The sequence below is a fragment of the Tamandua tetradactyla genome, chromosome 13 (assembly GCF_023851605.1).
Source record: "Tamandua tetradactyla isolate mTamTet1 chromosome 13, mTamTet1.pri, whole genome shotgun sequence".
Classification (NCBI taxonomy): Eukaryota; Metazoa; Chordata; class Mammalia; order Pilosa; family Myrmecophagidae; genus Tamandua; species Tamandua tetradactyla.
Genome location: NC_135339.1, coordinates 95,611,821 through 95,672,768, shown reverse-complemented (window position 1 = coordinate 95,672,768; position 60,948 = coordinate 95,611,821). Strand labels below are relative to the sequence as shown.

The 60,948-nt window shown below is 57.5% G+C and overlaps 1 protein-coding gene across 1 annotated transcript; it reads right to left on the bottom strand.

Moving 5' to 3' along the window:
• Positions 1-1,793: 1,793 nt before the first annotated feature.
• Positions 1,794-54,872, bottom strand: KNDC1 (kinase non-catalytic C-lobe domain containing 1). The gene is made up of 36 exons (XM_077124469.1): positions 54,756-54,872; positions 50,220-50,418; positions 49,513-49,571; positions 42,502-42,648; positions 41,514-41,631; positions 38,995-39,771; positions 32,868-32,940; positions 32,120-32,177; positions 31,759-31,902; positions 31,476-31,657; positions 31,143-31,380; positions 30,948-31,065; positions 30,016-30,087; positions 29,870-29,931; positions 22,304-22,462; positions 21,078-21,155; positions 20,202-20,295; positions 19,945-20,115; positions 19,610-19,760; positions 18,985-19,538; positions 18,263-18,407; positions 18,037-18,176; positions 14,613-15,001; positions 10,269-10,362; positions 10,106-10,203; positions 9,726-9,946; positions 8,809-8,922; positions 8,368-8,515; positions 8,118-8,297; positions 7,461-7,664; positions 7,053-7,135; positions 6,313-6,463; positions 4,512-4,634; positions 4,316-4,375; positions 3,506-3,663; positions 1,794-2,484 (listed from the first exon to the last, which is right to left on the bottom strand). Exons 1-36 carry the CDS (start codon positions 54,870-54,872, stop codon positions 2,268-2,270), a joined length of 6,096 nt encoding a protein of 2,031 aa, XP_076980584.1. The 3' UTR covers positions 1,794-2,267.
• Positions 54,873-60,948: the final 6,076 nt, after the last annotated feature.

Below are 60,948 nucleotides of genomic sequence, written 5' to 3'. Positions count from 1 at the left end.
CACTGTGCAGCTGTTTGGGGGAGTCTGGAAGAGGGGAGCGTGGCTGGGTGGGGGGGGCGGCTGTGGGGCTCAGCAGGAACAGGCCCAGGAAGAGCTGCCCTTGCAGGGAGGGGGCAGAGCTCAGGGCTGGGGGCGACTGGCCACCGTTGCCACAGACGGGACTTTGTAGGGTGAACGCAGCCCTTCCTGCAGGTCACGGGCATTGGGGCTCGGCTGGCGTGGACGCTCGCTCTTCTGGACACCCCTTGGCAGGCTCAGCTCCGGCGGAGCCAGGAGCCCAGACATGTTTCGGAGTGTGGGTGTGGCAGCCGCCGCTGAGGGGGTTCTCACCTCCCTGAGGCCAGGTCAGGAGGGCGGCAGCTCAGGCCAGCACCTGGGCCGGAGCCGCTCCATCTACCAACCCTGCTGCGGGGGCCCCCTGTGCACCCCCAGCCACCCCTGTCCACCCCCCACCGGCTCCCCTTCCCCGCAGGATGGGGTCTTGGAGTGGTCTGAGCGATCCTGAGGCAGGGGACCGCCTGACACACCTCGACCCACGCCACCTTCCCTCCAGGACATGCCGTGCAGGCACAGAACTCCACTGCCACTCCTGGCAACGCCCAGAGGCCACACCAGCACCCCAGGGAGGGGCCCCCACAGGCAGGCACCCCCAGATCTTGGGCCCCCTGGCATGGACCCCGTGGCTCTGCCTTCCCCAGTGGCACCCGAGCCCTGCGTGCCTGTACCGCTGGGGTGGGGTGGGTGTGGTGACAGCACCCAGGAGCTGCTGCGGCCATGGCTGGAGGCCCCAGAAGGAGGTAAGGTGAGCAGGCTGCGGCACCGGAGCCTTCCTGGGGCAGGTGCAGCGTCTCCACCCCATGCCCGCGGGCACCCGCCCCTCTGTGCCCTCACTGCCGCCCCTGCCCAACAGGAGATGCCCCCAAACCATGGCGCACAAACCCAACACTCCTTTCACCAGCTCTGTCTGTGTAGAAATTTTATTTAGAAACTGCCGCGTGGTGTCAGGGCAACATGCAAAGGGCCAAGCCAGGGCCTCTCTGGGCCCCTGCACAGTGGCCGTGGAGACACTGGTCTGCAAGGACACGGGCTCTGGTGAGGCTTTGGGCCACTCACTTTGTTAAATACAAAATCTGATTGATTGGCAGAACATAATTTTCATAGAAAAGCCTAAAAAAATGAGCCGCTTCTGGACTATAGGACGTGCCGGTCCCTCTCCGGGCGCATGGAAGCCGGGTGCGTCTCAGAGGAGCGTACACAGGACACTCGACGTTACACAGTCAGCGTTTTATCACAAGTGACACTTTTCCCGGAGATACCACGACTGGCTGTGCTAAAGGATCACATTTCTAAGAATGCAAAAGAACTTAGGAGCAGCTTGCAGCATGACGGGTGGACGGCGGCGCGGGGGATGGTGCCAGGCGGGGACAGGCCAGGCGGGCCCAGGGTCCCCCTTTGTGCCTCCACGGGCCCCGGACCTGGCACCCTCCAGGCGGCTTCTCTACTTCCTCCTTTTGTTCCTGAAAAGCACAAGCAATGCAGCAGAGGTACCCAGGGCTCCCCAGGTCAGTGGGAGTCCAGAAGGCTGCGTCCCGCGTGGCCACTGCTGCTGGGCTTCCTGCTGCTGTCCGGCACCCCTGCGGGCTGGGGGAGAGGGGTGGGGGCCACGGCCTGCTGGGCGCCTGCGGGTAGTCTGTGGGCCAGGAGGTCTGGGTAGGCAGCGGGAGGATGACGGCTGAGGCCACTCGGACGGCTTCAGGGCTGTGAGGAGCCCAGGTTGGCGAGCAGGTCAGAGGTCATCTGCAGCCCATTTCCTGGGTCCTCTGCAGCTGGACAGATGGACAGTGGCCAGAAGCCTAGAGGACCCCTCAGTGGCATGTGGGCTGAGCCCCTGGAGTGGGCAGGACAGGCCAGGGCGGGGTCACTGGGGGGCCGAGGCCCACCCGTTCGGGAGGGTGTAGTGGGGACGGCATTCGGGACCACAGTACCCGAGCCGCCCCCAGCCCGTCCTGCTCTGTCTGCTGAAGGAGGCTCTGGGGCGTCTCGTGGGGGGGGTTGAAGCCGGCCCTGCCTCTGCCTTCTGTGCAGCGAGAAGGCAGGCTGCACCCCCACTTCTGAGCGCTGGGGTTCCCGGTGCAGAGCCCGCCTCTGCAACATGCCCAGGACACCTCCTTCAGGTTTGGGGGTCCCACCAGGGGTCTCGGGGCTTGCGGGGTCTGAGCAAGGGAGGGGCTCTTTCCCTCCCGGCCGCCGCCCAGGCCCCGCCTGCGCTACTGGAACGTGGCCTTCACCCGCCGCAGCTTGTCCTGAATCCTCCGTGACGGTTTCTCGCCGGCTGGCCTGATGTCTGCAGCCAGGAGGCCAACATCCACCCCACTGAAGCGGGCGATCCTTTGCCTGAGGTAGGACTGGAGCTTGGGGTCAGGAGCGAAGGTGAAGGGGTTCTCCTGGAACGCGTGCACCTGGCTCGCCACCTTGGCGATGTTCCTTGGGGAGAGATGGGGCAGTTTATGCAGGTGGCGAAGCGCGTGGCTGCAGCCTCCTGGCCCTGCACCTGGGCTCCCTGCGCCGTCATGGGGCATCCCTGTGCTCGGGCCTGTGGGCCTCCCCTGTACCCCCAATGCAGGCCTCCCCTGCGCACCCCAAATGCGGGCCACCCTTGCACCACACAATGTGGGCCGCCTGCCCCTGCACCCACAATGCTGCTGAAAACCACCAGGCCTCGCTTAGAGACAGATGAAACCCAGGTTGGCCACGGGCTTCCTTGCTCAGGGCTGGGACCGGGGTTCAGGCGCCCTCTCACCCCCGGGTTCACCCAGGAAATGGCACCTGGTACCAGCAGGTCCCAGGATGACGTGGGGGTGACGAGACTGCATCAGATGTAAACATTTCCACTTTCGTTAACTCAGAAGTGAACATGTGTGCACACACGTGTGCATGCACACGCATAGCCTTAGCCCAGACTCTTTCTGCAGTTTGATATTAACTTTTTAATTTTTTTTTCTGACCTCCTGCAGTCACCACATACTGGTCATGCGTCCTACACACTGTGACTGCCCGGGAGGGGGCCAGGCCTGGAAGGCTGCCCACTGGACCTGGCATCCAGCCCCAACGTGGGGGCAGTGGGCAGCTTGGTGACCCCACCCACTGTGGAGGCTGGAGGGGCACTGGATGGCTCGGTCCGGGGCCAGGGTGCAGGGCCTGCCCAGGGGTGGGCAAGGGCTGAGATGGGGAGGAGGGTCCCAGGGGCCGCAGGGTAGGAGGGGAGCGGGGCATTTGGAGCCCCAGAGCTGTGATGTGCTGGAAACACTTGGCACCGTTTATGAGCAGGAGGCTGAGGCCAGGTGGGGGAGAGGGCGGAGCGGGGTGGAGGGACAAGGCCCATCCCCTACACTGCCTCCACTTGTAGGCCCGCAGTCCCGGGGAAGCCCCACCTGGCCTCCACCTGTTCTCTGGGGAAGCCCCACCCAACCTGGGCTCCCCTGTCATCACGGGGAAGCCCCCTCACCTGAGCTTGCTCCACCTGTGGGCCCCGTTGGTCATGGTGAAGCCCCCTGTCTCCAGCTGCTGGATGTGCATCGCCAGCAGGTGGGCGGAGGGGAGGGTGGGCTGCGCACGGAACCGCCGGCTCTCCATGAGGCACAGGCTGTCACTCTTGAGGAAGACCTGGACAGACACAGGGGGTTGGCTGGGCTCTGGGGGGCTTCAGGCCAGCCCGCGGGTGACTGCCTGGGGACCCCGGAGCCCCCTGCCACACCGTTGGACAAAAACATCTAGCTGGTCAGCACCCCCAGGTCCACGTCGGGCTGTGGGTGACCCCTGCACAGGCCGTGCTTCCTCAATCCTGCCACGCTGGGGCAGAGCTGGGCCGGTGGAGAAGATGGGGTGGAGGGGGCACTGTAAGGGGCGGTGGGGGGAGCTGTAAGGGGTGGGGGGCTGTAAGGGGGGGTGGGGGGCTGTAAGGGGTGGTGGGGGGAGCTGTAAGGGGTGGTGGGGGGAGCTGTAAGGGGTGGGGGAGGTTGTAAGGGGCGGTAGGGGGTCTGGAAGGGGGATGGGGGTTTGGAAGGGGCAGTGGGGGGCTCCTCCTGACAGCAGGACCTTTGTGCCCTGTTCTGGGAAATACCTGATCTTTTAAAACCCTTCTCATTGATCACCCCACGCGCTCCCCTGCCCCTTGTGTTCAGCCCCTGGGCAACAGTGACCTTTGTAGGGAAACCGACCCGGAAGGGCTGGGGTCCTGCAGCTCCTGTCCCCAAGCACAGACCCACCCGGCGGGACCACGTGGACGCCGCTCCTGGGCGCCCGGCGGGCTTCCTACCTCCACAGCCTTCAGCTCCTCCATCACCTCTGCGACCTTGGCGGGCAGAACCCTCCAGGCCTGCAAAGGAGAGAGCCTGAGACCCCCGTGGCCACCCCGGGCCCCAACATGCCGCCCCGCTGCCCGGTCCTGCCCCCCACGCCGGCTCCCTCCCACCGCCCCTGCACATGTCAGCGCTGCCCCTCTCGGGACCCACAGGGGACTGCCTCACGGCGAGGTGCTCCAGGGCCCCCAGGATCTGCATGGCTGTCGCGAAGTTCCTCTGCTCGTAGCAAGACTTTGCGATCAGCAAAAACTTGGACAGCAGATTCACCTGCAGCTGCAAGGAGAGGCAGACATGTGCAGGACCCTGCCGCTTGGAAAGGGCCCCTGTCGGGAGGCCCCGCACGTGTGCACCCAGGAGGCAGGGGGTGGACGCGGCCTCGAGGCGGCTGCAGGGATCCAGCACTGCGGGCCGGGGTGGGGTGGCGGCAGGACACAAAGGCCTGTTTGTGCCCAACACAGATGGAGGCGACGGGGCCCACCCCGCTCCGGGGAGCGCGGGAAGAAGGCATCCCCGTGCGCTCGGAAGGCGCCGGGTCCTGTCGGTCGTGGCGGACTCTAGTCTTTCCACTGGGACATCCGCGTCCACTCTCGGAAGTGAAGCCGCGGAGGCGGTGCCGGGCGGAGGGGCCGCTAGGAGGGACTGCAGTGCCGGCTCGCTGTGCAGGGACCCTCGTGGCCTCAGCTGGCAGCGACGCCAGGCAGGCCGAACCGAGGCCGACCCAGGGGCCCTCGGACTAAGGTGTTTGCAGTGGACGGTGTCCACCTGTGGGGACTTCCGAGCACCCTGGGCCCTCCTGGGTGCCTGGGACACCCGCGGGGATGCTGGTGGGACGGCCCAAACCCAGACCAGACGGATGCCCCTAGGTCCTTCACGAAGCTGGGGGGCTTCAAAGGGGGCAGAGCCCTCAGCTGTGCCAGCCACACTACTGCTCCCCAAACCTGAAAGCTTGGGGGGTGGGGGGTGGGCGGGGCCTGGAGGAGACCGCCAAGGGGCTGCCTCCCCTACGGGCTGGGCTTGCGTGTAAGTGCGTCCCCCTGTCCAAGCCTCCGGCCCGTCCTACAGGGCCACCCCCCAAGGCCCAGAACGTGCTGGCCTATGCATGGTACAGTGACCAAGACGGGCTCTGCCCTTGAGGAGCACAGGACGGACAGTCCAGTCGCAAAAGCAGCTCAGCATGGGAAGGGGGCCCTGGGTGGGGGGGTGGTCCACCAGAGCCTAAGTATGTGTGTGAGGATGTGTGTGAGCCAATGTGTGTATGTACGAGTGCCTGTGTGTGTATCTGGCTATGTGCAAGCATGCCAGTATGTGTGCATGTGTTATACACATGTCCGTGTGCACCTGTGTGCCTGAGTGTGCATCTGTGAATGTGCCTTTGTGCGACTGTGCATGCATGAGTGTGTACACCTGTGTGCGAGCATGCCTGTGTGAGCGAATGTGTATGCCTGTGTATGAGCGTGCATGTGCCTGTTTGAGAGCGTATGCACATCTGTGTGCAAGGACCCGTGTTACTGAATATGGATGCCTGTGTATGTGCCTATATGTCTGTGCCTGTGTGTGTCTGTGTACACACCTATGTGAGTGTGAGCACCTGTGTATGTGCCTGTGCATGTGTGCACATCAGCGCAAATATGCCTCTGCGCACCTGTGTATGTGTGCATGTGTGAATGTTCAAGGCTGTGCATGAGTGTGTGCCTACGTGTGCATGCACACCTGTGTGAGAGGGTGTGGAGGGGCGGGGTGTGGAAAGCACCCGAGTGGGCGGATGGCCCGTGGCCTGGAGAACAGGACACTGGTCTGATGCCTGAGCCCGGTGGACACTGAGGTGTCCCTTCTTTGCCCACCTGGGACAGGGCCTGGCTCCGAGGACGCTCGGCTGTGACTCCTGCACTTGGCCCCCTGCACTCCCACCATGGTTTGCAGGAGACCCCAGGGCCCCATGGAGGGTGCCCACCTTGGCGGTGGGGCTGGCCACGATCTCAGCAGCCACCCAGGTGCTCACATCCTCTGCATCCCTCAGCAGCTGCAGCAGGTACGGGTCCTGAGTGTAATTTGGCAGAAACAAGCTGCAGGTTTTCGCTGACAGCGAGTCGGAAGGGAGAGCTCTAGGCAGAAACACAGGAGGACAGAGATGTCACACTCGGACGCCACGCATGGGATGTCACACGGGAGGCCAGCATGCGGCATCGATACACAGGACACCAACACGGGACGTCACACGGGACATCACACAGGAGGCCGCATGCGATGCCAACACAGAATGTCATGTGGGATGCTGCACGTGGGTTTCGCACTAGAACACTCCAAGGAGCCCCTGGGGGGCCCTGGGCCTGCGGGGCTCTGTTGCCCTCGGCCCTCCCAAGGAGGACCCCAGTGGTTCCAGCACCAGCCCTGGGGGCAGGGATTGCACAAAGCAGGGCTCTGAGGTCATGGGCTGTGACCGCCAGGCACTGCTCACGAGTGTCCCCTCTAGCAGGTGGTAGGAAAGCATCTGGGGGGCACAGAGGGGAAGGATGACCATCTGCCCCAGCTCCCCCTGGAGAGACCCCACCCACCCTTTGAGGACTCCTTGGGCAGGCCTGAGCCGGGCCCATCCCCAGCTGGGACCCTCAGTGCGGCGTTCCAGTCTCAGGCGCAGACCCCACCACCTCCCCCAGGACCTGCGACTTGTGGTGGCATGAGGCGGGGGCTCACTTTGGGACGGGCACGCTTTTGTCCATGACGCCCAAGGCCCGTGTGTTCAGAAAGTGGACAGGGTGGCACTTTTGAAACAGCTCCTGCGGAGACACGCAGATGGTGCTCAGTGGCATCCTGCCCAGGCTTCATGCCCCGCATGCCTGGCCGTCCCAATGGCCTGGCTGCCCTGCCCTGCCATGGGAGAGCGTGCGCTCTGCCAAGCAGTGGCCAGGCCCAGAGTGGTGGGCAGGGGCTTTCTGGGAGGGTTGCTGCAGGTAGGCAGGGGGTCCCTGTGCAGCCAGGAGAGGAGCCAGAGGGGCTCTGAAGCCCCCGTTCCATGGGCCTCTGCCACTGGCACGGCGCACTGACCTCTGCCCCCCTCCACTGCCCATCCCTGTGCCTGCTGGCCTTTGGCCCCAGGTGCACCTGCTGCAGCAGCGTCAGCTGGCTGAAGAGCTGGTGGGTGCTGCACTGGGTCAGGAGGCACGGCCCCTTCTCACTGCCCTTGGCGTGGGGGCCACAGAACTCCAGGAAGCAGGGTTTGGGCAGGGCAGATGCGATGCTGTACTGCCGCTCCTTGGGGTGTGCGAGGGCCAGCCCACTTCCCTTGGGCAGCCGCCAGGAGAAGCTCTGCAGGGCAGGGTCAGCACTGAGGACTCTGGCCACGGCCTGACTCTGCCAGACCGCTTTCCTCATGCTGGCTCGGGGACACCCTCTGGCCCAGGGATGCCATGAGTCTTGCGGCAGATCTGCACAGACAGAGCTGCTGGAACCAGCACCCTCCCGTGCCCCACCCTACCATGGTTTCTGCTACCTGGGCCTTGGGTGGAAGAAAGTTCCAGAGGCTCAGGTGACTGAGGCCTTGCCTCATGGGAATACCTGGCTGCACTCACTGCCCGCCCTGTGAGGGTGGGAGAGCACCCCCAGGGGGTGGTGTCATGGGGACTGTGTGTGCATGTGTACGTGTGCCCCCTGTGCATGAGTATGCCTGTATACACGTGCATGTGCATGTACCTGTGGTGCATATGTGTGTGCGTGCGTGTGTGCGTGTGCCAGACCCTCTCTCCCCTGGGAGAGGCCCACCTTCCGGGAGAGGCCGTCTTCAGAGAGCTTCTTACAGAGGGTGTTGAGGGGTCCGGCGTCCTCCTCAGCCTCCTTGGGGTCCTCCAGGTCTTGGCCACACAGGGCCCCCTCCCTCTGCCGGTCCGTGTGCCCCTCCAGGAGGGCCCGTAGGCGCTCCGCATAGCCGTCCAGAGGCATCACCTAGGAGGCCATGGTGACTGGACTGCGTCCAGCGGACGGGCCGCCCCCCTCCCCGCTCCGCCCCCAGCACCTGGGAGGAGATGAAGGCCTCCAGCCTGCCCAGGAGCCCAGCGTTCCGCGTGAAGTCGATGGCGTAGCAGTCCTCCACCCAGGCCTGCAGCAGGCAGAAGCTGCGCTTGTAGACCTTGGTGAACGTTGAGGAAGGGTCCTGGTTGGCCCTGGGGGTAGACGGGAGGGGCCCGGGATGCACGGGGTATCCTCGGGTGGCCTCCTCCCCAACACTGGGTGAGGCCCTGGGGCTGGAGGGGCCCGGGTCTGTCTTCCGGGGGATTTTAGCCCTGCCCCATCCACCTTGGAAGGGCAGAGACAGGTCCCTGGGCCCAGGGTGATGGCCGCCCCGCTGCCCACACTGACCAGCGCATGGGACGCCCTGACAGCTGGCCCAGGAGCCGTGTGTGCCCACCACAGCCAGGCAGGCAGGGTCCTGCCCTTCCAGGGCTGGAGCTGGTACCTGGGCAGGGTGCCCTCGATCCTGTCCAGCAGGAACTGCAGGAAGTCGTGTGGAGTGCAGAAGTAGCGGAATGTATACAGGAACTGCTGCACGTAGCCCTCCAGGAAGGCATCGCTGCGGGGGCCACGGGCGGGGGCGGGGCCACTTAGGCTGCAGATGCGCCCCTGGAGACTTTGACCCCATAGGACCAGCCTCAACAGGGCAGCCTGAGAGCCTCACGGGGGTTGGAGCGGGGGGCTCCCTGTTGCCCACTGGCCGCCCAGGCCCCGGCTCCCAGACCCCCACTGTGGTCCCTTGCTGGCTCCTGCAGATCAGGTCTGGGGGCACCTCAGCTCAATGGACGACCCAGGGGCACCACCTGGGTCATAAGACAGTCCCCCAAAGGCAGCACGGGGTGAGGCCTCCACACCTGGCTGGGAAGGGCTAGGTAGGCCAGGGGTGCAGAGTCTGCAAGGGGGGTTGGTTAGAGAGGCCCGCACATGAGACCACGCCTAGCCCCAGGGTGATGGGGTACTTGAGGGGCACCCCATGACCCTGGAGTAATGGGCTCTGCCTGCTGTCTGCTGCCACCGGAGGTGAGGGGCTGGGCGGGCTTCAGGCACCTGCCCTGATGAACGAGCAAAGCCCTGGGAACAGCTGCCCACAGCTCTCCTCCCGGGACTCTGAGCCCACCTGTGCCGGGCTGTGACCTGGGGCCGGGGCCACATCCGCCCCTGCTCAGCCCACTGAGGCCAAAGTAACTGATTTGAAACTTGTAAGTCAAGTGCTATCCCGCCTGGGATGAGGGAAAGAGGGGGCTTTTCACCTCCAGTCGCCTTTCCTCCTGAACACGCGGGGCTCCCTGTGCCGGAAGGGCAGTGGTCCTGGAAGTAAGTTCCCGCGGCCCCGCCCCTCCGCCGAGACCCCCAGCCCCGCACCTGGAGTACAGGTAGGCCATGAGCCCGAGCGGCGTGCCCGCCTGCAGGATGCGTGCCTTCCGCTGCCGGCCGCTGCAGGGGAGCTTGTTGACGTTGTAGAAGATGAGGGATGAGGACTCGTCCAGGGGGCTGAAGCCCAGCGTGTCGCAGGGGGCGGCCGCGATGTCCACAATCACCGGCAGCGTGTTGGGCTCCAGGCCCCAGCGCTCTGCGTACGCGACCTGGGGAGGGAGGGACGGGGTCAGCGCCGCGGGGGGGGGGGGGGGGGGGGGGGCGCAGGGAGGGGCGGGTCTTGGCCCACCAGGCCCCTTGGAGCCGCCGCGCCTCCACGCCTCCCGTGGTCCGCACCCACCGGAGCCGTGGACGCCCCGCCCACTTGCCTGCAGGTACTTCTTGACCAGCCCCAGGAACTGCACCTTGGACTTCATCTCCTCCAGCTGCGCCTTGAGCTTGCGCAGCATCGACTTCACCTCGGCGCCTAGGAGGAGGCAGCGCTCGCACGGGGCCCGCCCGCCGCCACCGCCTGCGCAGCGCCCCGCGTACCTTTATTCCGCTTTTCCTTCTGCAGCAGCTTCTGGTAGAACTTGAGAGTCTTCCGGTAGTTTCTTTTCTCTATCAGCAGCTGCTGCTCCAGCTCCTGGCAGAGGAGAGGCGAGGTGAGACCTGGCGGCAGTGAGGGCCTGGGGGGGGCAGCCCCCAGGGTGGGGACACAGTCGTGCGGCCGGCAGGCTCCGGGGACACCCGCCGAGGCTGAAGGGAGAACTGCACCACGGGGTGTCTGCGGCATGGCTGGGTCTGGCTGACTCCGGGAGGGAAGGAGCTCGGCTCAGAGAGAAGGGAAGGGCCCAGACCCCCAGTATTTGGAAAGAAGAACAATGGACTTTAAAGTCAGGCGGCTCTGGTACTGCCCCTTATTAGGGAGTCCCCCACGAACGCCAGCCCCAGCAGCCCCCCAAAAGGTCAGCCAAGGAGCATGGGAGGGCACATAGGCAAATGGAGACCAGATGGGGCCCCAGCTCCGCCCTCACCTGCCCCCCAGGTCAGCCTTGACCCTGACCTCGGGCAGCAGACAGGCCCCTCTGAACTGCAGCGGGGCTGAGCTCTCGGGAGCGGGCTTTAGAGAATTCTTGTGTGAGCTGGGGGAAGAAGCCCCCTCCCAGGATGGGTCTGAGTGCCTGCTCACCTGGCCAGCCCTGGTCCCACTGCTCCCCTTGGGCCCCCCTCCTGGGTGAAGAGCCTTTACATATCAGGTGTGGCTGGAACCCAGAGCTGACCCCTCCTCCAGAAGCCCCACCCAGCCTGACCCCCGAGCTAAGAGCTGAGGGTTGGGAAGTGATGGGGGGGTCCCGGGGAGCCCTGGGTTCTGCATGGGTCCTCACCTGGGGGGCTGGGGTGGGGGCAGGGTGTTAGAGGGAGGGGAAACAAACCACTTGGGCCCCTGGGGAAACGACTTCCAGTTTAACAAGTTCAGGGTCGACCCAAGGACACACGCCCAGCCCTGAGGACGTGCTAATCTGAAAGTGGATTATTTTATTCCAGGTGCTCCTTCCCTCATCCCGTCTTCCTACCCACAGTTCATTTTGGCTGAGCTGACAGCATTTATTTTTGAGCAATTCTGCAAAACAAAAAATGCAGGCGCTATTTTAATTGAAATGTTTTGATCCACTTCACCTAGTGATGTCAGTATCATCGGGGCAGCTCTGCTCTTTTAGCCCAAACAACAGCAGCCCCAGCAGGCCCCGCCCTCCTCCCGGGGAGGGGGGGGGAGGCAGGACGGCCACCCCCTGGGGCAGCGGCTGAGGACCTGAGACGTAAGCCACTGGCCGCGAGTGGCTGCTAGGCCAGTAGTTAAATGGAACTGAAGTTCCACTTCTCCGGTCACGCCAGCCACATTTCAAGGGCTCCGCAGCCGGGTGCTGGCTCCGCCCTCAGTGGCCACTTTGTCCGAGGCTCCACGCAGCCCCTTCCCCACTGCTCGTGGACTGTCTCCCATGGATGTTCATTTATAAGATTAGTCAGGATGTGTCAGCAGAAGACCTCACTCTACAAACTGCAGGCGGAGTCTGAAAAGGACTGTTTTGACCGATTTTAAAGACAAACTTAACTAGACTTCACACAACATGTGGGATGATAAGGAAAACAAGGTGCTGGAATGCACCACCACACTCTGGAGACAAACCTGGACTGCAGACTGACTGGGTCGGCTAAAATCCAAATAAAACTCCAGGGCGCACCTGGGTTCTGGTGATTTTTCCCTGGCCTATCCTGATCAGGGTTTCCATAGCATTAAACAATGTTGGTTTGTTAAATGTGGATGATTTAAGGCATGACTTAGGCCCGTGGCTACTGAGTTTAAATGGGTGTGAAAGCTTACAAAGATTGGGAAGGAGACACATAAAATAATGAGTGGGAGGAAGTTGGACAAATGAGAAATTGTAGATGAAGAAAGAAAATGACGGAGCACCTGCCCGCAATCACGCGCAGTAGAAACAGAGTGAACCGCTTTCCCAGGTCGGAGAGGAGGGAGGCACCTGCCTGGCAGGCTGGTCCCTGGGAGCCGCCCAGGACCTAGTACGCCAGGTGCACAGGTGTGGGGAACAGGAGGTGGCAGGGAGAAGACCCCCTCCCCGGCCGTGCTGCCCACCCAGCTTGCGGGCTCTTTTTAGGGCGCAAATTTGAGGGTCTACCCAGCCTGCCTTGTGCCTTGTGTTTCCGAGTCTCCCATTTGGAACAAACTTGGCGGGTCCTCAACCACCCTGGCCAGGGGCCAGCTCCACCCAATCCCTCACAAAGCCACACAGCGCTGGCCACTCACTGATTATGCGGGGCTCCAGGAGAGACATCCCTAGGGCGGGCAGAAACCAATGGAGAGCGATATCCACCCTGCCCCTGGGTCTTCCCTGTAAAGCCAGGTTTACCCCCATCAGGCATCCCGCCAGGGGTCCCCTAGGGAGGGACTGCTGCCCCAGGCCCCATGCCCACCGAGCCCTCCGTCCCGTGGGGAGGGGCTGCCCAGGGCCGAGTGGCCTCCAGGAGGCAGGTGGGCGCAGGGCCTGTCCAAGGGGGAGTAGATGCTGCCCTCGTCGGGACCTTCCAGTCTGAGCTGGGCCCAAGAATAACTTCAATGCAAGGCATGGGGCAGCCTGGCTGCGTCCATTGAGCCCTTCCCCAAGGCTTGCCACGCGGAGCACGCAGAGGCTCAGCAGAGGAGGGGCAGGACCCGGCCCCTCCGCCAGCACGGGGGCTACGAGCCCCAACAGGCATCCCAGGGAAGGCTGAGCACAGCGCCACTGGCCTCGGGAATGGGCTGCCCGCCTGCGTGGACACACCTGGGCCCTGTACCGCCTTCTCCAGGACTTGGGTGGAGCTGCAGGGGAGCATCTGTAGGGTCCAGCAAGAGGCCTTTGACGTGACAGACGCCCTGGGGCCTGACGCCGCAGCCCTGAGATGACATCCTGCCCTGCGCCGACCCAGGGTCCAGACCCTCCGGTCTCACCTTTGACCCCAGCCAGGCCACCCCCCCCCCCCGCGCCCCTGCCCGTTTCCCTGCAGCCCTGGCTTGTCTTTAAAGTGGAAAGTCCCCGCCGCGCCGAGAGCGGAGCTGGGCTGCTTAGGGCACGCGTTTCGGGCGGGAGCTCAGGGGCTCCTGGGGTGCCTGGGGGGGGGGGGCTGTAACCACGCTGCTGAGCCCAAAGGCCATCTCCCTGCCAGTCTGCTGGCCAGAAGCCCGGGTCAGGGTGCCAGCGGGAGGTACTGTCCCACTGACCTCTGCCCATGGCCTCCGCGGCCATCCCGGGGCGCCCCTTCTCTTCTTGTCGGGGCCCCTGGCACTGGGCTTAGGGGTGATTTTGTCTTGAGACCTTTAACCCACCACATCCCGAAAGGGGCGGGGTGGGGGAAATGCGCCCCGCGAGGGTGTTGTCTTCGCCAGAGGAACTCTGGACCCCTGAGCGCTGACCCCGGCTCCCTCGGGCCATGCCTGGGCTCTTCTGCTGGACACTGTCCATCTCTCCCAGAGCCATCTTGTGAGGTCACTTATTGGGGGCTATGCCCCCCTTACAGGATAAAGTGGCATCTTTCCAAAGAGCCTGAAATGTGGTGCCTATGCCTATGGGGGCAGGCAGAGGCCCTGACCACTGACTGGGAAAGGGTGGCAGGGCCTGGAGCTGTCCGGTGAAGACAAAGAGGTCCCCTGAACCCCCAGAGAGGGACAGAGGATGGGGAGGTGGCCAGGAGATCCTCGTTCTGTGGGCTGAAGGCTCAGGCCCGAGGCGGCGAGGGCAACCAGTGGTGGCATGAGGGAGGGTGGACCCATGGGTCACTCACTCGCCCTCCCGTCAGCTGCTCTGGGGGTGCCAGGGCTGGAGGCTGCAGCCCTGCTTACAGCACCTGCCATGGGGGGCTTCGTCCTGGGGGGGTCCCTGGTCCCAGCAGAGCTGATGGCCTGTGCCATAGCCTTGCACTCCAGCTCTACTGGGGCTGGTCAGGCCTGGCAGGACTCCAGGCTTCAGGTTCTCCTGACCTCAGGACCCCAACATGCCCCAAAGGGCTGGACCAGGCCAGACTGACCCACAAAGCTCCAGCCTGTGCTGGCCAGCCCCGGGCCCAAGTGTTTTCCCACTTCTCAGAGAGCCAGGATGCCGGTGGGCAGGCAGGAGGCAGCGGCTCAGCACGGCCTGCCCAGCCAGGAGGCGCTACCCGAGCCTGCCCAGAGCCCTGGACCTGACGCCCGCCAGGACGGAGGGAAAGGCCTTCCCCGCCCAGTGTCCGGGAGAGAGGTGCTTGTCCGGGCTCTGGAGGGGTCCACGGCTCGCTGGCCACCCACTGTTCCCTGGGGGTCCCTGCCCGGTCACCGGCCTCGGTGCCCAGTGCGGGCCCAGCACTCACCGGGCGCTGGGCATCGGTGTCTGCGCTTCCGCCGGCCGGGGGCCGCCCCAGCTCCTTGACGTACCGATGGACGTCGGCGCCGAAGCACTCGGCCTCGTAGAAGGCGCTGCTCCAACCAGGGCTGCAGCTCGGCAGCGCAGCTGGGCCCCGCCACCCGGCTGGGCCACCCTCCTCGGCTGCTGCGCCCCAGGCCCCGCTGGCCGCCCGGGTGCCTGCGTCCCCGCCACCTCCCGCCACGGCCTGTGGCTCCTTCTCAGCCTGCAGGGACTTCGGAGGCCGAAATCCCACCTCGAAGTTGTCCTGCGAGAGCTCATCTGAGTCCAGGTCGACCATGGACACGGGTGGGCAGGGGGCCCGGCTGCCGTGGGGGGCTGCGGCCTGCTGCTTCCCTGCAAAGACAGACGCGTTACGCGGCACAGGCCCTGCCCAAATCGTGAGCGTCCACAGAGCGGCTGCTTGCTCCCAGCTCTTGGCAGCCTGGAAAGGCCCGGAACAACCCAGAACAGCCTGGAAGGGTCCAGAACAGCCCACTTCTGCTCCAGACAGGCACAAAGGGCCCTCAAGTCTGCCAGGCTGGGCTGCCTCCCGCTGGGATGTCCTCCCAACTCTCACCTGGGGCTACGTCTGGGCTGAGCTGGAAGTGGTTAGTGTGCACTTAAAAAGTATTTGCACGTATAAAATCCCATGTTGCACAAATGATCAAAGGAAGTGATGGGATTTTTTTGTCTGTAAACATTCTCCTTTGGTTTGTTTTGCAAATGTTATTTATTTTAAATAGGCATGACATAAAAATCATGGTAGCCATTTTAAGTGGACATTCTTTGGCATGGAGTATGCTGGCAGTACTGGGGAGCGCCCACTACCAACACTCACTCATATAGTAGGACCCCCCCTCCCCCGGGTGACCACTGTTCTCCTTTCTGTCTCTACGAATTTGCCTGAGGACTTCACGTGAGAAGTCATGCAGTCTTTGTCCTGTGTCCAGGGCTTTTCACTGAACATAATGTCTTGCAAGATTCATCCATGCTGTGGCAAGTACCAGCATTTCACTGTTTTTTATTGCTAAAAATTTTCTGTTGTACAGTGTGCATGTGTCAGGAAGCTCTGGCCCGACTGCTACTGGGAAGGCATTTCCTGGATTTAGATCATCAGTTGACTGCATCTACGGCTAACTGCATCTACAACTAACAAAGGAGACTGCCTTAGAAGTGAGAGAATCTCCTCCGGTTGGCTGAAGGCCCTGAAGAAAAAATAGTGGATTTCTGCAGTCAGAATTTCCACCGGCACTTGAGCCAGCCAGCGTCTCGTGGGGAATTCATCGAAACCTTCAGTGGACTTCCCAGTCTGCAGCCTGCTCTGCGGACTCTGAACTAGTCAATGCCCATGATTGAGCCACGTTAGCCAATTCCTATAATAAAACTCATAATTACACATTCGTACATACCCCGCAGTGTCCCAGGTCCCTGGAGAATCCTGATGAATATGCCCCAGCTCAGCAGACGTTTAGGTGGAGGACTCGCAGTGGAGCTTCCTGCCCCGCCATTTGCCCACAATCCTGTGCGTTCGTTTTATTCATTTCTAAGACTTAGAAGCATTCTAAACCCTCAAGGGCACAACTGTCCCCCAGCCCCTGTGACCGGTCATCTCATTTCCAGACACTTGATGCATGTGGATTGTGCAATATTTGTTCCTATGTCTGGTTTACTTCCTTGGACATGGCGTCCTCAGGGCTCGTCCACGCCGTGCCCGTGCTGCACTCACGCCTCTTGGCTGGACAGTCTCCCCAGTGGGGGTGGCCACGTTTCGTTCATGCCTCCCTCGAGGACGGAGGCCTGGGTGTTTCCACCTTTGGCTCTTGTGGGTCCCGCCACGAAGAGCATGGCGTGCAGATGTCTGTTGAGTGCCTGCTTTGCGCTCTCCTGTGTCCATCCCTTGGGACAGGATTTGCAGGCCGCATGGTGAGTCTATGAGACACCAAACTGCTTTCTACAGCATCCTTGCCACATGCATTCCCGCAGCGGCGCCTCGTGCTGCCTTCACTGTCTCCTTATTGGATGTTGGAGGGCAGGCAGCGCAGAGCCTGGAACCCAGCACCAGCTTGGGCAACCTGGGACTCTGACCAGCTCACGGCCTGTACTCCTGCACCCGGCTCTGTGCTCCTGCTCCTGGCTCCGTGCTCCCGTCTCTGTGCTCCCGGCTCCGTGCTCCTGCACCCGTCTCCGTGCTCCTGCACCCGGCTCTGTGCTCCTGCTCCTGGCTCTGTGCTCCCGTCTCCGTGCTTCTGCTCCAGTCTCCGTGCTCCTGTTCCTGGCTCCGTGCTCCTGCTCCCGGCTCCGTGCTCCTGCACCCGGCTCCGTGCTCCTGCTCCCGGCTCCGTGTTCCTGCTCCCGGCTCCGTGCTCCTGCACCCGGCTCCGTGCTCCTGCTCCTGGCTCCGTGCTCCTGCTCCCGGCTCCGTGCTCCTGCATCCGGCTCCGTGCTCCTGCTCCTGGCTCCGTGCTCCCGTCTCCGTGCTCCTGCTCCTGTCTCCGTGCTCCTGCTCCTGGCTCCGTGCTCCCGTCTCCGTGCTCCTGCTCCTGTCTCCGTGCTCCTGCTCCCGGCTCTGTGCTCCTGCTCCCAGCTCCGTGCTCCTGCACCCGGCTCTGTGCTCCTGCACCCGGCTCTGTGCTCCTGCTCCTGGCTCCGTGCTCCCGTCTCCGTGCTCCTGCTCCCGGCTCTGTGCTCCTGCTCCTGGCTCCGTGCTCCTGCTCCTGGCTCTGTGCTCCCGGCTCCGTGCTTCTTCTCCTGGCTCCGTGCTCCTGCTCCGTGCTTCCACCTCCGTGTTCCTGCTCCCCCTTCCCAGTGTGCCCTCGGTCAGCCGGCTGTCGCGGCCTGCAGATGCACCCCCAAACACCTGTGTAACCCCCAGCATCACAGGCTTTGCCTGGCCAGTGGTCGTCGGGAGCAGCGCAGGGTCTCGTGGTGCAAGCTGAGTGGCGGTGTGCTTGAATGCTGACACTACGCCCTGGTCTGCAGCCAGGTGGACCCGAGTCATGGCCCACGCCTAGGCCTGATCCCAAAGCTGGGTCGGAGATGAGCACAGGTCCCCACTTGGACTCCTGCTTCCAACTTCCGCCACCTGGGTTTCTCACATTAGACTTTTCTGCTGAGCTGGGCACCGTGGGCTGACGTGCCAGCCTGGCCTCGTGGTCTTTATAGGGCGTTTCCAGGGACCATGCAGAGAGCTCCCTGGGCGGGAGGATTCCAGAGCCCCCCTTGCTCTGGACCCAGCCCCACCTGCGGGAGCCTGCACGGCGGCCACCAGGGCCTTCCCTTCACCAGCCAGACCCCAGAGAGGACAGGCCACACCCTGGGGGCCTGGGGCTCCCCGAGGGGTGAGATGGAGAGCTGTCCCTCCCCTGGCCTGGCCGGTGGCTGGGACTTACCCTCTGCGTGCAGCGAGGGCCTCCTGGATGGTGAGTGGCCGCGCGGCATGTCACCCTGGATGTCCCATGCGGGCTGGGACCCAGCCTTCTCTGTAACACTGGTGGTCAGAGTGGACGTTTCAGCCACTCCTTCCACGGCCCTCGATGGGAAAACTGAGGGCAGAGAGAAGGCTGTGCGGGGACCCCCCCCATCCCCCACCACCCGGGAGCTGCCGGGGGCGCTCGCCTGTGGGGGGGCGAGCTCCTCCCATTCACCACCCGGAACAGGCTCTGCAGCAGCTGCTCGTCCCAGTACAGGTCGCAGAACTTCTCCGAGACGGCGCCGCAGAACGTGTGGTAGGTGAGACCCTTGAGAGCGTAGATGTACTCCCCTGAGGGCAGCCGGACAGCAGGGCGCAGGCCTGTGAGCTGGGGGGCAGCAGGGGGGGGGCACTGGGGGGACAGCGGGGAGGGGGTTGGATGGGGGCGAGGGAAGAACTGGGGTGTCGGGGGCTGGTGGGCAGCTGGGATCATGTGAGCTTTGAGACTGCCCACTCGTGGGGTCCCCACTCTGGGAACCCCAAAAGCCTGCCCTCACTGCTGGCTGACCCCTGGGATGGCTGAGCTCCTCCTGCCTGTTGGATTGTTTGTGGCAAGGGAAGTCGAATGGGGGTCCCTTCCTGGGGGTGACTGCACCTCCTGTACCCTGCCCCCAAGTACGCTGCCCCACCTCCTCTCCCCTGCACGAAACCCAATCACACCCACAGTCAGAAGGGGGTGACTCAGCTGTGCCCTCCCCTGACAGGGTGGGTGCACTGTCCCCTCGGCCCTTCCCGGGGTCCCCCCAGCCCCTCCCCCCGTGTCTCTTCCGGCGCTGCCGCGAGCTGGTCCCTGGGGCTGGGGGGAGGCCGCTGGGCGGAAGGGGACACAGCCGGGGACGGCCACGAGGGGTCCCGCGGCCGTGCGCACCCATGATCCACGCCTCCAGCCCGTTGCCCAGGTAGCCGTCGAAGGCGAACTCCTCCTGGATGAGGCGCGTGGCCTCCTGCCGCGCTGGGCTGGCCGCTCTCCTCTGCAGGACCCAGGCTTCTGCGCTCAGGGCGCAGGGCTGGCGCTCGGCCGGCCGGGGCTGCTTGCAAGCAGCGTCTGGGGCGCGCTCACGCCGCTCCCTACCCCGGGGGCCCTCGGGCTTCTGGTCCAGGCGCTCGGCGGCCCTGTCCCTGGGCGGCGTGGGTGGGGACAGGGGGCCGCGGTGGGCTGCGGAGGGTCCTGCGGGGCGGGTGGCCCCGGGCGGCTCCTGCTGGGCTGGTTCTGACTCCGGCTGGGGCGCCTGAGCCTTCGGGGGCGGGGCTGGAGGGGCGGGGCTGGGCGGAGCCGACAAGGCCCCCTCCGGTGGGCGGGCCGTGGCTGGGGAGCAGGGACACCCGGCCGGGCGCTGCGGCTCCGGCGGCACAGGAGACCCCAGGCTGGTGGCCATGCGGGCCTCCTCGGGCGTCTCTTCCAGCGCCGCGGCGAGCTCGTCCCTTGGGGGGGAGAGGAAGGCGCTGTGGAGGCCCGCTGGGCTCGGGGCCCGCCTGCCGCGAAGGGGACTCACCTGGCCACACGCGGGTCCCGGGCGAGGACGATGGGCTGGAAGTGCGTGGCCGGGGAGGTGAAGGCCGCAGGCAGCTCAGAGGCCGCTGGGCGGGAGGGGACACTGCCGGGGATGGCCACGAGCCTGGCGTCGCCGCCGATGGGCACGAAGCCTGGAGACAGCGCGGTGAGCCAGGGTGAGGCAGCGCCCGCCCACCAGTCCCAGCCGGCATCCCTCTCGGGGCTCCCCCCGGGCCACGCCCCTGCCCCCCACCCCCCATAATGTTTCTGTGCACTGCCTCAAGGCCCAGGGGCTGGGGGTGGGGGAGGGGAGGGGTGGGGAGGGCGCGTGTTCACGCTCTGGTGCGCCAAGGTCGGCTCGAGGGGAGGGGAGGGGAGCCGAGGCCGGCTTGGAGCCGTCAGGTCTGGAGGCCAGTGAGACAGGAGAGAGCAGGGGGGCTGGGGTGAGAGCCGGGAGGGGAGCGTCCGAGCGGCCCCAGGTGGCCACGTTCTGGTCCAGACCACACTCTGGGGCAGTGCCCACGCGGGGCCGGACACTCAGGGCTGCCGCGCAGCCGTCACTCGGGGCATGCTGGGGGCAGCAGCAGGCCCACCTGGGCTGGGCTCGGGCGGGGCTGCTGCGCGGGGATCCGGGTCAGCCGCCCTGGACACCTTGTGGAGGCCGATGGACTCTCCCTCCTGCTGCACCTGGAGAAGAACACAGGCGGTGGCCACGCCCACGTTGGCGGCAGAGGCCAGCGGCACGCCTCAGGCTCTAGGGGACCCCTGAGGGCTCTGGGGGGCATCTCCACAGGCTCTGGGGACCCCCTTGGCATTGTCACTTCCTGCTGGAGCACCCGGGGCCACACAAGTCACACACAGGAGCCTTTAGAGGAGCTTTGCTCTCAGAACCGAGGTGTTTTAGGTACTTTCTAGGGATGGGAAGATTGTGTCACTGTCTGAGACCCTGTGTCACCTCGAACCCAACCCCCAAAGCTTGATGGGGGACGAATGCCCAGGTGGCCCCTGTCTGCCTTCCAGGGGCAGTAGTGCCAGCGCCTGCCTAGCCAATCTGAAAGCCTCGTTTATGACGAGGCTCGTAAGCTGAGGTCCACTCTGACCCTCAGGAAATGGGAGCAAGTCCAGATGTCGCCCTGAGCCGTGGAGCCCTGAGCCAGGCAAGCACCCCCGAGGGCGTGGCAGGCACAGCCTCCCGCTTGGGGCCCTTGTTCTTGGACTTACTGGCCCCAAACTGTCCATTCAGAAATGGTTAAAGCGGTTTTATGTTATGTACATTTTACCAAATAAAAAAATTTAAATAAAGCCAACCTGCACAATAAAGATAAAAACAAGTTATCAAACCGAAATAAAAAGTTACCACCAAAATTCTATGTAACTTTTATGAGGTAAGTGAAAACCACACCACCCTGTCCTGCTGAGCCCTAAGGGCAGGTGAGGGCACACACCTGCTTTGGAAACCAGCACCTCACCTGACAGGTAGACGCGCTCAGGTGGGCCAGCACCTTCTTGCTGTCCATGCCTCGCTGGAGGAGGTAAGCGCTGCACATCTGCAAGAAGGACGCGTCACGGGGTGCGCAGGGCGGCAGCAGGGCGTGTGCTGGCTGTGGCCACCCCAGAGCGGGCAGTGCCGCCCTTCTGAGGCAGCCCCCCCGGGGCCCGTGCTGGGGAGTCCAGTGCTTCCCGCAAGGGCCATGTCTGGCGTCAGATAGCCTCAGCGTGGGAAGAAAGAACGGCCGCATCCAGCGCCCCAGCCCTGGCCGTGACCGGCCCCAGGCCTGCCCAGCTCCGTCACTCATGCTGGCGACAAGGCTCAGGGAATAGACAGCACGTCCCACAACAATGCAGCCATCACACGTGACCCAACCGGGCCGAGGCGAGCGGCTCGCACACACCAGACATATAAAGCTGCTGCCTCCGCTCGGACGGGAGAGCCGTCCCGCAGCTGTGCAGCGTTTTGGGCTCGGCTAGGGAGTGTGAGCCGCTTGGTCTTGGCAACAAAAGTGGTGGCAGCTGCGAGCTGGCGTGCGCAGGCCCTTCCCACGGTGGGGTGGCAGGCCCCGTGGCTCCGGGACATGGAGGTCAGATGTGGGGGGCATGGAAGGACGGGCCAGCCCTGGGGTGGCTTCTCTGCAGGGTCAGCCTGATACTTGGGGATGTGGCATCAGTGATGACGTTCTGATTTTCACCTAGGACTCTGGAGGACTCTGAACGAGGAAGAGGCTGTTTCTTTTCCTTCTTAGCTACGTTTGAGGAGCCCTCACAAGCCCTTTTCATGCTGGAGACAACTGGAGAAATCATCTTGACAGGAGGCCACAAAGGCTCAGAGAGGTTAAGCAGCCTGCCTGAGGTCACAGAGCAGCCAGGGACAGGAGGGGCTCGAGCCCTGTCCTGCCAGCCCCCGAGACCCCTGACCCCTGCCATATCACAGCATCTCCTTCCCAGAAGGTGCAGTGGTCTCCTGGTCACCGAGCAGAATTGCCTCCCGGCTGTGCCCCTGCTCTACTGGGAGGGCTGGACACAAGCCTTGGTGGAGGGAAGTGGCCCTCGCTGAGCTGGGGCAGGCCAGGCTTTGGGGGCAGGCTGTCACGCCCCTCTTGGCAGGGTCCAGGGACACCCCCTCTGCACCCCCCATCCAGGAGGGCAGACACCCCTCAGCTGCCCACCACATCCCCCCGGCCGCCTGCAGGACCCTCACCTTGGTGGCCTCGGCCGGGGACGGTCGCTCCTGGGCACAGCGTCTGGCCATGTCCAGGAGAAGGCTCTTGAGCCGGCATGGCAGGGCCAGCTTGTGGTCACGGGGGACCCCGAACTTGGCTGCAGCCCACAGGATGGCGGCCACGCAGTACACGGAGGCCTGGGGGGTGGACGGAGAGGTGGCGGCACTGGGGGCTGGACATGCCCGGGGCCCCCAGGGCACAGCCCAGCCTGACCCACAGGCGGGGTCCTTGTCCCGGGTCTCAGGGCGCCCGTGGCCTCCGGGCCCATGGCCAGCAAGGGGCGAGTGGACATACGTGTCCTCAGCAAGAAGGCCCACCGCACAGGGCCGGGAGGTGGGGTGGCACCTGCCCTGGTGTAAACGCCGCGCGGGCGGCAGCGGACGCGGACGCGGCCCGGCACAGACCACGGCGATGCGCTGCTCCGTTTTTAACAGACTCCGCACCTGGGGGTGACCCCCGGCGGGCGTGAGGGGTCACGGCGAGCCCTGCGTCCCTCCCCCAATGGCGGCGCCCGCAGCCCCGCGCAGCCTCCACGCGCCCCACGCCCATCCGGGGCAACGACGGCCCTTCCCGTTCCTTCCGCTTCATCGCCACAAGCAGGTTCTATTGATGGAACCACGCAGCGCGACCTTCCGGACTGTCCTTTCTCGGTGGGACCCTCGGGAAAGCCGTCTGGCTGCTGAGTTGTCAGAGGTGAGCTCCTGCCATGCCCGGACGGGCGCCCAGCGCAGCCCGTCGCGCTGCTGCCCGGTCTCCGGCGACGGTGAGTGCGGGTCCTGGGTGCAGAGCGCACGGGCTGGGCCGCTCGGGAGCTGCGTCCAGTCGCCTCGGGGTGGCCGCCTGCTGCCCCCAGAGGGGCTGCACCTTCCCCTCGCCAGCGGCGTGAGCGGGCCAGCCCTCCCCCACACACACACCGTGTCCTCAGCGCGGGGTGTGGTCACCGTCTCATTTTAGCCGTTCGGAGATGCGTGTAGTGACATCTGGACTTATGTCCACCTGAAGGTCGGTGATGCTAAACGACTTCCCGCGTGCTCGCCCGGATGGCTCTGTATTTCGTTTTCTCCGTTTCATGGCTGAATGATTTACCTTTTTATGGCTGAGTTTTGAGAGCTCTTTATGCATTCTCAGTGCGGTCCTTTGCTGGGCGTGCAGCCTGCAAACGTTTCCCCTACGCAGTTTGCCTCTTCATTCTCCCAACAGAGCTTTACTTTTGATAAAATTAAGTTTATCAAGTTTTCCTTTCGTAGGTCATGCTTCTGGAGTCAAGTCTAAAATTCTCCGACTCGCCCTGGACCTCAAAGGTTTTCTTTGACTTCCCTCTTCAGCATTTCGTAGTTTTCAGCAAACAAGTCCTGAACGTGTTTTTTATTTCTTTGAGCAATTGTAGATGAATTGCATTTAAAATATCAGTGTCTGCACATTCACTACTAATATACAGAAGCAAAATTGATTTTTGAATGTTTGTCTCATAACTGCGAAATTGTGGAACCTGCTTATTAGTTCTAGGAGTTTTTTGGTAGATTCCTTGGGATTTTCTACACAGACAAGCATGTTGTCTGCAAATAAGGATGGTTTTATTTCTTTCCTTCTGATTGATATGCCTTTTTTCTGCCTCCCTGCCTTAGCGTGCTGGCCGTGAGAGTGGACATGTCTGTTTTGCTCCCAATCTAAGGGAAAGCATGCAACCTTTCGTTTACTCTTTCCCTAGTAAGTATGCTGTCAGACATAGGTTGTTTTTGTAGATGCTCTTTATTAAGCTGAGGAATTTCCCTCAATTCCTGTTTATCTGAGAGTTTATCATGAATGGGTGCTTAATTTTGTCAGCTGCCTTTTCTGCCTTGGTAGGTATGCTCATGCGACTTTTTCTTCCCCAGCCTGTTAATGTGGGGTGCACCACTTGACTTTCAAGTATTGAGCCAGTCTCGCATCCCAGGAATAAACCCCATTTGGCCATGGCGTATAATTATTTTTCAATGTTGCTGAATTCTATCTGTCTAAATTTTGTGAAGAATTTTTTTTTTTATGTCTATACTCATTAGGGATCCTAGTTTGTAGTTTTTCTCCTGGTTTTGGTATCAGCGTAATACTAATTTCATCAAATGAATTGAGAAATGTTCCCTTCTTTCTGGAAGAATCTTATGTGGAATTGTTACTAATTCTTCTTTATTTGGTAGAATTCTCCACTGAAAATATCTGGAGCTAAAGGTTTACTTTTTGTGAGTTTTAAAATTACAAATTAGGGTGGGCCACGGTGGCTCAGCAGGCAAGAATGCTTGCCTGTCATGCCAGAGGACCCAGGTTCGATTCCCGGTGCCTGCCCATGTAAAAAAATAAAAATATAAAAAAAATAAAATTACAAATTAAATCTCCTTAATGGTTATAGGGCTGTTCACATGATCTCTTCATACTGGCTGAACTGGGTTAGTTTGTGCTTTTCGAGGAAGCTGTCCATTTCATCTACGTGAGCAAAGCTGCTGTCGTCTTCCCTCCCTATCCTTCTGGTTTCTGCAGGGTCTGTGGTCCCATCTCATCCCTGAGACTGGCTGTTTGTATGTTCTCTTCATTTTTCTTTGTCAGTCTTGCTTGAGAACAGTCAGTTTTACAATTTATCTTTTCCAAGAACCAGATGTTTCATTGATTTTTCTCTATCGCTCTTCTCTTTGGAATTTCATTTATTTCTGCTTTCCTCCTTATTATTTCTTTCCTTTTGTTTTCTTTGGGTCAATTTTGATCTTCTTTTTCTAGGTCCTTGAGGTGGGAGCTTAAGTCGTTAACTTGAGAGATTCCCCCTCTTCTATGCTGAGCATTGAGTGCCACCAGCGTTGCTTCACGTGTGACCCACAATTTTGACATGTTGTATTTTCATCTTCAACTAGTTTTATGTATTATTTTAATTTCCCCTTAAGATCTCTTCGACCCATGGGTGAGTCAGATGTGTGTTTGGTTTCCCAGCGTCTGGAGATTTTCTGTTGTCTTCCCATTACTGACTCTTGTCATTGTAGTCCCAGAACGCACTCTGTGCGCGTTAAGTTTTCAGTTTACCGAGGTCTGTTTTGGGCCCCCAGCGCTCTGCCCTGGCATCTCCGCCCAGCCGCGTGAAAGGAGGTGGGCTCCGCTGTTGTGGGTTGGAGCCTTCCTTACACAGCACGTCCGCCCGCTGGCTGATGCTGCTGAGCCCTGCTACCCATTTGCTGATCTTCTGTCCAGTTGTCCGATCAGTTGTGGAGAGTGGAGGACATGTCCAGCTGTGACTGCGGACTGGACTATTTCTTCTTCACGCCCTCCCACTCTTGTGACGCATATTTTGCAGTTCCGTTGTTTGGTGCCAGCTCGTTGAAGATTGCTCCATCTTATCGTGGACGGTCCTTTACATGTCCATCTCTGACTGTGGAAAGCCTCTTTGCTCTGAAGTCTACTTCTTCTTCCATTTCGCTAATTTTTGTAATGTACATCTTTCTTATTCCTTGGCTTTCAAGCTAACGGCATTGTTATATTTGAAGTGAGTTTCTTGTAGACAGTATGTACTTAATTTTTTTAAACCACGCTATCAATCTTTTTTTAAATTAAGTTACACACGCTCCATATTCACCAAACATACACTCCCCCTTTTCCCCCCACTGCTGCCATTCCTTGTAACCTCTACTCTACTTTCTGTCTAGACAGACTGCTTATTTCTAGAGATCTTATAAGTGACATCATACAATATTTGTCCTTACATGTCTTGCATTTTTCACTGAGCATAATGCTTTCAAGTTTCTTCCACATTGCAGCATATTTCAGAACTTCATTCTTTCTTTCGGTTGGATAATATTTCACGGATGGACAGAACACATTTTGTTTATCCCTTCATTTGTGGATGAACTCTGGGGTTGATTCCACCTTTTGGTTATTGTGTACAAATGTCCATTTGCGAACCTGTTTTCACCTTCTTTGAACAGATACCTAGAAGGGAATTGCTGGGTCATAAGACAATTTTACATTAGGTTTTCTAGGAGCCATCATAATGCCTTTCACAGTGGCTGCACCATTTTACATTCCCAGCAGCAACACAGTAGGATTCCAATTTCGCCACATCCTCTCCAACATTTGTCACTGCCTGAATTTTTAAAATAGTAGAGCCATCCTTGTGGGTGTTAAGTGGTCTCTCATAGTTTTGATTTGCGTTTCCCTAATGGCAAAAGGTGCTGAGCATTTTTTCATATGCTTACTGGCTATTTTTTTTTTTCATCTACTTTGGAAGAATTTTTAAATTGGGTTGTTTGTTTTTTGTTGTTGTGTCATAAAAATTCTTTATCTATTCTGGATATCAAACTCTTAGCTGATATATGGCTTGCAATTGTTTTATCCCTTTTTGTAGGTTGTCTTTTCACTTTCTTGATAATGCCTTTCAACCTTCAAAAGTTTAAATTGCATTGATGAATTCCATTGTTTCTTTTGTTGCTTGTGCTATGGTGTCATGTCTTAAGAATTACTGAGTCCCAGGTGATGAAGATTTGCCCCTATGTCTTCTTCTAGGAGTTTTATTGTCTCGGTTCTCGTGACGGTCCATTTTGAATTGATACATGGTATGAGGGGGGGTCCAGCTTTACTCTTTTGTATGTGGATATCCAGTTTTCCCAACACCATTTGTTGAAGAGCTGTTTTTCCCCATTGAATCTACTTAGCACCTTTGTCAAAAATCAATTGGCCACAGACGAGTGGGTTTTATTTCTGGACTTTCATTTATGTCCTGTTGGCCTATATGTCTGTCCTTAGGCATATATAGGCATATATGTCCTTATGTAGGCATATATGTCCTTAGGCATATATAGGCATATATGTTTGATTACTGTAGGTTTGTAGGCAAATTGAAATTAGGAAGTGTGAGTCCTCCAATTTTGTTCTTCTTTTTCAAAATTATTTTGTTTATTTGGCCCCACCCCCAATCTGCTGCTCGATTGGTGTATTTAAACCATTCACATTTAACATAATTGTTGCTCTATTAGCACTTAAGTATGCGATTTCTTTTTTGGTTTGTTTATTTTCTACTTGTTTTCTCTGTTTGTTTTTCTTTCTTTCCCTGCTTTCCTATGGGTTACTTGAACATTTTTTGAATTCTGTTTTGATTTGCCATAGTGCTTTGAGTGAATCTCTCTCTGTGTGGATTTTTTAGGGTATTAGGTTGTGTACATGGTGTGGTCATTTTACTAGTTCGTGGGAAGTGTAGAGACCTGACCTCCCTTAAACCCCTTACCATCCTGTTTATGACACAGCTGTCTTAAATGCTCACTCCTCACGCACCCAGAACCTCTTGGGACATGAGGCCTTCATGCTTCCGTGTTAGGGAGTCTGTCCTGTTACCCAGGGCGCCCTTGCACGGTGTTCCTTCCTTCCGGGGGCTGTAGGATCCCTTCTTTTTCATTTCCTTTGTTTAGAGAGCTTCCTCTAGCCTTTATTTTCCAGTACATCAGCGCTGTCAAACACTCCTAGCTTCTTTCATCTGAGGATGTCCTGACTTTTCCTTATTCCTGAAGGATATTTTCACTGGACAGAGGATTCTGGGTTGACAGTTTTTTCAGTGCTTGAATGATTTGGGGCCACTTTCTCTGGCCTACAGAGGCCAGAAGAGATTTTCTGGTAAGAAATCCACTCTTCTTTGAGTCAATTTCCCCTGTAGGTAACCTGCCATTTCTCTCTCACTGCTTTAGGTTTTGTTTCTTTTTTTTTTATCTTTAGTTTTTCCAGGCTTGACTGAGATACATCTTTTTTTTTTTAATTTTTATTTATTAATTAAAAAAATTCAACAATAAAACATTAACATATCATTCCATTCTACATATATAATCAGTAGTTCTTAATATCATCACATAGTTGCATATTCATCATTTCTTAGAACATTTGCATTGATTTAGAAAAAGAAATAAAAAGACAACAGAAAAAGAAATAAAACGATAATGGAAAAAAAAAGATTATACATACCATACCCCTTACCCCTCCCTTTCATTGATCACTAGCATTTCAAACTAAATTTATTTTAACATTTGTTCCCCCTATTATTTATTTTTATTCCATATGGCCTACTTGTCTGTTGATATGGTAGATAAAAGGAGCATCAGACACAAGGTTTTCACAGTCACAGAGTGAGATACGTCTTAGAGTGGATTTTTTAAGGCTTATCCTGTTTGGGGTTTGCTCAGCTTGAATCTGTAGGTTTGCCTGTTTTCCTATATATGGAAAGTTTTTAGCCATTATTTCTTTTTGTGCCCTGCTCTCTTTCCCCTTTGACATTGCGTTAGATCTTTTGTTATTACCCCACAGGCCCCACAGGCTCTGTCCAGTTACCTTTCTGTCCATTTTCTCTTGGTTGTTCTTTCTGTCATTCTGTCTTCCAGTTTACTGATTCTTTCCTCAGCCCTTTCCTTCTTCTAAGTCCATCCATGGAGTTTGTTTTTCATCCATTGAGTTTTAAAATTATTTAAAGTTATTGTATTTTTCAGTTCTAAAATTTCTATTTCTCTTTTTTTTGTCTTGTACTTCTTTTCTGAGACTTTCTGATTTTTCATTTGTTTCAACGTTTCAATGTTTTGCTCATGGAAGCATTTTTAGTATGGCTGCTTTAGAATCTTTTTCGGTTATTGCCAACATCTCTGCCACCTCAGTGTTGGGATCTGGTTGTCTTTTTCATTCAGTCTGACATCGTCCTGGCTTTTGTATGAAGAGTGATTTTCTGTTAAAACCTGGATGTTTTCATACTATATGACTGGATCTTACTGACACCTTGTTTCAGCCTTGCTCGGACCCCAGCCTCACGAGGGGCAGGGTGGGGGGTGGCTGCCCCACAGCATTACTGTTCAGTGGGGTAAAAGCCCAGGTCCCCACCGAGGTGGGGGTCTTTCCTGCTGTGGGCAGGGGTGGTACCCCTGACGCCCTCCACCCCCCAAGCCCTACCAGCGGGTCCCTGGCACGAGGCAGGGGTTGTGTCAGTCCCGGCTCTCCTCCTGGCCTCTCTGACAGCCCCTGGGGCGGGAGGGGGGACACCCTGCTGTGTCTACAGTGGCCCCCCCCGGGCCGCCCCTCCCCTCTCTGTCCACAGCTGCTGCAGTCTGGGACCCAGAAAGTGAAAAGGGGGAGCCTGCACGTCCCGGGCGGGGCCTCAGGCCTGCCGCTCCCCTGTGGTTGTACTTAGTGGGGGAACAGGAGAGGGCGTCTACCCCACCTCCCCTGGGTCTGAATACAGTTTATTTAATTCTAATTTATGTCAGCTAATTTAATAATGGCTGCATTCAGCAGTGGGTTTGCAAACATTCCTGAAAACTGAGCCCTGGGCACCGCTCCAGCTCCCGTGACTCAGCGACCCCCGCCCCCCAGAGCGCCACCCCCAGCCTGAGCCAGGAAAACCCATGGCCCGCGAACCCGGGTCCCAGCGCGCGCCCGTTGCTCTCCCCTCCCTCGGGGTTTCCGGAGAGAAGGGGTAGGGGCTGGCGTGAGACCCCCGCCCGAGGACAGGGGTGGGTGGGGAAGCCGCGGAAAGCGCAGGGAGGGTGGAGGGCGGGGAGCCCCGGTACCTTTTCCGTCGGCGGTTTTCCCTCGGCCACCTCGGGCGCCAGGAAGAGCGAGTCGTACGAGCCTAAGCAGAAGCGCAGCCCCTTCAGCCGCGCAGCCCCCGCGCCCCGCGCCGCGCGCCCCGCGCCCCCTGCTCCCACGTACGAACCGTTGACTGGGGGCGGCCCGAAGAGAATCGTCCCGTCCGCGGCGACCAGCACGGAGTCCAGGCGCAGGTGGGCTGCAAACGGCGCGACAGTGAGCGCGGAGCCCCCAGCCCCCCGCCCGCAGCGGGAGCGGGGAGGCCCTCCGGGGGCCTATGGGGCCCGCGGACCACGCACCGGGGGTTCCCCTGCCGACTCCCTGCATGCCCACCGGCACCGCCCCCAGGTCGCAGCCTGTCTTGGCGCCCACAGGACACGGGGGTGTACCCCCTGGGCTGCCCCCTCGAGAAACCAGGCGCGGGTGTGCCGTGGCCCCTGAGGGCTGGACGGCAGGGGCGAGCCTCTCAGCGCTGATGAGGAGCTGGAGGAGCCCGGGGTGGGGGACAGGTACGAGCCTGGAGCTGTTCCAGGTGGGGGGCCCGCAGCAGGCTTGGGGGCTGCACCCCGAGGTCCTGCAGACTGCTAGTGCCCGCTGGCCCGAGGGCAGGGCCTGAGCCAGGCATATGACCCAGAGTAGGGGGCCCCGAGCCATGAGTGGGGTCTGTGCATCCTGGGTCAGTCTGGGTCTGCTCTCCACGCCCCTGCCCAAGAGGTTTGGGGACCGTAGGGTGGGCGCCTCTGCTGACCCCCAAGCCACGCGCTACTGTCAACCCCAGACGTTCCCACCAGCGCCATGGGCTGACTTCCACCTCTTTGGGGAAGGAGACGTCACCCCACTGAAATGCCCTGGGTGACCCCGAGAGGTGCCTGCTTCCCTTCACGGCAGGGGCTCCTGCTAGGGTTCATGCGGAGGCCCCGAACCCCTCCAGACTCCCCAGGGCAGGTCGGCCGAGCAGCTGGGTCCCCATGCAGCCACTGCTGAGTCTCCCAGCGTCCCCGGTCCCCACAGCCGGGTCGAGTCCGCCACCTGCCGGGAGCTCGGGGGAAGCGGAGCTACCTGGACACTGGCTGCACGCCTGCAGGGTACGAAGGCTCTCGTGGCACAGCGCCCACAGCTCATACTCCTTGAAGGGCCGACTGAGCTTAGCCAGGATGTCCGGCAGTGAGACCCGCTCCTGGGGGGATGGAGGGAGACGCATCAGAGCAAAGCCGGGGCTGCGCTGTGAAGGGGGCACCGCCTGCTGCGCCTCACAAGTGTGTCCAGGGCCAACGTGACACACTGGGCTTCAGGCACAGAGATGGTGCTCACAGCTCTGCAGGCCGGCAGTCCCGATCCAGGGGTGGCAGGGCTGCGCTCCCTCCAGATGCTCGAGGGGGGCGACTGTGCCCCTTCCCCTTCTGGGTGCCCCTCGGCTTGCAGCTGCGCCTCCCCGTGCTGGCCCCCGCCCCGCCCTGCGCGGCCCCTCCTGCTGCCTGCCTGCAGCTTGCCTCTATCCCACACGGGGCACTGGGTTGGGGTCGCCCCACTCCATGCTGTGTCCTCTAACGTAATCCCTTCCTGAAAATCCTGTTTCCATAAGGTCACAGGCCCGGGCCCAGGGCCTGGACATGTCTTTTGGGCCCACAGGAAGGATTCTCAGGGGAGGAGGACAGGCTCACGCCATTGTGGACACGGGATTTCCCACACACGGCATGCCCACATCTCACGGCAGGCAGGACAAGGCCCCCAAGTCGAAAGAAAGCACCAGGCACAGGCAGCTGTCCATCCTGGGGCCACACAGAGAACAGGGCCACCGCTGTCCTGTGGACATCCTAGTGCACGCTCTTCTGGAAGGTTCCGGAGGTGCGTGTCCCGCCCCGACCCTCACAGGGCCTGCCATGAAGGGATGAGCTGAGCTGGGCAGCGGCCGCAGTCCCTGTCTGTGGGAGGTGACCTGGGGGCTGTATCTGAGCTGTGCTTGGCCAGCACCCATGTCCACAGGTTCGGCTTCCCGGCACTGGGCCCCTGAGTCCTGTCAGGTGTGGGGCGTCCACTGTGCAGGGGTCTGGGCTGGAGGGGCTGACATTTACCACCCCTACAGCCTGCCCTGGCCCTGATATGGGCCCACCCTCCTTGCTGGACCCCGACCCCATTTCTGGACCATCCTGGCCCATGGGCTGGAGCTCCAGGCCCGGTTTTGGCCACACGTTGGCTGGGACACAGTGCAGGAAGGAGGGACCCCACCTCACCTCCACGTCAGCACCTCCAGGCTCAGGGTGGGCCTTGCACCGGCTCTGGGCCATGCCCCTAGGGCAGGCATGTGTTTGCAGGCCGCGCCAGGGAAGGAACAACGTGGCTGTGGGGTCTGCCCGAGAACACAGTGGGGTCCACATCGGACAGGGGGAGGGTTGGGTGGGGACAGCTGGGCCCTGGCAGAGGTGGAGAAAGATGGGGAAGGGCTGCTGGTCCCCATGGTGCCCAGACCAGGGAACTCGGGGACGAGCTGAGAGGAAGGGCTGGCTGGGTGGGCTCTGGGCAGTGTGCGTGAGGCTGCACGGCGCTCCGGTCAGGGCTGGACAGCGAAGGGTCTGTCCTTGCTCGAGGAGGAGCAAGGGCCAGTAGGAAGGTCCAGATGCTGGCCACACATTTACCTGGAACTTTCTCCTCAAATCCTGGGGCGTCTTGATGTTGACAGTTTGAAACAGGCCACCCCGAGGAAATGGCCACCCCAGAGCTGTGCTCATGGCTTCCTACCACGCACAGCAGTGACCGAAAGCTTTTAAATTATTAAACAAGCAAGAGTGAAGGTTAAGAGGGTGGCACTGAGATGGCAGCGTAGGAAGCTTCAGGAACCAGTCCCTCCACCAAAACAGGAAGAAGCTGCCTGAATGGACTACTTTGGAGCCCTGGACTCTGGGGACACTGCAGGACGCAAGGAGGGGCAGGAGGAAGAGGCTGGTCAACTGCAGTGAAAGCCGACGGGTCCCACGCCCTCACGTGGCTGCCCGCGCCTCCCCCAGCCACAGGGCAGGCAGCAGGGGACTGGACACCAAGATCTCAGTGCAGCTCACTGGGGCCAGGAGGGCCAGGAGGTCCTCAGCCTCCAGTCTCTGGGGCACTGACCACTACTTTGGATCAGCTATTCCAGACGCTGGGTGTGGGCGCAGCTCCGAGGACAGACACTGTTCCAACAGCCACAGGCAGAAGTGGCAGAGAAGGCTTAATGAGGCAGTACTAATTTTTCCTTTTTTCTTCTTTTTACCCATTTGTGAGCAAAAATTCTTTGAAAAAGCTACGAATTGACAGACTCAGCCTTCAACAAAACCTTTCAATCCCAGAGAAGTGGTGGAACTAAATTTCCAGAGTCACAACATAGTTGCAAAAAATTACAAAGCACATAAAAAAGAATGAAAGTATGGTCCATTCACAGGAAGAAGGAAATCTGTGAGAAGCCGTCTCTGAGGGGCTCATGTATGGTAACTTTTAGTCATACCTTCAAATAAGTTCATTGAGCTAAAGAAATCTGCACGCAAAGAATGAAAATAAATTAGGAAAACACTGTCTGAACAAAATAGCTAGAAATTATAAAAGGGAACCAAACAAATTATGGAGCTGCAAAATACAGTAATTGAAATGAAAAACTCATGCAGATGGATTCAACAGCAGATTAGAACAGACAGAAGAATCTGAAAATATAACAACAGATTAAGGTGAGGAGCAGAAAGAAAAACTTATGAAGAAAAATGAACAGAGCCCGAAGGACCTGTGGGACGCCATCATGTCTGCCAACACAAACATCACCGGAGGCCCAGGAGGAGAGGAGAAAGGGGCCGAAAAGGCATGTGAAGAAACAGTGGCTGAAACATCCCAAATCTGATTAAAGACATAAACATACACATCCAGGAAGCTCAAAAACTGCAAGCAGGACAGACATGAAGAGATCTACATCAAAACACATCACAGCAAAATTGTCAAAATCCACAGAGAGAGAGGATTTTGAAAGCAGCAAGAGAGAAGTGACTTGTGGCACACAAGGTCCCTAGTGAGATGAACAGATTTCTCATCAGAAACTATGGAGGCCAGAAGGCAGTGGGGTGGCACATTTAAAGTCCTGAGAGAACAAACTATCAACCAAGAATTCTACATCCAGTAAAACTATCTTACAATAATGAAGGAGAAATTAAGTCATTTACAGATAAACAAAAGCTGAAAGAGTTCATTACCAGAAGACCTGCCTTACAAGAAATGTTAAAGGGAATCTTTCAGGCTGAAATAAAATAACACTAGACAGTTACTTGAAGCCGTAGAAGAAATAACATTGGTAAAGGTAACTACATAAGTAAATATAAGAGCCTATATTATCATACTTCTGTATCGTAACTGCTCCCCACCCCATACGACTTAGGCAAATGTGTAAAAATATTTAAAATCTGTTAACAGGCATACACATATAAAGATGTAATCTGAGCCTATAACAACATAAAGGGGGAGGGATGGAGATATACTGGAGTATAGAGTTTGTATAGTACTAATGTTAGGTTGGTACTAGTCAAACTAGGTTATTGGTTTAAGATGTTCATTATATTTACAAAGATAACCAAAAGCAAAAATGTAGAGAAAAGGAAAAGGGAATCAATATGGTATGCTACAAAAAAGAAACAAAATACAAAAAAGGCAGTAATGGAGTAACTGAGGAAGAAAAAACACAGAAGATATACCGAAAACAAAGTGCTAAATGGCAGAAGTAAATTCTTCTTGGTTATCTTAAATATCAATGGATTAAACTCTTTTATTAAAAAGCAGAAATTGGCCTTTATGGATGAAAGAATGAATGAAATGCATGCTCCAATCCATATGCTGTCTACAAAAGACTCATTCTAGGGACAATCACAAAGGGGTTGAAAGTAAAAGGGCAGAAAACAATTTTCCATGTAGACAGCAATTTTAAAAGACTGAAGTAACTATATCATTCTCAGAAAAAATAGATTTGGAGTCAAAAAAGTTCATGGATCGAGAAGGATATTGTATATAGGTAAAAGGTTCAATCCAGCAAGACGATGTAATTATAAACATACATGCACCTCACAACAGAGACCAAAGAATATAAAGCACAAATTGTCAGAATTGAAAGTAGAATTAGATAGTCCTACAATAATAGCTGGAGACTTCAATAAACCACTCTCATAACGGATGGGATATCTAAACAAGATCAATAAAGAAACAGAGGAATGAACAACACTATTAGCCCATTAGACTAACGGACACACACGGGACTCCATCCAACAATGGCAGAGTGTACGTTCGCCTCAAGTGCACGTGGAACATTTTCCAGAACAAACCACATGTTAGGCCACAAATCAAACCTTAATAATTTAAAAATATTGCTATCATACAAAGTATCTTCTCAGATCACAGTGGAATAAGGCTGGAAATCATTAATAGAAAAAAACTGGAAATTTACAAATATGTGGAATTAACACACTATTAAACAATCAACAGATCAAAAAAGCACAAGGAAAATTTGGTAATAACTCTAGAGATAAATGAAAACTAAAACAGAACATACCAAATCTTATGGGATGCAGCAAAGGCTGTACTCAGGGGAAATTTATAGCTCTGAATGCCTATGTTACAACAGAAGAGTGATCCCAAATCAATAACCCAACTTTACACCTAAAGAAACTAGAACAAGAACAAACTGAACCCAAAATTAGTAGAAGAAAGAAATAGTAATAATTAAAGCAGAGAAAATGAATAGAGAAACAATAGAATTAACAAAACCAAAAGTTTTTTTCCAAGATCAATGAAATTGACAAACCTGTAGACAGAATGACAAAGAAAAAGAGAGAGGGCACAATAAATTAAAGTCAGGAATGAAAGTAGAGACATTACTACCGACCTTACCCAATATGAGGATTATAAGAGGATTCTATGAACAATTATATGCCAACAAATTAGAAAACCTAGATGAAATGGACAATTTCTTAGAAACATACAAATACCTAATCTGCACGAAAGAAATACAAATTCTCAACAGACCTGTAACAAGTAAAGAGATTGAATCAGTATTAAAAACCTCTGCAAAGAAAAAGTCCAGGACCAGATGTTCCAGTACTGAATTCCACCAAACATCTAAAGAAGATTTAAAACCAATTCTTCTAAAATTCTTCCAAAAAATAGAAAAGGAAGTATTACTTTTTTTTTCCTCACTGAAGCCAACAAATGGGAATTTGTTGGCTCATGGTTTTGAGGCTAGAAGTTCAAAATTGAGGCATCAGCAAGGTGATACTTCCTCCCTGAAGACTGTAGCATCCTGTAGCTGGCTCCAGGGATGCTTGGGTCCTTGGCTTTTTTGTCGTATGGCAATGCATGTGAAAGAAACTTCTCTTTTCTCTTCCTGGTTCTGTTGACTTCCAGCTCCTTGCTTCACCACCTGGCTTTCTCGTCATAAAGCCTCCTTGACTCAAGAAAGGCCGATGGGTCAGGAACCCCTCTGTTGGCTGGGAAGGCACATGGCTGGCATCTGCTGGGGACTTAGGCATCTGCTGGGGACTTCGGCTTCTGGTTTCAAACAGCTTCTGCAGGGGCAGTTTCTTTCTGCATCTCCGAATGTCTGGGTCTCCTTTCGGCTCCGTTCTTCAGGCATCTGCATCTGAGGTATTAGTTCTTAACTCATTCTATGATGCCAGCGTTATCTTGATACTAGACACAGCACAAGAAAAGAAAATTTCATACCAATATCCCTTATGAGTACAGATGTGGAAATCCTCAACAGGTTATTGGCAAACTGCATCTAGCAGTATATTAAAAGGATTATACACCACAACCAAGTGGCATTTATTCCAGGAACATAAAGATCATTCATCATGGGAAAATCAGTCAATGTAATTCACCATATTAACAGGTTAAAGGGAAAAAAACAAATGTCCTTCTCAATTGGTAGGAGAGGCATTTAACAAAATCCAGCATCTTTTCATGATAAAAACACTCAGAGAACTAGGAATAGGAGGGAACTTTCTCAACATGATAAAAGGCATTTATGAACACCCCAGAGCAAACACATTCTCCGTGGTGGATGTGCCCCTGAGGTCAGGAGCAACCCGAGGATGCCTACCACTGTTAGTCAACACTGGACTGGAACTTCTAGCCACAGCGATCCGGCAAGAGAAAGAAAGAAAAGGTATCCAAATTGGGAAGGAAGAGGTCAAATTATTCCTATTCACAGACGACATGATCCTATATATAGAAAATCCATAAAAAACGCAAGAAAGCTACTAAAGCTAATAAACATTTCACAAAGCTGCAGGATATAAGATAAACACACAGAAGTCAGTTGGGTTTCTATGCACTAGGAATGAATGATCGAAGAAGGAAATCAAGAAAACAATTCCATTTACAATAACATCTAAAAGAATAGCATATTTAGGAAAAAATTAACCAAGGAGGTAAAGGACTTGTACACTGAAAATTACAACATAGCAGGAAAAGCTGAGCCTTGTATTTGTATAGAACGTAAGGGGCTCTGGGTAGGCAAAAAAATCCTGAAAAAGAACCAAGTTGGAGGATTCACAATTCCTGATTTCAGAACTTTCTACAAAGACACGGTAATTAAAGTAGTGTGGTGCTGGGGATAAACATGTAGACCCATGGAATAAAATTGAGAGTCCAGAGATAAAACCACCAATCTATGGCTGGTTGATTTTTGCCAATGAAGCCAAGTCCATTCAATGGGGAAAGAATAGTCTCTTTAACAAATGGTTTGGGACAACTGGAAATCCACATGCGAAAGAATTACTAAATACAAAAATCAATTAAAAATGGACCAAAGACCTAAATATGAGAGCTAATAAAATATAAAATATAAAACACTTACAAGAAGACATGGGGAAATATCTTCAAGACTTTGCTGTAGGCAACAGAGTTTTAGATTTTACACCAAAAGCACAAGCAACAAAAGAAACAACAGATAAATGGGAGTTTATAAAAATTAAAAACTTTTGTGAATCAAAAAGATATTAGCAAGAAAGTGGAAAACAAAACAAAACAAAACCAAAAAACAACCAGCCTACAGATTGGGAGAAAATATCTGGAGACCATACATCTGACAAAGGTTTAACATCTAGAATATATAAAGAACTTCTACAACTCAACAACAAAAGACAAACACTACAATTAAAAATGGGCCAAAGATTTGAATAGATATTTCTCCAAAGATGATATTCAAATGGCCGATAAGTATATGAAAAGATGCTCAACATCATTATCCATCAGAGAAATGCAGATTGAAACCACAGTCAGACACCACGTCCCCCTCACTAGGAAGGCTGTTAGAAAACTGAAAACAAGTGTGGGCAAGGATGCAGAGCAACAGGTGCCCTCGTGCGCTGTTGGTGGGAATGCAAAATGGAGCAGCCGCTGCGGAAAGCAGAAAGACTTTCTGGTTCCTCAGAAAGTCAAGCGTAGAATTACCATAGGACGCGGAAATCACACACCTAGTGTGTGTCCAAAGAGCGGAAAGCAGAGTCTTGCATACCTCAGATATTTGCATACCGAGGTTCACCACAGCATTAGTCACAAGAGCCAAGACGTGGAAGCACCCAGAATCCACTAGCACATGAACGCATAAAGGAAGTGCGGCCGTCACTAAATTATTAAACGTGGACCATCCTTCAGCCGGGAAGAAAAGGGCAGTGCTGGTGGAAGGACCCTCAGGACAGCTGTGGAGTGAAATACGCCTGACACAAAAGGACCAATGCTGCCTGGTCTCAGGGGGAGGAGGTAATTGGCAGGATGCTGTCCAGTGGCTACCGGCTGGGAGTTACCGCCGCCTGAGTCTTGAGTTTGGGTCTTACATGATGAAAATTGTCTGGGAATAGACAGTGGTGAAAGCTGCAAAGTCTTGTTGATATAGTTAATGTCTAGGAATTGTCCAAAGTGGTGAAAATGATTTTTAGGTTATGTATATATTTCCACAACTGAAAGCCAAATTTTTAAAAAGCGTACATATGGCTGAGCCAAAAAAAAAAGAGTGCAGTTAAGGCCCCTTCTCTGTGTTAAACGCCCAGCGTTAAAACATTCGAGGTCGCGGAGGGGAGAGGGGTGCGGGGTGAGTGAGGGAGCCCACCCCCCGCCTGGGAGCTGGTGTCACCCACCTGCTCGGGGACTGGGCTGCCCACATCTCCGGCGTCGTCCGGCGTCCCCACGCCGCCTCCGGGGGTCCTGGGGCTGCCTCCAGGGGTCCTGGCATCCCGCGTTGCGTCTTGAGGGCCGGTGGGGTGGGGCTGGGGGCTCCCTGGCACGGGCCGCCCCGAGGACCCAGCTGCACGCCCCTGGCTGGGGCTTCCCGCTGGGGGGTCCCCGTCGCCCGCGCCCCCCGCCCCCTGGGTGTCTCCCCCCCGGGGCTCGGGCCACAGCTGGCATCCGGGCTGCGCCTTGAGGCTAAACAGCCCGTTTCTGCCATCGGGGAAGATCTTCCTGCACTCTGGGGGGAGGAGCTGGGAGATGGGCAGCTGGCGCCTGGCGTCCAGGTAGCCGCTGCTGGGTAGCGAGCGGAGGGCACTGGCCTCGGGGCCATCGGCCAGCAGCCGGGGAAATGTCTGGACCTTCCTCAGGCAGCTTCTCTTTAGGAGGCCCCTGTCCAAGTCGCTGAGGGGACCCCTGGCGTCCAGGAGGAGGCCAGCCAGCCGCTCGGGGCTCAGGGCCTCTTGGTCGCTCTCACCGTTTCTCAGGGGGGCTGAGAGCAAAGGCTTCGGGGGCCTGGTCTCCAGCTCCTGGCTTTCAGGGTCCTTCAAGGCCAGGCCCCCCAGGGCGGGCAGGGTCTCAGGGCTGCTGCCCCCCGGCTGCCTCGGGGGCCCCCCGCTCCTCGAGGCCAGTCTCCCCCTCCAGGCACTTTCGCTGACCTCTGTGCACAGGAGAGGCATGGTCACGCTGCGCTCCCCAGCCGGACACACAGCCCCCCAAAGACCCCAGAGTACCGGGTTTCCAGGACGGCGCTCACCTCCTGCCCCTGCCACAAAGGACCCAGTTCCCAGAGCCCCTCTTTATTCAATTTTTTGTCTTGTTAATCACCTAATTTTGGCTAATTAACAAGGTCCCGGAAGACACTGGAAAGCTGCTGAAGGCGGTAGGCCTTCCCCCTGCTGGGGTGCTCTCTCGCCTGCTGTTTCTGCTAGCAGCAGGCACCTCCTTGCACCCCCGGCCCCTCCACCCCTCTCATCCTCAGGACTCAGCCACACCCAGCCAATGCTGGACCAGGCCTGGGTTGCAACTTCGCAGAGCCTGAAGGCTGGGCACAGGTCAGCTGGGCTGCGGGCTGTGCTCGTCCTGGGGCAGCCTTGGGGCTCTGAGCTGCGGACAACAGGAGGGCAGAGACCACCCCAGGACCCAAGTGAAGCCACAGTCACACCTCAGTTTGTCCCCAGCAGAAGATTGGTGGTTTGCAGAAGTTATAGAATCCCAAAACGTTGTTTGGTGTGGCGACTGAAAAGTGGCCAAGACCAGGGCAGGGCTGACCGGTTTAGGACTGGCCATTCCACAACACAGCCATCACTTTCCAATACTGTGTGTCTCCGCAAAAGAGGCAGAGGAGTTATAGAGTGTGAGTATGCGAGTGTGCATGCTTGTGTGCGGGGTTAAATGCACGAGTGGTGTGAATTGTGCATGTGTGTGCATGTGTATGGGTGTACATGGCTTGTGACACTGAGGTGTGTAAATGTGTGCATATTTGTGTGCAAGTGCAGTGTTTGAGTTTGCATTGGTCATGTGTTTATAGGGTGTTCATGGGTGTGTGTGCATGTGTACATTACTGTGAATGTGTGTGCAGGCATGTATGCCTGTTTGCAAGTATGTATGTGTAAGTGTGTGTATGTGTGCAGTTGTTTGTGTGCATATAGGCACACATGTGCAGTTGTGTGTGTGTGTGCATGGTGCAGGTGTGTTGTGTGCATGTGTGCATACCAGTGCCCAGTTGTGTGCATGTGTGTGATTATGTATGTGTATGCCTGTGGGGTGGAGGACGTGTATGTGTGTGCATGTGTGCTGTTGTGTATGTGCACCTGTGTGAGCATGTATGTGCAAATGTAGTCAGGTGCACATGTGTGTGCATTTGTGTAGCATGCCTATGTGCATCAGTGTCCCAGTAGTGTGCATGTGTACACATGTATAATTGTGCATGTGTACACCTGTTTGTGCAGGTGTGTATACACGTGTGCAGTTGTATGCATGTATGTGTGCAGCTACGTGTGTGTGCTTACATGCATGCACATGCAGTCGTGTGTGTGTGGGCAGCTGTGCGTGTGCAGTCAAATGTGCGCAGTCGTGTGCATGTGTGCAGCGTTCAGTTGTGTATGTGCAGGTGTGTGTGGGTACACATATGTGCGGTTGTGCATGTGTGCAGTCATATGTGGGTGCATGTGTGTGCAGTTGTGCGTGTGTACTTGTGTGTGTGTGTTTGTGCATATGCAGTTGTGTGTGCATCCACATGTACACGTGTTTGCAGTTTACGTGTGGTTGTGTATGCACATGTGTGCATGCATGTGTATACAGTTGTGTTTGCAGGTGTGCTTATGTTGTGCGTGTGCACTTGTGTATGTGTGCAGTTGTGTGTGTGTGGTTGTGCATGTGCAGCTGCGTGTGCACGCTTACCTGGGAAGGCCCCGAAGGACTCGATGGAGAGCACCCTCCTCCCGACAGCTGAGAGGCTGCGGCAGAGGCGGCAGGAGGTGCCGGGTGGCACCTTCTCCTCACACAGCGCAATGAGGCTCTGTGGACACACGTGCACGTCGGGCCCTGGGGGCTCTCAGAGTCGCCCCAGGACCCCCGTGGGACCTGCTGCCTGCCCCATCCTCTGTGTCTGCTTTAGGGAAAGACATGCGTGGGGAGCTCCAAGAACCACCAGGTTCCGTTCAGCCCGTGTCAGCTTGGTCGGATGCTTCATGCCAGGTCATGTGACGAGAAATGCCCAGTTTTTATTCCAAAGCAAATATGTCACCAAATTCCAGCCGAGCCCCAGAAGGAAGGCCGCAGGTTGGGTGGGGTGGACCTCAGGCCTCTGTGTGTGGGCATGGGTGTGTGTGTGCCAGGGCGTGCACGAGTGTGTGCATGCTGGGGTGTGCATGTGCAGTTGTGTGTGCTGGGATGTGCATGTGCTGGTGGGTGTGTGGGCGTGCCAGGGTGTATGTGGCCATGAGCATGCCAGAGTGTGCACAGTGTGTGTATCCCAGGGTGTGTGTGCCAGGGTATATGCAGATGTGTGTGCATCAGTGTGCACTCTGGGGCATGCATGGGTGTGTGTGCACCAGGTCATGCGTGCCAGGGTGCACACGGGCAGGTACATGCTATGCTGTGTGTATGCATGTGTACACAGGCATGTGTGTATGAGTGTATAAGTGCTGGGAAATGTGGTGTATATGTGTGCCAGGGCATGCAGCATGTGCATGCTGGGGTGTATGCAGGCATATGCATGCTGGGGTGTGCACACATGTGTGTGCCAGAGTGTGCAGGCATGTGCATGCCGGGGTGTGCACAGTCATGTGTGTGCTGTTTTTGTACACAGGTGTGCGCATCCCAGGGTGTGCATCGGTGTGTGAGTGTGGGTGTGCCGGGCATGCAGCCGCGGCCTTGGGGCGCCTACCTCCAGGTTGGGCCGGTCCCTGGGCTCCTCAGCCTGCATCTGACCCAGAAGCGCCTCCAGGTCGGGGCTGAGCGCCGGCCCCAGCTCAGGCTCAGCCACGTACTCGATGGCCGCCTTCAGCGTGGCCCCCAGGGAGTAGATGTGCGCCTGAGGGCCGAGAGCCAGTGAGTGCCCCTTCTCGGCCGGCGCCCCCAGCCCAAGGGGAAGGACAGCACCCCTGAATTGTGAGGCAGTCACGTGGCGTCTGCACGGACACGGTACTGCGGTGTGGGTGTGCCTCCTTCCACGTGGAGGCCAGCTCCAGGCCTCCGCCCGCCCATCCCGCCGCCATCCCAGACAAGCTCCCCTTCGCTAGTTTTCTTCTTTAAAAAAAATATTTGTTTTCCCATTTATCAGATTCTGAAACACAGACGTGAGCTCCACCATCTCCACTCCCCAAAGTGGAAGAGGCCGCGACGCAGCTGTCCCACCCCGTCCACTCCTGCATGCGTGTGGTCCCGCGGCTGCTGTGAACAGAGTATTTTCCTTTTCCTCTTCTAGTAGAAGCCGCTGAGGCAAAAGACAGCTGTTCCCCTTTCGAGGTACCTTGTTTTCAGCCAGCGCTGAAGCCCCCCCCACCCCAGCCGCCCTGGCTTCGAGCAGCCCCTCCCCTCGAGTGTGGGGACCCACCCCACAAGCACAGCGTCCAAGGGGGGCAGCTGTGCACAGGCCCAGAGCTGGTGCCAAAGTGCAGGGGACCGAGACCCTGTGGGCGCCCACCCAGGGCCCAAGAGCACGTGGCAAGGCCAGGGACCCTGACACAGCAGGATCACAGGCGAGCCCAGGCCGATGAGGGGACCTGAAGCAGCTGCGGCCATGGCTAGCACGGGCGCTGGTGGACGCCAGGTTGCTGTGCACCTAATGCCAGAACAACTGCTGCTGACCTGGCCCTGACCGCAGCTGACCTGTCCTGGGCCCCCTGATAGGAACGGAGCTGCCCACAGTAACCGCTCTGGTTTCCACGCTCTGCAGCGCGGCACGACCTCGGGCGGGGTCAGACCCTGGGCTCCAGCCGCAGGTCAGCCAGGCGTGGACGGGCGGGCAATGAGGGGGCTGTGGGGACAGGAGCCGCGTCCCACGGCGCTCAGGGGCAGGGCTGCCTGCACCCCGGGTCCTGTCTCCCCCTCCTCCATGTCCTGGCCCATCGACCCCAGCAGCCCCCCCACCCCACGGTCTGGGCCACCTCGGGGGCTCCTCCAGTGAGCTGCCATCCCGGCCTCCTCCTGCAGGCCGTCTCTTCTATCATGTGACACTTGGGCTGACCACTGGCCTGACGCTGCCTTGAGGCCCTGACTACTGCAGGTGGGCAACTGCTACTGTGGAATGGCCTGGCTCACCATGGATGGCCACAGCTGCCCAGGAGGGGTCAGGTGTCTGGAGTAGCCACCCAGGCTGGCCCCTGCCCTTCAGGTGTGGACGCCCGGCCCTTGGGCGCAGTTGGCCTTTCCCTCCCAGGGCTGTTCCCTGGGGAACTCAGAGCAGGGGCGCTCCTTCCGCAGGCAGCTGGGCAGCTCGGGGTGGGGCGGCTGGGGCTGCCCTTGGTCCCCAGAGTACAGGTGTGGGGCACCACATCAGGAGGGTGGCAGCAAGACAACAGAGGGGCCAGTGCTGCACTGGCCCCTCTGTTGTCTTGCTGCCACCCTCCTGATGTGGGGTACATGGGGGCATGTGGGGGCTGAGCAAGACAGGCGTCCACATGTGGGCCCTGCACCTGAGCCCTCCTGCCCTCACCCAAGCTGCCTTTGCCAGCCACAAGTCCTCGCAATGCAGACGCCATGGGCAGGGTGCCCCTGACCACCGCCTGCTAGGTGGGCATCTGAGTGCCCAGTGGTGATGCCAGCTGGGAAGGCAAGTCTGTGCCAGTGACCAAGTGGAAGTCGCCTGCGCCTCTCACCCATGTCCTGGCTGACCCTGTGGCCAGTGCAGTGGACACAGCAGAGGGGGTGGCCCTGGGCGAGTCCTGGCCCTCAGCAGGTCCTGTAGGCAGAACCCCTGAGGCCTGTCCCACCTGTGCAGGAAACACCGTGGAAATGGGGTCAGACAGCTGCCTCCTGGAAGCTTCTGCCCTAGAAGGACGATGTGTGCAAGCGACTGTCGTGCTATTCTACCTTGGCTGCGTGTGATGGGCCGTAGGGTCTTTGGGGGTCAGCCCGTGTCCCCCAAAGACACGCTCAAGCCCTGATGTCCGGAACCCACAGACACAGTCTCGTTTGCAAGTAGGGCTCGGCGGGCAGATGTCATTAAGAGCTCGCCGTCCTGGGGGCCCCAGTCCAGCATGATCCGGGGACGGCGGCTGAGGGCTCAGAGGCAGAGACAGGTGCTGTGGCCACCGCTGGGCAGGGTCTCCGCAGAGCTCCGACACAAGCAGCCTGCGCACACATGGCCCTTGGCTGCTGGCACCCGTCTGTGGCCGCTGGTCACAGCAGTCCTGGACATGAGGCCTGGTCCTGACCGCGAGCCGCAGCACCTGACCTTCCAGCGTGGCACCAAGTGTGCCGCAGCATGGCGCCAGGGGATGTCTCCCTCTGGGAGCAGCGTCAGACCCGAGGCCCCGAGGCCGAGCAGGGCCAGGCGGGCAGCGGCACAGCCACCGTGGTCCAGACAGTGTGGCCGGCGCAGAGCCAGGAGCCCTGACCAATGGGCCAGACCAGGAGTTCCGAAACGGGCTTCAGTCTATGGCCAGGAGATTTGACAAGGTGGCCGAGTCCACTGAACGGGGGTGGAGCAGCCTGTTCACTAATGGTGCTGGGAGAGCCGGAAGCCATGTGCAAGAATGAAGGGGACCCAGCCACACCACAAGCAAAAGTAACTCCACTGAGTGTAGGAGCCAGTACCAAAACACGCCAGAAGAAAATGGAGGCAAATATATTCCAGACTTAGAGATAGGTGGGGCTTCTTAGAACTTACACCCAAAGCACATGCAGTGAACGAAGAAATAGGTGAACGGAAGCTTCTCAACACTGAACACTTTTGTGCATGAAGGACTGTGAAGAAAGTGAAAAGAACCAACTCAACAGGGAAAAAGATTTGGAAACCACATATCTGATGAGGGTTTAATGTCCAGAAAATATAAAGAAATCCTACAACTCAACAATAAAAAGACAAACATCCCAATTTAAAAATGGGCAATAGACCTGAATAGACACTTTTCCAGAGAGGAAATAGAAATGGCTAAAAAGCACAGGAAAAGCGCTCTATATCATCAGCTATGAGGGAAATGCAAATCAAAACCAGGAGCTGTCACTGCACCTGCAGAGTTTTCCTGTGGGAGGGAGCGCAGGGTGGAGCGGCGCGGTGGAGGGGGCCACATGCAGCGCTGGCCGATGACCTGGCCACCCCACTAGGTGTACACCCAAAAGAAGTGAAGGCAGGGGTGTGAACAGATGTTTTCGCACCGACGTTCACAGCGGCATTATTCACAGTTGCTGAAAGATGGAAGCAACCCAAGGGATAAACAGAATGTGGTATAGACACACGCGGCTGCTATTAGCTGCAAGAAGGCGTGAGGTCCTGACGGCACATGATGGCGTGGGTGAACCTGGAGGATGTTACGTTGGGTGAAATAAGCCAGACACAGAAGGGCAAATCTTGTACAGTGTCACTAATATGAGCTAATTATAATGGGCAAACTCCTGGAGTTATAATCTAGGGTACAGGCTACCAAGAGAGAGAGGGTGGAGGGAGGGGAGTTGACGGCTAATCGGTGCAGTTTCAAGAAGGGTGGACATCAGTGTTTGGAAGCAGATGGAGGTGATGGCAGCCCCTCACTGCACTGGAACAGGGGGTCCACGTGGTGGGAGGGGGACCTTGGGTAGCATCTGACTCTTGGAGGAGAGCCAGAGGGTGCAAGCTGGGGTGGCATGGCCATGAGTCCTGCTGGGCGCCGTCACTGTGGACAACTGCACGAGTGTACAGACGTTCTCACGTGAGCTAGAGCAGGTGTACATCTCTATCACAGGTGTTAGTGACAGGGCAGCATGTGGGAAAGCCAACCAGTGTTGCCCCGAGTGGGAAAAGGTTAAGGCCCCTTTGAAATCAGAGACAGTGACAAGAGTCTCCAGGCCAACCCTGGCCACACAGCTGTGGTCAGCGCCTTGTCTCTGTTCAAGTGAGGGGGACAGCGGGGGCCGCACATCTGTACGGGAGGGAATAATATATATCCCTGTATATTGTTGGTGATTTCACCAGTCCAGCCGAAAAACTAAGAGATTCAGTAAGTTATTAGAAATCATAAAAATTAGCAAGAACGGCTGGATGTAATATTAAGATATAAAACTGAAGTGCATTTCTGTAGACTAGCAACAAACAAGTGGCAAATTGTCATTAAAAAGAAGAGTGTCAATTTAGAATCAGAAAATACCAAATTCCTGAGAATAAATAAAAGCTATCCAAGACCTCTATAGTAAAAATTTTAAAATGCTCTTAAGAGACATTCAGCAAGGCCTAGACGTGTGGGGCGGGGTAGGGAGCACTGACCAAGGGGCCAGAGGAGAAAGGTGTGGGCTCTCCCGGGCGGGTGCAGACCCAGGCCCTTCCAGGCAAAGCTCCCGGAGCGCTTCTCGTGGACTTTTATGCAGGAAATCTAGGGGAAGCCGGGAGAGCCGCAGGGCCTCCGGCAGCTGCGCAGATGCCCTTGGGGACGAGGTGGTCCGCGCAGGCGGGGGAGAGAATGGGAGTTCTGCATGAAGCCCTGGCACCTGGGAGGCGGGGCCACTCAGCAACACCTACACAGTTCTCCTGAAAGGATGCAATGGAAGCCTACTGCACACTGTCCCTAAATGTCACCCTCAGATGGGTTCAGGACTGAAACAGGAAGGGAAACATTAATATATTTAACTACATTACAACTGAGAAACTTCTTTTCATCCAAGTGTAACTTCAAGCAGCTTTTCTCATAGTGTGGTAGGAGAGGTATGATTATTTTCATAATAAACCGAGAGGCTATTTGCGTTTTTCCCTTTCATTCTCTCAGGAGCACGTGGTGGAGTTTTGCACAGGCTATGGGCTGTGATTTCTCACTCAACCCGACGTAGCAGAAGCAGCTCTGAGAATCCAGCTGCCGCCTACTAAGGAGACACCAAGGAGGATGCAAAAATGCAAAACCCAGGGGGGAGCGAGGGGAGCTCTGTGTAGAGTTCTCACCTGCATGCAGAGGACCCAGGTTTGATTCCTGGCCTGTGCACTTCCCCAAACAAACAAGCAAACAACAAAAATTCAACAAATGGTGTTGCAATAACGGGATACTCACATAGGAAAAGAAAGAAATGTGACCTGCCATACAGCATACAAAAAAAAGTAACCCCCCCCCCCTTTTTTTTTACGATCTTCTCAATAATTTTGGGGAAAATATTATTTTCATTAAAACATGTATGTTAAATAATCCAATAGGATTAGTGATGGGTTAATTATTGCTATTTTAAATTAATTGAAACGTAAATATTTTAGACTTTTCTGTTTTAATGCATATGATGCAGTGAAGACTGATCCATACACCTCACCAAAACGTCTCTTTGGGGCACTCAGTGTTTAAGGGCGGAGAGGGGGCCGGGAGCCAACAAGTTCGAGTGCAGCTGCGCTAGAGAAAGGAGAAACGACTGCACAGTGCTCTGCGGACGCGCCCTGCAGGGAGCCGGCCCGGGGCGGTGGGGAGCGGCCTGTCCGCCAGCAGAGCCCGTCCCTGCATCGTCCCCACCCGGGGCAGCCGCGTGTCCGTCCAGGGGGCGCAGGGCGGGCTGCGGGACGCCTCGGCCCCCTGGGGCAGGTCAGTTGCCTTGAGCCAAGCGCCGGGTAGGGCAGGGCCCGTGGCGGGTCTCAGCGGGAGACACGCAAAGGAAGCGCCAGAGGTCCTGCTGCCGGCGCCCGTCGGAGACTGGAACACGCGAGTGGCACACAGGGCCTTCAGGACCAAAGCCGACGGCCAGGGTTCCCTGGACACCGCGAGGCGCGGCTGCAGCGTGGGGAGGCAGGGCCGGGTCGCGGGGTAGGCGGGAGAGGCGGGGCCGGGGTGCGGGGAGGCGGGGCCGGCCGCGCGGCAGCCGCGTGCGCTCTTCACTACAGCACCCGGAGCCCTGCGCGCACCAGCGGCGGGATGTGCCAGCGCTAAAGACTGGGTGCTCCTATTCGAGCCTTGGACACAGTTAACAGCCACAGGTGAAACGCGCTTGGGTCCCCAGGACTGTGCTCTGTGCACCTGTGGGGCCCCCCAAACCCTGGACAAGACCTCCGGACTCCCGACTTTAAACTGAAATAAGGTGGGGCGTGTTAAAACCTAACCCAGGGACATCAAGCTACGCAAGCATTTACTGGGAAGATTTCTCTTTGTAACCATCCATTTCCCAGGCACGGACTTCACACCTTCCCCACGGAGGGAGGCAGGCACGGTGGGTGGGCTCTTCTCTGCTCTACACCAGGCCGGAGCAGGGTTCCCGGCCCTGACCTTGACGGAACAAGGGACAGGCGGGCTCAATGGACAGACAGTGTCTGCCAGGTGGACAGATGGGGCCTAGGATAGATGGGGCACATGGAGCCCACAGAACTGATAGACAGATGGAAACTGATAGAGCCTAGTGGACAGAGGATGGACATAAGGAGTCTAAGGAGGAGGAGAGATGGTGCCTGGAGAGGGACAGTCAGGGCCCCGCGGACAGGCGGTGCCATGTTGCTCCCAGCCGGGCATACCCAGGGAGGCACCCGCGGTGGGCACCCAGCTGCGTCTGCCTGTCCACAGCCGGCTAAAGTGGGGAGCCTGGCTGTCCCCTGAGCCCAGAAAACGCGAGGGGGAGGCAGGCGGGCAGCCGGCAGGCATGGGAGGTCAGCTAGACGAAGCAGCTGAGCTCTGGAAAGCATCCCACAAGATCTCAGGGACAAATGTGCCCAAAGCACCACTGCCACGTGCACAGTGGTCACCAAGGCGCGAGCTGACCACAGCCACCAGGTGGGGAGACCCCCAAAAGCTGCCCCACGGTGACTCACCTCAAAGGTGTTCCCGGTCACGTCGAACTCTGGGGGAACGAAGGCTCCCTCAGGGTCATCTTGGGGGGGCAAAAGAGAGGACACCCTGGTTACCTCACCAGAAAGCTCCCTGCGAAGCCGGAGTCCCTGGAAGGTGGGCGGTGGGAGGGGGCCGGTCCCAGGTGCTGCGGCCCTGACACCCAGGAGTGTCTCAAGGTCAGCAGGGACCATGGATGAAACGGGGCCCCTTCACTGTAAAGGTGGGGAACTGGGTGCAAAGTTGGAGGAAAAGGACTTTGTCAGCTCCCCAGAGAAAGAAAACTGAAGTGGGCAGTTGGGGGAGTCGGGTCCCTTGTGCTCTGGCCCCCGCCCCGAGGCCACCCTCCCTCCCGCCAGCTGTGCGGGCTGCACTCTTTGGGGGTGACAGTGCTGGAGAGACAACGTTCCCCCAGCAGCCCCGGAGCTCCTTCTGCAGCCTGACCTTCTCTACTGCGCCCTGGGCACAGAGTTCCAGCGGGCACAGCCCTGGTCAGTCATGGTCATGGGGGTAGGGGGTGGCGCTTCTATCCCCTCCCGGTGGCTGAGTTTATTATGCTCTCTGCACTCCCAACTGCAGCCCTTGCTGCCTTGGCCCTGCCCTTCTCACAGCCTCCCCCTCTCGCTGTCCCCACCCCTCCTTCTCCCCTCTGCACCCCCTCCCCTCCCCTCTGCGCCCTCCGCCCCCTCACCGCTGAGCTGCTCCATGAAGCACACGTTCCCGCTGGTGTTGAAAGCCAGGGTGTCGGGCGTGATGAGGAGGGTGTGGAAAAGTGCCGAGTGTGCAACGCTCCGCATGGACAGGCTGCACTCCAGGCACACAGCCCAGGCCTCCTGCTCGCGGAGCCCACTGTCCCGCAGGGAGAGGATGTCAGCCAAGGACACGTTCTCCTGCAAGACAGCCCCGGTGGTGACGGCCCCGACAGCCTTGGGACGCGTCCCGGTCTCCAGTGGAGGGCGGCGCTCCGTCCCTTGTGCGGGGAACCAGCTCTTAGGCCAGCTTCCCTGCTGTCCCTGGACACCTCAGGGTGCGAGGCGATGCTCAGTGCGGGCTGGAGCAGGTGCCGCTCTCAGCCAGGAGCTGGCCTTCGGCCTGGGAGTTACGGGCGGCACCAGGCCCGGGGCGTCCTGCACAGAGCCTGAGGACCCACACTGCCCGCCTGTGGGGGCATCTGGCAGTGCAGGCTGCGGGCCACAGTGTGCAGTCGTGCGGGATTAACACGGCACACGCATGCCATGGTCACGTGCCTGGACACCAGCTCTGGACGGCCCACGCGGAGTGGACACGCCACACTGTTCTCACTGCACTGCGGGACCACCCAGACCTCCCCCACTCACACCCCTCTCAGAGCCCAAGAGGAAAGGGTGAAACACTTAGCACAACCACCGCTGTCCTCACCCACAGCCACCGCTACACAGTGCACAGGTGCACACTCAGCTCACTCACACATGCACATACAGAGCACACTCACACACACATGTTCACACGAGCACACATCCCCTCCCCTATGTCTGCATGCACACTGACTCACAGGCAGGTAAACACACCCACACACATCTGCACACATAAACATGCCCACAATTCTCACATAAACACACATGCTCTCAGACTCACACACCCATACACTCACTTATGCACACCCTCGTATGTGCTCACACACTCACATACTACACATTCACATTTACATGTATGCATGCCCACACACAGCCACTGCACACAGCCACTCACACACGTGCACATATTCATACACCATATTCTCACGTGTGCAAGCATGCTTTCAGTCATCCACATTCACGCACACACATGCACACTCATGCATACACACACTACTGTACAACGGCCATGGTCTCACATGTACACTCACAACATCTGGAGAACTGTCTGCTGTCCACCATCCCATGAGTCTGTATGTGCACAACCCACCGCAGGGGCCTGCTGGGAGGTGCCGGGGGCCTGGGGGAAGAGGGGGACGGACAGCCAGCCTCAGGACCTCAGACGTGGTGAGGTAGGGGCGTAGGAGGGGTGGGGTCTTGTGGGGAGGAGCGGGCCATGTGAAGGAGGGGCAAGCCCTCAGCTCCCACCTCCTGCCCAGCTGAGAAGCCATCAAGGACCCCGGGGCTGTTGGAGCCCAGAGTGCGGCTGCAACCCCTACCCTTGAATTGCGAAGGTCCCCACCCACTGTCAAGGAACAGATAAACCAGCCAGATAAAACCCAGGGGCTCCCCAGTGCGTGCTTGGCCAAGCCTTGGGGTGAGGGGTGATGGTGAGGGATCACCCCTTGCCCAACTCTCGTGAGACCCCAGCACATCCCATCAGCTTGGGGGAGCCCTTCTGGAGGACTGGCTGGGGCAGGGCACCCACTGGAAGCTGGGCAAGAGGCAGCCACAGGTCCAAGTGCAGCCAGCACTGACCTGGAGCGTCCTGGGAGAAGCCACAGCAGAAAAAGGCCTGCGGGTGGGCTACAGCCGGGGGGAGGGCACTGAGGGCGGAAATCCCGACTTCGGCATCCCCCCCAGCGTCCCTGAGGCCCCCAGGGGAAAGCACCTTTCTGATGTGGCTCAAACCTGGGGCCTCTCTGCCCTTCCCCCACTCCTTGGGCCTCAAGCCCGACCCACCAGGCCCGTGGGGCCCACTGGGCTGGCTGAGGGGGGACCTGGGTGTGGCCCACACACAGGCATACATGCCCACGTTCACACACAGGTGTACATGCACACAACACGTGTGTACACTTGCAAGCAACACACACATATACACACACAACTCACTGCAGAGTCTTAAGGCAATAAACGACCCCATGGACCCCCAAGTTTATGCTGTTTAAGAGAAAGGAAGCCACCCCTCCTGATCTGGCCAGTCCCCCGCGGCCCACCTGCATACTTGCCACAGCCCCCGCTCCAACAGCGTCAGCGGCAGAGGGGGACGCAGGCCCGGCCCCAGCACAGCCTCCCACCCAGCTCCTGCCGGACAGGCCCCTGCGCCCCTGCTCACGGCGGGAGCCTGACCGCATGCCGGCGAGGGCCCAGGGCCCCTACTTGCTCTGGGTCGAGACCCCGGGGCCCTGAGCCCATGCTTCGGGGAGGGCCGAGGCTCCGCTCAGGAAGGTTTCAGGGGGTTCCCATGTCAGGCAATGGGAGCCCAGGAACACTGCGGGCTCCCCAGACCACCCAAACCTGGCCCAGGGGGGCTGGCCACAGCGGGGTGTTACCTCGGGTAGACGGACCCCATTCCCAGAATTGGGCCTGGGGCCACTGCCTCTGCACCAGCCACCCCACGCTGCCTGTCTGTGCTCTATCCCCGCGGCCAGTACCTCCTTCCTCACACCCCAGGACCCTTCCGTGCCCACCAGGCCTCCTGATATGTCCAGCTGGGCCCATCAGGGAGCGAGGCTCACTCTGCAGACCCCGGGCACCCTGTCATCCCAGCTCTTCTCCCCCTGCAGCATTCCAACAGGGCCCGCCAACGGGAGACGCAAATTGCTGCTGAGAACAGCTGACGCCCTCATTAGGCCAGCGACGGCCTTCCAAGTGTCCAGGCCGCTGGGCGCCCTGTGGGGTCGCCCTGTCTGCCTGCCCACCCCACTCCTCACGCTGGAAGACTGAGCTCACTATCGACCCCTACCACGAAGCTCTCTCTTCCGTGAAGACTTTCTGGATTCCCACCATGACCCCCTGCCCTGCCCCCCCAACCTGGCCCCTCCTGTGCAATCCCCCACCAACGGGCCACTCTGCCTCTGCTCCCGTGGCCCACCACAGGGCCAAGGCCCCTCCTCCAGGGCGCCCGCCTGACCCCTTCCTGCCGCGGCCCGGCTCGGACTGGCACAACAGGGTCCGCCGTGGGCCAGGGTCTCACGTACGTGCCCAGAAGCAGCCCTGCAGGACAGTGTGTGGTCACCTTCGACTTGACAGTCCAGCTTCTGTCCCCCAGCTTCCGCCAGCATGTGGCACCACCCACCGTTTCCACTCTCGCCACGCTGGCGGGGGTGAGGGGCTCCTGGGGGGCGCTGTGTACCCCGACCCTGACGGCGTTAGCGCTTTCTGTGTGTGCACTGGCCACGTGGGTTTTCTCCTGGGTCACGTCGGGGCAGGGAGTCAGGGCCGTCGGGGTCTCGCCTTGTTTTCAGGAGTGGGTGCAGAGTCAGAGTCCCCGGGCTCCTGGGTAGTTTGGCTGTACTGGGGCCGGGCCCACCACCACATCCAGGCTGAGACCTGAGCCTCGCTGGCCCCGTTCTCGCTGGCCCCGGCCCAGCCTGGCCCCCAGGCCCCCACCCGTGAAGCTGCCACAGCGCCTCCCGCCTCATGTAATCACCATTAGGGACACAGCGGATGCCACATAAAACCCTCGGCACGCGGCTCCCCGAAGATGCCCAGGAAGCGCCAGGCCGCGATGTAGTGGGGGTCCTCGGGCCTCGGGGCTGGCATCTGGAGACCAGCCTCCTGCTGTGGGGAGCTGGGTGCTAAGGTGGCCCAGCTGAAGGGCGACGGCAGGGGGCCTTCCCGAAGCCACGGGGCTTCAGGGCTGGGGTGCACGCCCGTGGAGCTTACTCGTCTGACCCTGACCCCAGCCTGCAGGGTGCGCTCGGGAAGCCGGAGCTCAGCCAGGGGGACAGCCCCAGCCGGGGGACCCTGCCTGCTGGGTGTGTGACCACCTCGCCCTGCCCCATGTGTCGACATCGCGGACCCCATGGACAGCCCAGCCGGGGGGCTGCTGCAGAGCCCCGCTGCCCTGGTGAGGGCAGGCGGCCAAGAGAGCAGGAGGTGGCCCAGGCAGGACGCGGCGGCCCTGCTCCTGCCCCAGATCCAGCTCGGGCTGCCCTTGCCAGGCGGTGTGGTGCGGGGAAAGAAACGCTGCTGCCCGTTCCCGCACCCACACGGCCGGAGTTTCCGCACCGACACAGCCCCGAGTTCCCGCACCCACACCGCCCCGAGTTCCCGCACCCACACTCCCCCCCTCACCCACAGTTATCAGTCGGGGCCCACTGCAGGGCGCCAGTTTCCGCAGTGACGCGGGCACCGCTGTTCCCGCAGCAGCCCAGGCGTCCCGTCACGAGGGGCGGGGCCTGTTAGAGCTGTGCCCCCGCTGCTGCCCAGACCCTGGCCCGCGGGGAAGGGGCTCGGGGGAGGCAGGCGCACCCCACGCCCCGCCCAGCCCGGCTCCTCCCCCGGGGCTCCCGGCCGTCCAGCGGCCCCGGCCGGGCAGGTGGGGGACCATGGCGGGGGCGGCGGCTCACCTCATCCTCGGGCAGAGTGGGGAGCGGCTCGAAGTCGTAGAAGTCCAGCTCCTTGCCGCGCTCCTCGTACAGATCCTCCGCGGCCGGCTCCATGGCAGGCTCCATGGCCGGCTCCATGGCCGTCAGCGCCGGGGCCTCCGCGCCGGGGCTCAGGGTGCGGGACGCGCCCGCCGCCCGCGTTCTGGCCGGCGGGGGTCGTCGCCTGCGCTCCGCCCCTCCCGGTCCCGCTCGGCCGCCGCCTCTGTGCTGCGGGCTCGGCTCCGGGCGGGCTACGCGCACCCAGCCACCATGGCAACGCGCCGCCGTCGCCCGCTGCGCCGCCCCCGCCGCCCGCGGTCCGCAGCCCCGCCCCCCGCCCCCCAGCCCGCGGTCAGCAGCCCCGCCCCCACCGCCCCGGCCGCCCGCGGTCAGCCGCCCCCCCGCCCGCGGTCAGCCGCCCCGCCCCACCGCCCCCGCCGCCCTCCGTCCCCCCTCCGGCCTCGGCGCGGCCCCCGCCGTCTGTCGCAGAGCCGCTTGAGGGGGGAGGGCGCGACGACTGTGTCCTCACGGAGGAGGGGCGGCGGACACCTGGGGCGGAACTGCGGGGCTCAGGGGCCCCCAGGGGCTTGGGAGCGTTTTCAGGACTCGGCGCGCTGCGGGCCAGGGGCATAGGGGACGCGGGTGTCTTTCAGCGCTGCGGGGCGGGCATCGGGGGCGGCGGCCTGTGCGGGGCGGGGGCCGTTTTGGAGGAACCCATTTTGTGCAACTCGCATCGTGAGCGGCGGGCAGGAAGCCGCCGGCGTCTGCGGCACCCCTACCCCGGGCACACTGAGGGGAGGGCTCGAGGGGCCCGGTGCACCTCAGGGGGGGGCGCCCTGCACATCGCAGGACCCCGCCGGGGCCCCCCGACCCCCGCCACTGCCCCACCCCCCCATTGCGCTGGCCAAGAGGCGGGGCTGCCGCAGTCCCCGCTTCAGGGGGGCGGTGTTGCAGCTGCGCCAGTGAGGTGGGGGCTGGGGAAGCGAGGGGCACCCCGCATTGGAGTGGGGAGGGCTGAGGGGGCCTCCGGACCTGCTGAGTTCTGGCCTGTCCCTGGCTTGCATTAGGGTCCTGCGGATGCCCGGTGGAGGCAGCAGTTAGGGCCCCACCCTCATGGGCCAGCCTGGGCTCTGGGTGTCAAACAGACCCAAAGGCACCCCCCCACACACACATACACAGTGTGGCAGTCATGCTGGTTCCTGATTAACTCCTGCACTGCCGCGTTAGGGTTTGTTTGGTGGGCATTCCTGAGCTTCCCCCCAGCCTGGGTCTGTGTTTGGGTAAAGAGCCAGTTGCCCCCACCCCAGCCCAGCCCTCCACCTGCCTCTGGGTGGATTACAGGTAGCAGGGGAGGTGGGGAAAGGCAGGTCACATGTGTGTGGCTGCAGCCAGTGGTCTCTGAGTCCTCCCTGCAGCGCCCCCCACCCCTCACCCCACATCTCCAGGACAGGCCGGGAGAGGCAGGACCTGTCCTAGGACCCATCAGTGGCTTTAGCTCCCCAGAGTCCTCAGGACCCTTGACTGCGCTGGCTGCAGGGGTGTGGTGCCTGCCACCTGTGCCTCTCACCTGCCCACGAGCCCAGGAGCCTCCTGGGGGAGCCTGGGTCTGACGTGGCTACTAGGGAGAAGCTGGGGGGGCCTCACTAGGGGCCACGCAGGGGCTTTGTCACCAGGGGCTCAGGGGCAGAGCAGAGATAACCCCCTAATGTAGACAGCAGTCACGTCGAGGGGGCTCCGGGACGGGAGGACACACTGCCCACCTGCTGGCGCCCGGACCGCTGGCTGCTCTCCCCTGGCCCACTGCCCGCCTGCCCGCGCCTGGCCCGAGGGGCATGGGCAGGAGCTTCCCCTCCTGTGGAGCTGGCCCCTGTGCTTTTCACCCTGCCCCCCCACCTCCCGGCACCTTGAGGGCCCCATCTCTTGAGCCCAGCCCTTTCTCAAGATGGGGCTGGCTCCTATCTTAGGGCTCTAGTTTTCCCTCAAAGAATTTTGAAAAGTTGCAAACCCACTTGCACATTTTAGAAGTCAACATCTAAATTCAAAAAAAATAAGAAATGCAAATAATTGCAAAGACTGTAATTTCTGGTGTAGTTTAAATATTGACAGTTAGAAATAAAACTGTTACTCTCTCTTGTAAATGTATCCAAGAAGCTAAATACCAAAGGGATTTTGATACACACCATTGATCATTTAAAATATGCATAAACAGGCAGTTAGAAAATCTTTTTTTCTTTTGCATGGGCAGGCTCCGGGAATTGAACCTGGGTCTCGAGCACAACAGGGGACAATTCTACCACGGAGCCACTGTTGCCCACCCCACAGCTGGAACTTTTAGCAGAAATGGTGACCATTACATTTTTCCTTAAACTCACTTCTAATTTTCCCCAGAATTATATCCTTCTGTAATACATTTTTATGCTTGAAAATTTCTGTTGATCCTCCATCACTCTGCTTTGCAATAAATGGACATGTAGGCTTTAATAAATCGGACATTTAATACATAAAAGATTAAACATATGTATTTTTTTCTTTCCAATGACCATAATTTTCATTTTACAGCCTCCAAGAGTCTTTTGACAAAAGTAAATACCCATATTTGTCCTAGAGGCTGGAGCCAATGCGCAGGGAAGGGAAGAGGCACTCGCCTCCGTGGCTTGTTACATTGTAGCTCTGCGGCGGGGCGGTGCAGGTCCCTGGGCTCTGCCAGCAGGGGGCGCTGGAGGACGGACTGCGGGTGGGAGGGGCCGCCCCGGCTACCCGCCCGCTCCCCCCCTCCGCCTCCCCCCAACACGGCGTTAGGCCCCTGCAGAGACCCCCCGGCCCGCGGCGGCGCCCCCTCCTCGGAGACGTGTGTGGGTCTAAATGCCTGCCTCTTCCGCAGGGGCAAGTGTCCCTGGCGAGGCGCCATTTCATTGGCCGCCCTTTGGTCACCACGAGGCTGGCCGTGTTCGTAGGTCTGGTGACCACCTGTTAGGAGTCTGTGCTCTCTTTGGCAGTTTGTGTAAATGGAACCGCGCAGCTTGTTTCCTGCCGTGTCTGGCTTTGCTCACGCCTCGTGTTGTCGGGGCCGGCGGCCTCTGCGGAGAGCGGCAGTCACCGGCTTGTCCAGGTGGCCGAGGAGCCCGCAGCGCGCTGAGTCGGTGCCGAGCCCGCAGCCTGCCCCGCTCTTCGTGGAGGGCATTTGTGTGTTCCTGCGGCACTGTGCAGTGGTGTGTGGGGTCCCCACGGAGACGAGGGACCCTCTCCTGTGACCGGAGAGGCAGGCCCTTCCGGCTGCTCTGCCGTTCGCGTGGTGGGGTCTCTGGGCCTGGGCTGCCCCGGGGTCTCTCTGTCGTCCTGCCCAGGGCCGTCCTGCCCCGTGCCCATGGCCTTGCAGCGGTCTGTTGGCCTGTCCTCCCGCTCAGGGACGTGCCGGCTCCTCTTGGCCCTTTGCGTTTCCAGACACACCTTAGGGTCGGCCTGCCACGGGCCTGGACAACCTGCGGGGGTCTCGACTGGGGTCGCGGTGCGCCCGCAGCTCTGCGGTTGGGCCAGCCTGGTCTGTCTGCCGTGTGCTTGGAGTCTCTTCGCGTTTCTCAGCAACGCTTCACAGCTTTCTGTGATGAGACCTCGCACGCCTTTTCTCACATTTACCACGAGTGCTGGTGATTTCGTGGTGGGACTGGAAATCGTTTGTAAAAACGTTCGTCTGCGTTCGGTGTTGGCCTATGGGAATGAGCAGGGTTCTGCCTTCAGGCAGGCCTGTGTCCCGCAGCCCGGTAAGCCTCCTGTGAAATCCTGCAGGCCGATTTGGAATTTCAGTGTGAGCGGGCACGCTGCCTGCGGACCACGGCTGCTGGACGGCTGTGCGCTCACCTCTCACACTCACGTTCTCCTCCCTCGCCGCCCCTCCTGCACGTCCGGCACGCCGGAGGCGGTAAGAAGCCTCTTGGTCCAGTTCCCCTGTCAGAGGGAAAGCTTTCAATATCCGGCCACCAGGTTTCCCGCAGTTCCTCTTTGTCAAACTCATATGATTCCCTTCTATTGCTAGTTCACTAAGATTTTTTTTTTTTTTAGTTCATAAAATTTATTCAAATAAACAGTATATATCAAATACAGAGGACAACAGTATATTCAGTATGGCTTAAATAAGTTCCATAGAATGAGCATGTCTTTCCAAAAATATAAACACTGTGCAATGACTCTGCAAGTATTGATTTAACAAAAATGCATATAGACAATATGCTGACATTTAAATTCAAGATTCTGAAGTTTATATATAAAATAAAATGTTAGTTCCAAACTGTTTTCAGTAGAAATATGTTCCAAAATATAATCCCAGTCAATAGGAAAATAAGTTTTCTGTTTTGCAAGAAAGCATTAACTTTAATGAATCATAATGACAAAATGTATTTGGAATATCATAATACATTTTATGACTCCTACAACTCTCAGTCTGTAGTAATAACACTTCTTCTTTAGAAGTGTTAACAGCAACTCTTTCTTTTACAATTTCTCCCCAGTAGATTAAACCAATAGTAAGAGAGAACTCCCCCCTTCTGTATTATTTTCTTTGTAGTGTGCTATTCACTAAGACTTTTTAATATCACAAACAGACGTTGAATTTCATAAAATCTTCTGCTGCATCTATTGAGATGAATATGTTTTCTCCCTTATTCTAGTAATGTGTTGCACTTCACTGTTTAAGGTTAAACTAATTTTGCATCCCCTGGATAAATCGACTTGATTGTGATATATTATCTTTTCCGAATATGCTGGATTTGGTTGACTAATATTTTGTGTAACGAATTATGCATTTTGCATTTATTTCATTGCCCTGTAATTTATTTTTCCCATAATGTCCTTGTCAGGTTTAAGTATCAAGGCTATGCTAGATTCATGAAACAAATGGGGATGTTTCTTCTTTTGCTATTCTCTGGAAGGATATCTGTAAAATAGGTACAATTTTTCTTTAAAATGTTTGGTAGAATTCTCGGGCAAAGAAAGCCCTCTAGTCATCTGAACCTAGAGGCAGTGGCTTCTCTTCCTCCTTCTTCCGCTTCCTTCCTTCTCCTCCACCTCCTCTTCTATGGGAAGTTCTTAAATTATGGATTGAATTCTTTGATAGTTATATAGTTATGTTTCTGTGTTTTCTTGACTCAGTTTTTAGTTATGTTTTCCAGTGAGTTTTTCTCTTTCCTCTAACTTTTCAAATGCGTTGGCATGAAGGTCCATGTTTCTTTCCAAATTCTGTGAGGGCTGTAGTAACAGTTCCCCTTTGACTCCTGACATTTGTGGCTTGTACCTTTATTTTTCCTTGATCAGATTTTGCCAGGGGTGTATTGATTTTACTAATCTTTTAAAAGAATATACTTTTTGTTTTATTCATTTCTGCTCTAATTGCTATTTTATTTTTTCTCCTGTTGGGAGGCTAACTTTACTATTATTATTTGTTCTAAATTCTTGAGATGGTGTGTTGGTTTTTAGCCTTTCTTCTTTTCTGATATGTTTGTTTATGGAAAGCTGTACATTTTCTCTAAGCATAGTTTCAGCATGACAAGTTCTGACATGTTTTATTTTCATTATCGCTCAGGTCAAATGTTTTCTTGTTTCCATTGTGATTTCTTCTTTGACCTGTCAAAAGACAAATCGAGTTGAGCGTGCAGACAACATATTATTCAGGGCACAAACGTTTTGCTGCGGCAAAGGAAGCCAGAACGCAAGTAGCTTCGGGCTTTTAGGGCTGGCAAAGGGTTTTTTTTTGTTTTTTTTTTTTAGTATCATCACATAGATGTATGATCATCATTTCTTAGTACATTTGCATCGATTTAGAAAAAGAAATAGCAAGACAACAGAAAAAGAAATAAAATGATAATATAGAGAAAAAAATAAAAACAAAAAATATATATAAAAACAAACAACAAACAAAAAAAACTATAGCTCAGATGCAGCTTCATTCAGTGTTTTAACATAATTACATTACAATTAGGTAGTATTGTGCTGTCCAGTTTTGAGTTTTTGTATCTAGTCCTGTTGCACAGTCTGTATCCCTTCAGCTCCAATTACCCATTATCTTACCCTGTTTCTAACTCCTGCTGGTCTCTGTTAACCAATGACATATTCCAAGTTTATTCTCGAATGTCGGTTCACATCAGTGGGACCATACAGTATTTGTCCTTTAGTTTTTGGCTAGTCT

Excerpts from the sequence above, each read along its gene's own strand:
- KNDC1 (XM_077124469.1), bottom strand. The coding sequence starts at position 54,872 with ATGGAGCCGGCCATGGAGCCTGCCATGGAGCCGGCCGCGGAGGATCTG. Across the intron at positions 31,381-31,475 it reads CAGGCCCTGGGCCCGGGCCT|AGGCAAGCTGCAGGCAGGCA; the intron begins GTGACCTTATGG and ends CGTGTGGGATAG. Across the intron at positions 19,539-19,609 it reads CGGGACCCGCGTGTGGCCAG|GGACGAGCTCGCCGCGGCGC; the intron begins GTGAGTCCCCTT and ends CTCCCCCCCAAG.